Raw genomic sequence first — 72,089 nt, 5'->3', positions numbered from 1 at the left:
GCTTCATTTGCAAATATTTTCCCCCATTCTGAGGGTTGTCTTTTGGTCTTGTTTATGGTTTCCTTTGCTGTGCAAAAGCTTTTAAGTTTCATTAGGTCCCACTTGTTTATTTGTGTTTTTATTTCCATTTCTCCAGGAGCTGGGTCAAAAAGGATCTTGCTGTGATTTATGTCATAGAGTGTTCTGCCTATGTTTTCCTCTAAGAGTTTGATAGTGTCTGGCCTTACACTTAGGTCTTTAATCCATTTTGAGTTTATTTTTCTGTATGGTGTCAGGGAGTGTTCTAATTTCATACTTTTACATGTACCTGTCCAGTTTTCCCAGCATCACTTATTGAAGAGGCTGTCTTTTCTCCACTGTATATGCTTGCCTCCTTTATCAAAGATAAGGTGACCATATGTGCATGGGTTTATCTCTGGGCTTTCTATCCTGTTCCATTGATCTATGTTTCTGTTTTTGTGCCAGTACCAAACTGTCTTGATGACTGTAGCTTTGTACTATAGTCTGAAGTCAGGGAGCCTGATTCCTCCAGCTCCGTTTTTCGTTCTCAAGATTGCTTTGGCTATTCGGCATCTTTTGTGTTTCCATACAAATTGTGAAATTTTTAGTTCTAGTTCTGAAAAATGCCAGTGGTAGTTTGATAGGGATTGCATTGAATCTGTAGATTGCTTTGGGTAGTAGAGTCATTTTCACAATGATGATTCTTCCAATCCAAGAACATGGTATATCTCTCCATCTATTTGTATCATCTTTAATTTCTTTCATCAGTGTCTTATAATTTTCTGCATACAGGTCTTTTGTCTCCTTAGGTAGGTTTATTCCTAGATATTTTATTCTTTTTGTTGCAGTGGTAAATGGGAGTGTTTTCTTAATTTCACTTTCAGATTTTTCATCATTAGTGTATAGGAATGCAAGAGATTTCTGTGCATTGATTTTGTATCCTGCTACTTTACTAGATTCATTGATTAGCTCTAGGAGTTTTCTGGTAGCATCTTTAGGATTCTCTATGTATAGTATCATGTCATCTGCAAACAGTGACAGCTTTACTTCTTCTTTTCCGATTTGGATTCCTTTTATTTCTTTTTCTTCTCTGCTGTGGCTAATACTTCCAAAACTATGTTGAATAATAGTGGTGAGAGTGGGCAACCTTGTCTTGTTCCTGATCTTAGTGGAAATGGTTTCAGTTTTTCACCATTGAGGACAATGTTAGCTGTGGGTTTGTCATATATGGCCTTTATTATGTTGAGGAAAGTTCCCTCTATGCCTACATTCTAGAGGGCTTTTATCATAAATCGGTGTTGAATTTTGGCGAAAGCTTTCTCTGCATCTATTGAGATGATCATATGGTTTTTCTCCTTCAATTTGTTAATATGATGTATCACGTTGATTGATTTGCGTATATTGAAGAATCCTTGCATTCCTGGAATAAAGACCACTTGATCATGGTGTATGATCCTTTTAATGTGCTGTTGGATTCTGTTTGCTAGTATTTTGTTGAGGATTTTTGCATCTATGTTCATCAGTGATATTGGCCTGTAGTTTTCTTTCTTTGTGACATCTTTGTCTGGTTTTGGTATCAGGGTGACTGTGGCCTCGTAGAATGAGTTGGGGAGTATTCCTCCCTCTGCAATATTTTGGAAGAGTTTGAGAAGGATAGGTGTTAGCTCTTCTCTAAATGTTTGATAGAATTAGCCTGTGAAGCCATCTGGTCCTGGGCTTCTGTTTTTTGGAAGATTTTTAATCACAGTTTCAATTTCAGTGCTTGTGATTGGTCTGTTCCTATTTTCTATTTCTTCCTGGTTCAGTCTCAGAATGTTGTGCATTTTTAAGAATCTGTCCATTTCTTCCAGGTTGTCCATTTTATTGGCATAGAGTTGCTTGTAGTAATCTCTCATGATCGTTTGTATTCCTGCAGTGTCAGTGGTTACTTCTCCTTTTTCATTTCTAATTCTATTGATTTGAGTCGTCTCCCTTTTTCTCTTGATGAGTCTGGCTAATGGTTTATCAATTTTGTTTATCTTCTCAAAGAACCAGCTTTTAGTTTTATTGACCTTTGCTATCATTTCCTTCATTTCTTTTTCATTTATTTCTGATCTGATCTTTATGATTTCTTTCCTTCTGCTAGCTTTGGGGTTTTTTTGTTCTTCTTTCTCTAATTGCTTTAGGTGCAAGCTTAGGTTGTTTATTCGAGATGTTTCCTGTTTCTTCATGTAGGCTTGTATTGCTATAAACTTCCCTCTTAGAACTGCTTTTGCTACATCCCATAGGCTTTGGGTCGTCGTGTCTCCATTGTCATTTGTTTCTAGGTATTCTTTGATTTCCCCTTTGATTTCTTCAGTGATCACTTGGTTATTAAATAGTGTATTGTGTAGCCTCCATGTGTTTGTATTTTTTGCAGATCTTTTCCTGTAATTGATATCTAGTCTTATAGCGTTGTGGTCAGAAAAGATACTTGATACGATTTCAATTTTCTTAAATTTACCAAGGCTTTATTTGTGACCCAAGATATGATCTATCCTGGAGAATGTTCCATGAGCACTTGAGAAAAATGTGTATTCTGTTGTTTTTGGGTGGTATGTCCTATAAATATCAATTCAGTCCATCTTGTTTAATGTATCATTTAAAGCTTGTGTTTCCTTATTTATTTTCATTTTGGATGATCTGTCATTGGTGAAAGTGGGGTGTTAAAGTCCCCTACTATGATTGTGTTGCTGTCGATTTCCCCTTTTATGGCTGTTAGTATTTGCCTTATGTATTGAGGTGCTCCTATGTTGGGTGCATAAATATTTACAATTGTTATACCTTCCGCTTGGTTCGATCCCTTGATCATTATATAGTGTCCTTCTTTGTCTCTTGTAATAGTCTTTATTTTAAAGTCTATTTTGTCTGATATGAGAATTGCTACTCCAGCTTTCTTTTGATTTCCATTTGCATGGAATATCTTTTTCCATCCCCTCACTTTCAGTCTGTATGTGTCCCTAGGTCTGAAGTGGGTCTCTTGTAGACAGCATATATATGGGTCTTATTTTTGTATCCATTCAGCCAGTCTGTGCCTTTTGGTGGGAGCATTTAATCCATTTACATTTAAGGTAATTGTAGATATGTATGTTCCTATTCCCATTTTCTTAAATGTTTTGGGTTTGTTATTGTAGGTGTTTTCCTTCTCTTGTGTTTCTTGCCTATAGAAGTTCCTTTAGCATTTGTTGTAAAGCTGGTTTGGTGGTGCTGAACTCTCTCAGCTTTTGCTTGTCTGTAAAGGTTTTAATTTCTCCATCAAATCTGAATGAGATCCTTGCTGGGTAGAGTAAACTTGGTTGTAGGTTTTTCTCCTTCATCACTTTAAATACATCCTGCCATTCCCTTCTGTCTTGCAGTGTTTCTGTTGAAAGATCATCTGTTAATCTTATGAGGATTCCCTTGTATGTTATTTGTAGTTTTTCCCTTGCTGCTTTTAATATGTTTTCTTTATATTTAATTTTTGATAGTTTGATTAATATGTGTCTTGGCGTGTTTCTCCTTAGATTTATCCTGTATGGGACTCTCTGTGCTTCCAGGACTTGATTAACTATTTCCTTTCCCATATTAGGTAAGTTTTCAACCATAATCTCTTCAAATATTTTCTCAGTCCCTTTCTTTTTCTCTTCTTCTTCTGGGACCCCTATAATTCGAATGTTGGTGCGTTTAATGTTGTCCCAGAGGTCTCTGAGACTGTCCTCAGTTCTTTTCATTCTTTTTTCTTTATTCTGCTCTGCAGTAGTTATTTCCACTATTTTATCTTCCAGGTCACTTATCCGTTCTTCTGCCTCAGTTATTCTGCTATTGATCCCTTCTACAGTATTTTAAATTTCATTTATTGTGTTTTTCATCGTTGCTTGGTTCCTCTTTAGTTCTTCTATGTCCTTGTTAAATATTTCTTGCATTTTGTGTATTCTATTTCCAAGATTTTGGATCATCTTTACTCTCATTATTCTGAATTCTTTTTCAGGTAGACTGCCTATTTCCTCTTCATGTGTTAGTTCTGGTGTGTTTTGACCCTGCTCCTTCATCTGCTGTGTGTTTTTCTGTCTTCTCATTTTGCTTATCTTACTGTGCTTGGGGTCTCCTTTTCACAGGCTGCAGGCTCATAGTTCCCGTTGTTTTTGGTGTCTGTCCCCAGTGTCTAAGGTTGGTTCAGTGGGTTGTGTAGGCTTCCTGGTAGAGGGGACTAGTGCCTGTGTTCTGGTGGATGAGGCTGGATCTTGTCTTTCTTGTGGGTACGTCCACGTCTGGTGGTGTGTTTTGGGGTGTCTGTGGCCTTATTATGATTTTAGGCAGCCTCTCTGCTAATGGATGGGGCTGTGTTCCTGTCTTGCTAGTTGTTTGGCATAGGGTGTCCAGCACTGTAGCTTGCTGGTCATTGAGTGAAGCTGGGTCTTGATGTTGAGATGGAGATCTCTGAGAGATTTTCGCCGTTTGGTATTACATGGAGCTGGGAGGTCTCTTGTGGACCAGTGTCCTGAAGTTGGCTCTCCCACCTCAGAGGCACAGCCCTGATGCCTGGCTGGAGCACCAAGAGCCTTTCATCCACACAGCTCAGAATAAAAGGGAGAAAAAATAGAAAGAAAGAAAGAAAGAGGATAAAATAAAATAAAATAAAATAAAGCTATTATAATAAAAAAATAAGAAAATATTATTAAGAAAAAATTTGTTTAGAAAATTTTTTTTTTCATTTTTAAAAATAAATTTATTAATTTTTTATAATAAAAAATAAGAAATTAATTATTAAGAAAAAAATTTATTAAGAAAAAAAACTTTTACTTTTTTAAAATAAAAAATATGAAAAAACTGGAAAATAAGGAAATAAAATTGGAAAATAAGGCAATAATTACTAAGAAAACATTTATTAAGGAAAAACAAATATTTTAAGTAAAAAAAAAACAAAAAACAAAAAACGGACGGACCGAACCCTAGGACAAATGGTGAAAGCAAAGCTATACAGACAAAATCTCACCCAGAAGCATATACATATGCACTCACAAAAAAAGGAAAAGGGGAAAAATTAATATATCCTGCTCCCAAAGTCCACCTCCTGAATTTGGGATGATTCGTTGTCTATTCAGGTATTCAACAGATGCAGGTACATCAAGTTGTTTTTGGAGATTTAATCCGCTGCTTCTGAGGCTGCTGGGAGAGATTTCCCCTTCTCTTCTTTGTTCGTACAGCTCCCGGGGTTCAGCTTTGGATTTGGACCCGCCTCTGCGTGTAGGTCGCCTGAGGGCATCTGTTCCCCGCCCAGACAGAACGGGGTTAAAGGAGCAGCTGCTTTGGGGGCTCTGGCTCTCTCAGGCAGGAGGGAGGGAGGGGTACGGATGCGGGGAGAGCCTGCGGTGGCAGAGGCTGGCGTGACGTTGCACCAGCCCGAGGCACGCCGTGCGTTCTCCCGGGGAAGTTGTCCCTGGATCACGGGACCCTGGCAGTGGCGGGCTGCACAGGCTCCCAGGAGGGGCGGTGTGGATAGTGACCTGTGCTCACACACAGGCTTCTTGGTGGTGGCAGCAGCAGCCTTAGCAGTCTCATGCCTGTCTCTGGGGTCTGCGCTGATAGCTGCGGCTCGCTCCTGTCTCTGGAGTTCATTTAGGTGGCGCTCTGAATCCCCTCTCCTTGCGCGCCGCGAAACAAAGAGGCAAGAAAAAGTCTCTTGCCTCTTCGGCAGCTGCAGACTTTTTCCCGGACTCCCTCCCAGCTAGCTGTGGTGCACGAGCCCCCTTCAGGCTGTGTTCACGCCGCCAACCCCCGTCCTCTCCCTGCGATCCCACCGAAGCCCGAGCCTCAGCTCCCAGCCCCGCCCACCCTGGCGGGTGAGCAGACAAGCCTCTCTGGGCTGGTGAGTGCTGCTCGGCACCGACCCTCTGTGCAGAAATCTCTCCGCTTTGCCCTGCGCACCCCTGTGGCTGCGCTCTCCTCCATGGCTCTGAAGCTTCTCCCCTAGAGAAGTAGTTTTAAACAGTTGCTTTTTTTTTTTTTTTTGGAGGTTATCACCATTATTTTAATTTATTTTTTAAAATTTTAATTTTATATTGGATTATAGTTGAACAATGTTGTGTTAGTTTCAGGTGTACAGCAAAGTAATTTAGTTATACATATACATATATCTATTCTTTTTCATATTTTTTCCCATATAGGTTATTATAGAGTGTTGAGTAGAGTTCCCGGTGCCATGCAGTAGGTCCTTTTTGATTATCTATTTTCTATATGGTCGTGTGTATATGTTAATACCAACCTCCTAATTTATCCCTCCCCCACCTTTCCCCTTTGGTAACCATAAGTTTGTTTTCTAAGCCTGTGAGTCATTTCTGTTTTGTAAATAAGTTAATTTGTATCTTTTTTGTAGATTCCACATATAAGTGATATCATATGATATTTGTCTTTCTCTGTCTGACTTACTTAATATGATAATCTCTAGATCCTAAGGTCCATTGACAGATGAATGGATAAAGAAGTTGTGGTATATATATATAATGGAATATTACTCAGCCATAAAAAAATAATGAAATAATGTCATTTGCAACAAATAGGATGGATCTACAGATAAACGGTTGCTTTTTAACTTATGATGATGCACCTTGGTTAGATGACAACCTTCCTGTGTAAATGGGAGTAGTAGGCAGGAATGGTGGCTCTCAACCTCCAGGGTTAGTATCACTCAGGGAGCTTTGAAAACACCTATGATTGGAACCCATCTGATCCAGTTAGTCTGGGGTGGGGAAGAGCATATATTTTCATGATTTTTTTTTCTTATAGGGATATTCCCAAAGTAGAAGACTCTTGTTAATAACAACAACAACAACAGCAAAAACCAACTTTCCATGAGAACCACATATGGTGTTGAAGGACAATATAGTGGTCAATATTTTTTTCTGCTACCAATTTGTATTTATTCATTCATTTAATCAGAGATTGAATAACTCTTGGCAATTCTTATCAAATTCAAACTTGGAAATATGAGACCTGGATTGACCTGCACATCGGGCAGTGGGGACTATGAATGTGGAGGTGTGCTGTGTGGATACCAGACTCTAAAAAAGACAGTGGGAGCCAAGTTCTTTGACTCTCAGAAAATTGCTGTTAAAGTTATCGATCCTTCATCCTACATTCTGGCCTTCTCTTCCATTTATTCCTCTTTTCAGTTTCTAGTTAGGTAGTGGCATGATTGTTTTGCGAGATTAGCAGATGTTTTTAAATGTCTCCTCCTCATGTCCCCTTTTCCTCTCCTTCATTACCCTATTGCCTCAGGGGAAAAGCAGAACAGGGACAGGACGACAACAAAAAGTCATACACAGGTTTAGGTTCCTCAAAACCAGCCCCTTCAAGGAGATTGTTCTTGTTAACCAAGAATTCCAAGAAAGGAGACCTGGTTGAAATAAAAATGCGTTTATTTGGGGGTGGTTAGGACTGCAGCCTGGGAGACACAGATTAAAGAAGCACTTGAAGTGTGTTCTGCCAGAGGACAAAATGGGAGAGGCTTATAAAGGCAAAAAACTGCAGGGTTACATAACTTGTCAAGAATTAGGATTGCAGCCCATAAGGGGTAAGGGCGCTTGTCAGGCAAAGGTTGGTTGAGGTTCAAAATGATTATGTAGTTGCAAAGGGGGAGAACTCTGAAACTACAGGGGTGCAGCTAGCAGCTGCTAGCAGATTTTGTTTTGAAAACAGGTGGTGGTGTCCTTGAGTTTGATACAGTTCAGAGAAAATTCAAGGGCTCAGTGGGGTAGGGATGTGTCTGAGACCAGATGCTCAATGGCTGCCCAGTTTTGTATGCCCGGACTATGATTACTCCATTATAATTTCCACTTGCTATCATTCTGATAGAGAGAATACCTTCCAGTTTATGGAATTCCTCCAGGTGGAATGAAGGGGAATGAAGAGGAAAGAGGGGCAGTGAGAACAGAGACCTCAGTGTGCCCAGGAGACAGGGACCTGGGCTTTGCTTGCAAGAAGAGTGGTGGGAAGGCAGGACAACACAAGAAGGGTGCATGAGACCTAGGGGCAAAGATGATTAAGCCCACTTTCTTCATGGTGACACCCAAAATGGAAAAGCCCAGTGAAGGGATGGCTGTGGGGCCCATCTAAGAGGAATGGGATCGACAGCTTATCAGATATTCCCATGTCTCTAGGCAACAGAATTGCTTAGAGCTGAAGGGACCACTGGGACATGGTCATCTCTGCAGGGATTGTGTAGGCTGATGGCAGAGCCCCAGGATGGAGGATGGCAGTCGGTGGATACTCGTAAAGACAAGTGGCATAAGATCAGATAGAATAGGATACTCAAATATAAATTAAGCTGCACTCTAAGATCTTTGGAGACAAACACTCTTATGGGATCTCCTTTTGATAGAAGTAAAAGATAAAAAGAACTCATGTCATATAATTTGATAAGTAAACATTGCCATATACAGTGCGTATGGCAGTCAGAATTCTATGGATATTAAATGGACTCCTATTTAGAACAAGTCCTCCCTGTGCTCAGAGAATTCTGTTGCTTTGAAATGAAAGGCAAACAGGTAGAGAAGCAGACCTGTAAGAGATAATTCCATTTGCAAGAGAAGGCGTCTAAGCTATTTTCATGCCAAAGTGTAAAGGACTTTTCACTTTATTCATCACTTCATTAGTCTAATTTCAAAAGGGAAAGCCTGCACTGAAAACAGAGGTTATTCACATTTCAAGCAAACTCCTTAGGCATAATGAGTGGGCAAAGCACTCAACTGTTAGACTTGGTTGCTTTTCTACCAGCTGGAGATGAATACAATGAAGGTCATGCTATTTAATCTTACATGAGGAGAGATGTATATAGTTGGGGTTGGAGAAGGAATTATTTTGCAGAATGGCAAATAATAGATCTGTTATGCACTGTGGATCAGGGTAGAGTTTAGAATAACATGAGCAGTTCAATGATATCTATTTCCATCTTGTTTTACTCCACAGAATGACTGTCTGTCTGAATGAAAAATTCCACAGTAACCATGAGAAAGAGGTAGAGTCATATATACCAAAAACCATTCTGCCACATAACGGATGGGTTTGGAAAGACTGGAAATACTTCCACCCCAGGAATTTCCAGGACATCTGGTAAGTCAACAACATTATCACAAACATTATGGCCAATCATGTAAGTTCCTGCAACAATGTATTCATTTTCCAAATGTTCCAGCTGAGAAAGCCACACAGAACATTCTCACCATCTAGCAGATGGCTAATGCGGAAGCCAATATTTTCTGTGGGAACCAAAGTTTCTTCTTCTAGCATTAGACATTTTCATCAGAGAGAACAAATAAACATTTGTTTTTCTATTCTATTCTCTAACATCCATAAAGAGAATGTATTTCAGACTATTAATTTAAAAAGTGCTTAAGAAAATGAGTTTTACCGGTTTGCAAGGCAGAAATAGAGACACAGATGTAGAGAACAAATGTGTGGACACCAAGGGGGGAAAGCGGCGGGTGGTGGTGGTGGTGGTGGGATGAATTGGGAGATTGGGATTGATATGTATACACTGTTGTGTATAAAATAGATAACTAATAAGAACCTGTGGTATAAAAAATAATAATAAAATTCAAAAAAGAAAAAGAGAATACAGAAGTAAGAGGTTTTTAGATCCAGAAATGTTGGTGGTGGGGAAAAGGGCTGCTACTTTCTTATCTAGCCGTAGATGGAGGTGTTAGGAAAAACTTGAACCTTTGTGTATTATTATTATGGTTATTATGGTTAATTTGTGGGGAAAAAAAATAACTTTAAAGTGTGTGGGTGGAAACGAGTTTTCTCCTGGCTACCTCAGATTTACAACTGATTTGTAGGATGCAGAGATTATGAGTAGGATTTTATTTTTATAAGAAGATGAAGCAAAATGAACAAGTCATAATTGCCAAGTTTATTTTTAGGAAGAGCTGGAAGAAGTGGCAAACAAAAGATAAAACATGTTGTTTGAATAACATTGAGTTAATACATCCACTTTCACACAGCCTACATTTACTGTTCCAGGAAAGTGGGTCGATGTGCCTTAAAATATTTTACCTTCACTTGTTATTATCAATCAATCATTCAAGTAAATATATAACATGTTATCATTTGTCACCCATATGTTAAAGGGTGGGAACTTATAAATGGATGGTTTCCTCTTCTTGTTTTTGTTTTGTTTTCTAAGCCCTTTGGTGGACTAAGTTGAAATTTCCATTTTTCCAGTAATGACTGCGTTTATGTCCCTTCTGTCTGACTAAAGCCCTTTCATTTTGTAATAAATTTTATGCTGCCATGCAAAAATACTGGCATGTGAAATTACACCTGTTTTTATAACAGGCTCGTTCACTCTTTCGATAAATATTAAAATTACTATATACCTACTATGTACGAGAATATATACTAGGCTCTGCTGGAGACACAAGAAACTTACATGGAAGTTAGTGGTGCAAAGACATGCTTAATCTCAGTAATTATCAAAAACATTTGCCAGGGCTTCCCTGGTGGCGCAGTGGTTGAGAATTTGATTGCCAATGCAGGGGACACGGGTTCGAGCCCTGGTCCGGGAAGATCCCACATGCCGCGGAGCAACTAGGCCCGTGAGCCACAATTGTTGAGCCTGCGCATCTGGAGCCTGTGCTCTGCAACAAGAGAGGCCGCGATAGTGAGAGGCCCGCGCACTGCAATGAAGCGTGGCCCCCACTTGCCGCAACTAGAGAAAGCCCTCGCACAGAAACGAAGACCCAACACAGCCATAAATAAATAAATAAATAGAAATTTAAAAAAAAAAGCAAATAATTAAAAAAAAAAAATTTGCCTACCTCCTTTAAAGACGTGGGTATCCTAGCTGAAACACCCATTTGGTGGTTGTTAAGGGTCTGGTTTTCTCAAGGCCCATACAACTTGGAGTCTAAGATGTTGTTCAGGGGGGACTAGCAGATAAACATGTACTCTTCCTGGAGTACAGTTTGGTTCAAGGATCAAGAGAACCCCAAACTTGTAAACAGCTCCTTAATCAGTGTGGTGGGTGAACAACGCCCCCTCTCCTTCCTCAAAGATGCCATGTCCTAATCCCCGTAACCTATGAATATGGCTTGACAAAAGAACTTGCATGTGACCAAGTTAAGGATCTTGAGATAGAAAGATTACCTGGGTTATCTTGGGTGACTCCAATGTAATCACAAAGATCCTTTGAAAAGGAAAACGTGAGGGTCAGAATCTGTAAGGATGTGACACCAGAAGCAGAGATTGAAGTGATGTACTTTGAAAATGAAGGGTGCTGTCAACCAAGGAAGGCAGGCAGTATCTAGAAGTTGAAGAATGCAAGGAAAGGGCTTCTTCACTGCGGTCTCCAGAAAGGAACACAACAGCCCAGCTGTCACCCTGATTTTAGCCCAGTGTGACTTGTGTCATATTTCTGACCTACAGAACTATAAGATAATAATTTGTGTTGTTATAAACCACTGTTTTTGGTAATTTGTTAGAGCTACAACAGGAAACTAATACAATCAGAAATTCATAAATAGGGCTTCCCTGGTGGCACAGTGGTTAAGAATCCGCCTGCCAATGCAGGGGACACAGGTTCGAGCTCTAGTCCGGGAAGATCCCACATGCCACGGAGCAAATAAGCCCGTGTGCCACAACTACTAAGCCTGCGCTCTAGGGTCCATGAGCCACAGCTACTGAGCCCGCGCGCCTAGAGCCCGAACTCTGCAACAAAAGAAGCCACCGCAATGAGAAACCTGCGCACCGCAATGAAAAGTAGCCCCCGCTTGCCGCAACTAGAGAAAGCCACGCCCAGCAACAAAGGCCCAATGCAGCCAAAAATAAATAATAGATAAATTAATTAATTAAAAAGAGAAATTCATAAATGATTATTGTAAGTTCTTCTGGAAGGAAGATGTAAGCCCAAGTGTAAAAGAGCTGTGACATAGCAAGAATTCCTCATTTTTCTCAACTCTGGCGGGGTCATACCTACACAGACCAGCTTCAGCTTTACTCAAGAGGAACCCAGGGGCAGCAGGAAACCTGGGTAAAGTGTTCTTCTGCTCTTTACCGCCACCCTGTTTTGATGACATATTTAAGATCATTTAAGTGAGAGAGTAGCCTTGACATATACACACTACCAAATGTAAAATAGATAGCTAGTGGGAAGCAGCCGCATAGCACAGGGAGATCAGCTCCATGCTTTGTGACCACCTAGAGGGGTGGGATAGGGAGGGTGGGAGGGAGGCACAAGAGGGAGAGGATACGGAGATATAAGTATACATATAGCCGATTCACTTTGTTATACAGCAGAAACTAACACGACATTGTAAAGCAATTATACTCCAGTAAAGATGTTAAAAAAAAAATCAAAATGGAGAACTATGATTCACGTATCCAAAAGAGATAGCCATTGTGGATGTGGCTTCAGATACTTCCTGTATCACTAAAAACTTGAATTTCCTGAACTGTATCAAACCCAAGGACACCACCGGCTGTTTTCAAAATATCTGCTAGCAGCTGCTGGCTGCAACCTTGTAGTCTCAAAGTTCCCTCCCTTCACAGCTATGTAATCTTTTTGAATCCCAACTAATACTTGCTTAACAGCACCCTTACTTCTTGGTAGCTCCAGTCCTAATTCTCAACTGCAATGTAGCCTTGCAGTTTTTTGCCTTTATAAACTCTGCCCCCCCCAACCCTCCCACCATTTTGTCATCCAGTGGAACAATTCAAGTGCTTCTTGAAGCTGTGTCTCTGCGCTACAGTCCTAACAAACCCTAAACACTTTTTTTTTTTTTTTTGGCCCCCATCCAGGTCTCCATTCTTGGAATTCTTGGTTAACACTTTGCTCAGATCAATATCTTTTCTAAATAGGTTGTGAACCTACAGGAGATAAGCATGTATGGTCTCCTCTTGCCCACTTGTAGACACACATAAAATGATGCAAAAATAATTGTTGGAAAGGCTCAGTTGAGCATGAGTAGGAAGCTCACTTCTGATTATAACAGGACTTATTTCTATGTCAAATATGCCATCCTGGATGGGTGGAGTTTCCATGTTATTGCTGAAAATGTACTGATACCTCCCTCTGGAATAATTCAACTTTTTCATCAACCTTGCAACCACTAAGGCTTGAATCCTAAAGCCATTTATGACTCCTCTCTTTACTTTTCCATCCCCTCAAATATTCATTGTCTGGTTCACTCATTCCTAAGAGAAATACCTCCCTTTGCATTGCTAAGATTTTCAGTAAGGTCTGATTCTCAACTCCTTATGCTTGGTTGATTTAGAGTGGAGAAGGTGGGGAAAGAAAGCAGGAGAACAAGAGGTGTAGAAGTGGTTATGGGTAAATCATGTAGAGTCATTTAATTTTGAATGGTAACTAGTAATGGTAACTGGTAACTGGAACTTCTCTAGGTGGGAAACACAAGAGAGGAAAAAGACCCACAAAAACAAACCCAAAACAATTAAGAAACTGGTAATTGGAACATACATATCAATAATAACCTTGAATGTAAATGGATTAAATGCTCCAACCAAAAGACACAGACTGGCTGAATGGATACAAAAACAAAACCCATCTATATGCTGTCTACAGGAGACCCACTTCAGTCTTAGGAACACATACAGACTGAAAGTGAAGGAATGGAAAAAGATATTCCATGCAAATGAAAATCAAAAGAAAGCTGGAGTAGCAATACTTGTATCAGATAAAATAGACTTAAAATACTGTTACAAGAGACAAGGAGAGACACTACATAAAGATCAAGGGATCAGTCCAAGAAGAAGATATAACAATTATAAACATTTATGTACCCAACAAAGGAGCACCTCAATACATAGGCAAATGCTAACAACCATAAAAGGGGAAATTGACAGTAACACAATAATAGTGGGGGACTTTAACACCCCACTTACAACAATGGACAGATCATCCAAACGGAAAATAAATAAGGAAACACAAGCTTTAAATTACACAATAGACCAGATAGATTTAATTGATGTTTATAGGACATTTCACCTGAAAGTGGCAGAATACAATTTCTTCTCAAGTGCACATGGAACATTCTTCAGGATAGATCATACCTTGGGTCACAAATTAAGCCTCAGAAAATTTAAGAAAACTGAAATCATATCAAGCATCTTTTCTGACCACAGTGCTATGAGATTGGAAATCAATTACAGGAAGAAAAACTGAAAAAAACCACAAATACATTGCGGCTAAACAGTGCAGTCCTAGATAACCAAGAGATCACTGAAGAAATCAAAGAAGAAATTTAAAAAATACCTAGAAACAGATGACAACAAAAACACGATGACCCAAAATCTATGGGATGCAACAAAAGCAGTTCTAAAAAGGAATTTTATAGCAATTTAATCTCACCTCAAGAAACAAGAAAAATCTCAAATAAACAATCTAACCTTACACCTAAAGTAACTAGAGAAAGAACAAAGAAAACACAAAGTCAGTAGAAGGAAAGAAATCATAAAGATCAGAGCAGAAATAAATGAAATAGAAATGAAGAAAACAATAGCAAAGATCAGTAAAACTAAAAGTTGGTTCTTTGAGAAGATAAACAAAATTGATAAACCTTTAGCCAGACTCATCAAGAAAAAAAGAGAGAGGACACAAATCAGTAAAATTAGAAATGAAAGAGGAGAAATTACAACTGACACCACAGAAATACAAAGGATTATAAGAGAGTATTACACACAACTATATGGCATAAAATGGACAACCACGAAGAAATGGACAAATTCTTGGGAAGGTACAATTTACCAAGACTGAACCAGGAAGAATTAGAAAATATAAACAGAACTATCACAAGTAAAGAAATTGAAACTGTAATTAAAAATCTTCCAACAAACAAAAGTCTAGGACCAGATGGCTTCACAGGGGAATTCTACCAAACATTTAGAGAAGAGCTAACATCGATCTTTCTCAAACTCTTCTGAAAAATTGCAGAGGGAGGAACTCTCCCAAATTCATTCTATGAGGCCACCATCACTCTGATACCAAAACAAGACAAAGATATCACAAAAAAGGAAAATTACAGACCAATATCACTGATGAACATAGATGCAAAAATCCTCAACAAAATACTAGCAAACAGAATCCAACAGCACATTAAAAGGATCATACACTATCATCAAGGGGGACTTATCCCAGAGATGCAAGGATTCTTCAATATATGCAAATAAATTAATGTGATACACCATATTAACATATTGAAGAATAAAAACCATATGATGATCCCCATAGATGCAGAAAAAGCTTTTGACAAAATTCAACACCCGTTTATGATAAAAATTCTCCAGAAAGTGGGCATAGAGGGAACCTACCTCAACATAATAAAGGTCATATATGACAAATCCACAGCAAACATCATTCTCAATGGTGAAAATCTGAAAGCATTTCCTCTAAGATCAGGAACAAGACAAGGTTGTCCACTCTCACCACTATTATTCAACATAGTTTTGGAAGTCCTAGCCAAGGCAATCAGAGAAGAAAAAGAAATAAAAGGAATACAAATTGGAAAAGAAGAAGTAAAACTGTCACTGTTTGCAGGTGACATGATACTATACATAGAGAATCCTAAAGATGCCACCAGAAAGCTACTAGAGCTAATCAATGAATTTGGTAAAGTTGCTGGATAAAAAATTAATGCACAAAAATCTCTTGCATTCCTATACACTAGCAATGAAAAATCAGAAAGAGAAATTAAGGAAACAATCCCATTCACCACTGCAACAAAAAGAATAAAATACCTAGGAATAAACCTACCAAAGGAGGTAAAAGAGCTGTACTCAGAAAACTATAAGACATTGATGAAAGAAATCAAAGCTGATACAAACAGATGGAGAGATATACCATGTTCTTGGATTGGAAGAATCAACACTGTGAATATGACTATACTACCAATGCAATCTGCAGATTCAATGCAATCCCTATCAAATTACCAATGGCATTTTTTACAGAACTAGAATAAAAAAAATCTTAAAATTTATATGGAGACACAAAAGATCCCGAATAGCCAAAGCAATCTTGAGGGCAAAAACACAGTGCTGTAGGTATCAGACTCCCTGACTTCAGACTATACTACAAAGCTACAGTAATCAAGACAATATGGTACTGGCACAAAAACAGAAATACAGATCAATGGAACAGGATAGAAAGCCCAGAGAGAAACGCACACACATATGGTCACCTTATTTTTGATAAAGGAGCCAATATATACAATGGAGAAAAAACAGCCTCTTCAATAAGTGGTACTGGGAAAATTGGACAGCTACATGTAAAAGAATGAAATTAAAACACTCCCTTATACCATACACAAAAATAAACTCAAAATGGATTAAAGACCTAAATGTAAGGCCAGACACTGTAAAACTCTTAGAGGAAAACATAGGAAGAATACTCTTTTACATAAATCACAGCAAGATCCTTTTTGACCCACCTCCTAGAGAAATGGAAATAAAAACAAAAATAAACAAATGGGACCTAATGAAACTTACAAGCTTTTACACAGCAAAGGAAACCATAAACAAGATGAAAAGACAACCCTCAGAATGGGAGAAAATATTTGCAAATGAAGCAATGGACAAAGGATTAATTCCAAAATATACCAACAGCTCATGGAGCTCAATATCAAAAAAACAAACAACCCAACTAAAAAATGGGAGGAAGACTTAAATAGACATTTCTCCAAAGAAGATATACAGATTGCCAGGAAACACATGAAAGGATGCTCAACATCATTAATCATTAGAGAAATGAAAATCAAAATTACAGTGAGGTATCACCACACACCAGTCAGAAAGGCCATCATCAAAATATCTACAAACAGTAAATGCTGGAGTTGGTGTGGAGAAAAGGGAACCCTCTTGCACTGTTGGTGGGAATGTAAATTGATACAGCCGCTATGGAGAACAGTATGGAGTTTCCTTAAAAACTAAAAATAGAACTCCCATATGACCCAGCAATCCCACTACTGGGCATATACCCTGAGAAAACCATAATTCAAAAAGACACATGTAAGCTAATGCTCATTGCAGCACTATTTACAATAGCCAGGAAATGGAAGCAAGCTAAGTGTCCATCGACAGATGAATGGATAAAGAAGATATGGTACACATATACAATGGAATATTATTCAGCCATAAAAAGGAACGAAACTGGGTCATTTGTAGAGATGTGGACGGACCTAGAGTCTGTCATACAGAGTGAAGTAAGCCGGAAAGAGAAAACAAATATTGTATATTAACACATACATGTAGAATCTAGAAAAATTGTACAGTTGAACCTATTTGTAGGGCAGGAATAGAGACGCAGATGTAGAGAACAGTCCTGTGGAACTGAGGGGAAAGGAGAGGGAGGGACAAATAGGGAGATTAGGTTTGACATGAATACACTACCATGTGTAAAATAGATAGCTAGTGGGAACCTGCTGTATAGCACAGGGAGCTCAGCTCGGTGCTCTGTGATGACCTAGATGGGGGCGGGGGGCAGGAGGGGATGGAATTCCAAGAGGGAGGGGATATAGGTATACATATAGCTGATTCACTTCATTGTACAGCAGAAACTAACACAAAATTGTAAAGCAATGTTACTCCAATAAAAAATAAAAATAAAAAATATTTAAAGGATGGAAGGGATGTGCTTTCATTTACTTATGAGCTCTTACCTCATCTTGTCTTTTTGCTTTTTATATACATGTTTTTCCCCCTAACTAGAGTGTTCAGTCTTTGTAGTTTGAAATGTTTACTCTTGATACTGTAAATATTGTTGCAAAACCGGTGTGGAGGTCCTTTCAGGGCTGTAATTATAGTAACACTTTATTTCAGCTTTTAGCCATGTCCAAAACTTTTCTGAGAGTACGGAGGATACTCAAAAAACCCATTCACTTGGTAAAGTTTCAATTGGACAACTAAAGTAGCTTTGTGTGGTTATTATATTGTCAACAAACATGACCCACCTTGCAGGCAACTTGAGGAGTGCCAAACTCCTTGTGAGTTGTTCCAGACCTAAAGTGTGCCTTTGTTCCGAGTCGGGGTAACTTGATGAGACTTGAATTTCAGCTGACCTTCCGTGCACTTCTCAAAGCAAGATGTGCAGAGCTAGGAAGAGGAACTGAAGTTTGTAATAAGCCCGGCTGACAGCCATTGCTTTTCCACTTACATTTCTCAGGGACTTTGTGCAGTTCATCTCCATACAGTGTGTGCTTCTGAGAATTTGAAACAAGCAAAGCAACTGTCAAGAAGTGAAAATGAGCCCTAACCAAATTTATCAACGTATACAAAACCTGAGACAGGAACGTATAAGGTCCGGGGAGATCTTTTGATAATAAAGAGTTTTGTTTTTTTTTTGATAGCTGAGAGCATGCGTCTAGCACTGAATGTTCCATGTGATTGATACTCAGCTTGCTTTTTATGGTCTAAGTAAGCAACAATAGCGTCAGAATCGGAAAGAAAGATCTGTAATTCTGTGAAACAAGGCAAGCCAGGAGCAAGGCATCTGGCTGTTGGCCTCAGGCAGGGTTTCTCAGGGCCTGAGAGAAGGGGCTCTGGTGCTAGCAGAGATTGGTTATTAGACAGCAGCCCCAAGGCACCGTTGCTTCGGAAGGAAGAAGTGATGCTCTGATCACTCTCCATTGCTCCTCAGTGTTGCTAATGAACCAGATTTCCAAAAAAGGAGCGCTCCCTTTCAGTATATGCCATTTTATGCTCACCGAAACGACCTGAAATTGTACTTACAGATGGATTGTAGTCAAATGGCTCAAGTGGCTGAGTAGCCAGTCACGTGGTCTTCATGCTGGAGAGGTTAATGCCTGACTGCTCCTGGAAGAGTCCGAAAAACAGGGGTCAGAGATGCTTGAAAACAATTTTACTTAAACATGTTCCCCAGAGGTGGAGTTTTAGGAGGAAATAGTATAGTTTCAGTCACCTGGCACCTACCCTTCAATTTTAAAATCAACAGATGTATATTGGACTGCTACCATTTTCCGGCACCGTACCAGGCGCTAGGGATACGTGGTGAACAGGACAGAAAAGGACCCTGCCTTCATGGGGTGAACATTCTAATGCAGGAGACAGAAATCACACACAAGACACACATTCAGTAAGAACATAGACACACACACACACAAAATGGATTGTAAAGTTGTCTTGAAGGCCCATGGAGGAAAAAGAAAAGAGGCTGAGATTATACAAGAGGCAAATGCTCAAAAAAAATAATGCGAAAAGGTCTCAATGAAGAAGTGACCTCTGTCTTGAGATCTAAAAGAAAAGAAGAATTTAGTCTTGAAAATACTGGAAGAGGGAAGGTGAAATTCTCCTAAGCAAAGGTACAGCTAGATGTGTTTCAAGAATGGAAATACATCAGAAAATTCAGAGTGTGCAGGATGAGCAGGAAAGAGAGATAATGATGTACCCAGGGTCTAATCAGGCAGGGACTTCTTAGCCACGGGAAGATGTTTGGATTTATTCTAAATGCAATGTGAAGGCACTGAAAGCCTTTAAGTAGGGGAAGATGGACTCAGACTTGTGTTTTGCAAAGCATGAGTACTTTCTCTGCATTTTGAAATATACCAGGCATATTGAAACAGCTTGGAGTCTTGACAAAACCAATACGAATTTAAGTTCACGCATTTCAAATTTTTCTTCCTCTCATACCATTCATTCTTATGTATTTATCGAGTGTCTATTTAGTATAGGCTACATAGTAACTATGGACATACGGGGAAGATAGAAGTTTACTGTTTAGGGTGGAAGATCACACAACAAATGTAAAATCCTCACACTTGTGACGCATGCTCCCCCAGCCTGAAGTTCAGAGATTCTAGGAGTTCAAAGAGAAGCAGGTCCTTGAACCTGGGGGTCACAAGACCTGTCCTTGGGAACGTTGTTATACCTTTTCCCTACTCCCCCCACAGGATTCTAGGTGTTTCTGCATATTTTAATACTTAAGTGCATGGCTACAAAACCTCCATATAAGTAATGCAGAAGTTTGTATTTTACGTGTGTGTGTGGTTAAAGGCAGGTAGGTTCAGGGTAACAAAATTCAGATAATTGCATTAAGGGCCAGCCCTTATATTGCAGCTTGATCAAGTTAAAAGAGTGTAACAAACTCATGTTTAACTTCACCAATGACATTTAGAAATATTTTCACAGAACTGATCTCATCATGGGTCATAGAGAGATATAGGGGAATCAAAACTATCCACATTAAAAATGTTGAATTATGTAACAGTAAAGAGTGAAACTACTAGCAGATTTTAAAAGAAAATCTAGGAGAAACTGGGTCTTACTTAAGGGAATTTTAGGTGTTATTTTTGATGACTTAAAATCTCTTTCTGTTACGTCAACTAGAAAACAGCTTTTTAAAAAGCTGATAGATGGGCTTCCTGCTACCATTGGGTAAAACATATGTGCCAAGAGGATAAAGACTTATTTTCACCTTCATTCTTATCTTGGCAAAGCAGTCCACTGACTATATCAGCCTTTGTCTGGCCAAGGTTTAGTGCTGCTGTAGTTGGCATTAAAGCCAGAAAAAGAGAGAGGGGCATGGGAGATACTTTAACTGCCAGAGGCATAAGCCATTAACTTCACCCTGTGAAAAATTGCCCGATTTTCTCTCTTGATAAAACTAGACATGAGTTTAAAAACATTACTTAGAAACATAAACCTCAAATACCTAAGTCCTTACTTCTCTTCCTTTATCTCTCAGCAGAGCCTTTGAGAATTGAAAGAAAAAATAAAAGGTAACTACTTGTAATGAAATGCACTTAAAGAGAGAAAAATGTAAGATTTCATTTTTGATGCACCATTGATAGAAGCATTATCTCTGGAGGGTTTATTCAATCAAGAGCCCGAGGTGCTGAAACAAGCAGTGGTTAAGAGATGGGAAAAGGGTTTCGCCAAGGCGTCAGAGCAAACCCTGCTGGCCAGGTCCTCTGTTGACTGCCTTTGCTCTGGTCCTTTTAGGGCAGGCACTTCCGGGTGGACCACATGTCATTCTCTCCGCCGAGGTGACCATTCCTTGAGTGTCCTCTAAGCTTGGTCTGAATATCTTGTCAGAGCACTGATGCTCTCTTCTCCCAGTCCCCACCCCACGTTCCCAGCGTCATTCCCACCTCAAATCCATGACACACACCGACACTGTGTCCATCCCAAACTCTCCAACACCCTGCAGACCTTGTTGTACATACCTCACTCTATACCTTTGTTCCCGATATTCTTATCACATTCAATGACCACTTTTGAATTTCACCTTTTTTTCATTAAATCTTCTCCATAACCCTAATCAAATCATTACAACCCATTTTCTGTTTCCATCCCCAGTTTTTGCACTTTCTCATTCCTCTCTTATTCTAGTTGTGTTTCTACCCTCCCTTCCCTTCAGACTCTAAGTTCTTTGAGAACAGTGAATTATTTCACCACTATGTCCTTTCAGAAACTATCACATCTAAAGGACATTTATTTATTGAGCATATTCTAATTGAATTGTTCTGGATGCCAGGGAAACAAATAGAACAAAACACATATAGACCCTGTCCTCACAGAATTTATATTCTGGAAGTAGGAGAATAACAGTAAACAGGAAACATAGACAAACAAAATAATTATAAGTTGTGGTACATGCTATAAAGCAAACGAACAGGATGATGGGATAAGAGAGCAGGCCTCTGTATTGGTGACCTGGGGGATGTAAAGTGCCACCCTGGTCCGACTGACAGTGGGGCAAGCCTAACAGAGTGTTCTGAAGAGTAGAGTCAAAAAAATCTTGAGGCAGGCAAAAGCTTGACATATTCTAGGAATGGTTTGAAGTACTTTTGTGGTAAGGGGAAAAGAGGTAGGAGGAAGAACTGGACAGGTAGGCAGGTGCCAGATCACTCAGGACCAGGAGTTGGGACTCTCTTTTAAATGTATTGGGAAGCCATTGGAGGGTTTTAAGTTAAGAATATGATATTGTATGATTAATATTTTTCAAAGATTATATATAATGTTTGTTGAATTAAACTATCTCTTTTAAGACCAGGGCTTATTTACTCTAACTGAATATTAATGGTCTTGGTTTCCTCACTTGAAGCATTTGCCGAGCCTTCACCAACTCAATGAGTAAGACTAGAAAACCATTTAAAATAAAAGAATACTTAATTCAAACTTTTCATGTTCATTGCCTTGGCCAGTTAGTCTTAATGGTCTCATTTCCATTAGTGTATGAAAAAGGTTTTGCTAAACAAACTTCTAGTATAAATAGAACATTGTGGAGTGGGGTGGTATGTGTTTGTGTGAATATGGTACCCCCTTAGTTGAATTCCAAACAAATATTGAAAAATTAGTAAAAAAACTTGTCCTTGTAATTAAAATCACCTTTCACTTTATTTATCTCTGCATCTAGGATCGCTGCTCAGAGATTCAAGAAATCCTTTTGTTGTTCTAAGCAGGAATTTGCACATGCCTGGGGGTGATTAATTCAACATTTTACTGACTTCTTCGTGGTGTGAGGGATCTTTGCTGGCCTTTCTTCCAGTTAGAATGAATAAGTGAAGTGGTCCTGGGTTTCCACAGAGCAGTTAAAAAGAGGGGACAAGAAATGCGATGAGAATAACAACATTTCTACTCAAGTGGTGGAGAGGCTGAAGAGTAGGCTTTGTGTTTGAAGAGATTCAATTCTATTGCTCTTAGAAAACTTTTCTGGTAATAATTCAACTTGGAATAAAGCCGCAAGTTTATATTGGTAGCCACCTATTTGTAGCTGAAAGACTAGAAATAATTCATGCAATGCAATCCTGCTATAAGGCAAACTGACATCAACCAAATGTTCATGATAGATCCACCTACTCTTCAGAAAGAGAATGGGGTCTGTGGTGGTGAGAGTCTGGCCCGTTTCTAATTTTGTTCTCTTATTGGCGCTCATCCTTCTTAGATTGGGGATAGAGTAAATGTTTCAATTAACTTAAACATATAACCACTCCAGGGTGGATTTCTAGGTTCCAGGTCCTCTGGGAGAAAATGAACTGCTTAATTTAACAACTGTGATTGACAGTGAAATTTATCCTGCAATGGGTAGTGGGAATTTCTAAAATTTTTGAAAATAATTTTTGGAATGATAATGACTGTAAGAGGTGAAATGATTATCTTTCTATTAATAGCCTTTAAGTATTTTATGAAGTAATCCAGTACAATTGACTTCTACCCAATCCCTGCTAGCATCGCTTTATTGGCAACGTTTCATCTGTGGGTTGTTGTTGAGACATTTTTACTGTTTAACCAGATGGGGTAAGATTTTACATAACTTAAAACATCTGCTCTCATTGCAGTCCAATATGATCATCTATTTATATAGTTGAATTATATTATCCATCTCCTTTTAAATGATCGTGAAAATGTTTTCAGATGGAAAGTTTACATGATAATTGCCAAAGACATTTTTAAATGAATGAATGAATGAATGAATGAATTAACATCTTTCTTGGAGTATAATTGCTTTACAATGGTGTGTTAGTTTCTGCTATATAACACAGTGAATCAGCTATACATATACATATATCACCATATCTCCTCCCTCTTGCATTTCCCTCCCACCCTCCCTATCCCACCCCTCTAGGTGGTCACAAAGCACCGAGCTGATCTCCCTGTGCTATGTGGCTGCTTCCCACTAGCTATCTATTTTACATTTGGTAGTGTATATATATCAATGCTACTCTCTCACTTCATCCCAGCTTACCCTTCCCCCTCCCCGTGTCCTCAAGTCCATTCTTTACATCTGCGTCTTTATTCCTATCCTGCCCCTAAGCTCTTCGTAACCATTTTTTTTAGATTCCATATATATGTGTTAGCATACGGTATTTGTTTTTCTCTTTCTGACTTACTTCACTCTGTATGACAGACTCTAGGTCCATCCACCTCACTACAAATAACTCAATTTCGTTTCTTTTTATGGCTGAGTAATATTCCATTGTATATATGTGCCACATCTTCTTTATCCATTCATCTGTCGATGGACACTTAGGTTGCTTCCATGTCCTGGCTATTGTAAATAGAGCTGCAATGAACATTGTGGTACATGACTCTTTTTGAATTATGGTTTTCTCAGTGTATATGCCCAGTAGTGGGATTGTTAGGTCATATGGTAGTTCTATTTTTAATTTCTTAAGGAACCTCCATACTGTTCTTCATAGTGGCTGTATCCATTTATATTCTTACCAACAGTGCAAGAGGGTTCCCTTTTGTCCACACCTTCTCCAGCATTTATTGTCTGTATTTTGATGGCCATTCTGATTGGTGTGTGGTGATACCTCACTGTAATTTTGATTTTCATTTCTCTAATGATTAGTGCTGTTGAGCATCCTTTCATGTGTTTGCTGGCAATCTGTATATCTTTTTTGGAGAAATGTTTATTTAGTTCTTCTGCCCATTTTTGGATTGCATTGTTTATTTTTTTGGTATTGAGCTGCATGAGCTGCTTATAAATCTTGGAGATTAATCCTTTGTCAGTTGCTTCATTTGCAAATATTTTCTCCCATTCTGAGGGTTGTCTTTGGTCTTGTTTATGGTTTCCTTTGCTGTGCAAAAGTTTTTAAGTTTCATTAGGTCCCATTTGTTTATTTGTGTTTTTATTGCCATTTCTCTAGGAGCTGGGTCAAAAAGGATCTTGCTGTGATTTATGTCATAGAGTGTTCTGCCTATGTTTTCCTCTAAGAGTTTGATAGTGTCTGGCCTTACACTTAGGTCTTTAATCCATTTTGAGTTTATTTTTGTGTATGGTGTCAGGGAATGTTCTAATTTCATACTTTTACATGTACCTGTCCAGTTTTCCCAGCACCACTTATTGAAGAGGCTATCTTTTCTCCACTGTATATGCTTGCCTCCTTTATCAAAGATAAGGTGACCATATGTGCATGGGTTTATCTCTGGGCTTTCTATCCTGTTCCATTGATCTATGTTTCTGTTTTTGTGCCAGTACCAAATTGTCTTGATGACTGTAGCTTTGTAGTATAGTCTGAAGTCAGGCAGCCTGATTCCTCCAGCTCTGTTTTTCGTTCTCAAGATTGCTTTGACTATTCGGCGTCTTTTGTGTTTCCATACAAATTGTGAAATTTTTTGTTCTAGTTCTGTGAAAAATGCCAGTGGTAGTTTGATAGGGATTGCATTGAATCTGCAGATTGCTTAGGGTAGTAGAGGCATTTTCACAATGTTGATTCTTCCAATCCAAGAACATGGTATATCTCTCCATCTATTTGTATCATCTTTAATTTCTTTCATCAGTGTCTTATAATTTTCTGCATACAGGTCTTTTGTCTCCTTAGGTAGGTTTTTTCCTAGGTATTTTATTCTTTTTGTTGCAATGGTAAATAGGAGTGTTTTCTTAATTTCACTTTCAGATTTTTCATCATTAGTGTATAGGAATGCAAGAGATTTCTGTGCATTGATTTTGTATCCTGCTATTTACCAAATTCATTGATTAGGTCTAGTAGTGTTCTGGTAGCATCTTTAGGATTCTCTATGTATAGTATCATGCCATCTGCAAACAGTGACAGCTTTACTTCTTCTTTTCCGATTTGGATTCCTTTTATTTCGTTTTCTTCTCTGATTGCTGTGGCTAACACTTCCAAAACTATGTTGAATAATAGTGGTGAGAGTGGACAACCTTGTCTTGTTCCTGATCTTAGAGGAAATGGTTTCAGTTTTTCACCATTGAGAACGATGTTGGCTGTGGGTTTGTCATATATGGCCTTTATTTATGTTGTGGTAAGTTCCCTCTATGCCTACTTTCTGGAGGGTTTTTATCATAAATGGGTGTTGAATTTTGTCAAAAGGTTTCTCTGCATCTATTGAGAAGGTCATATGGTTTTTCTCCTTCAGTTTGTTAATATGGTGTATCACATTGACTGATTGGCATATATTGAAGTATCCTTCCATTCCTGAGATAAACCCCACTTGATCATGGTGTATGATCCTTTTGATGTGCTGTTGGATTCTGTTTGCTAGTATTTTGTTGAAGATTTTTGCATCTATGTTCATCAGTGATATTGACCTGTAGTTTTCTTTCTTTGTGACATCTTTGTCTGGTTTTGGTATCAGGGTGATGGTGGCCTCGTAGAATGAGTTGGGGAGTATTCCTCCCTCTGCAATATTGTGGAAGAGTTTGAGAAGGATAGGTGTTAGCTCTTCTCTAAATGTTTGATAGAATTAGCCTGTGAAGCCATCTGGTCCTGGGCTTCTGTTTGTTGGAAGGTTTTTAATCACAGTCTCAATTTCAGTGTGTGTGATTGGTCTGTTTATATTTTCTATTTCTTCCTGCTTCAGTATCTGAAGGATGTGCTTTTCTAAGAATCTGTCCATTTCTTCCAGGTTGTCCATTTTATTGGCATAGGGTTGCTTGTAGTAATCTCTCATGATCGTTTGTATTTCTACAGTGTCAGTGGTTACTTATCCTTTTTCATTTCTAATTCTATTGATTTGAGCCTTCTCCCTTTTTCTCTTGATGAATCTGGCTAATGGTTTATCAATTTTGTTTATCTTCTCAAAGAACCAGCTTCTAGCTTTATTGATCTTTGCTATTGTTTCCTTCATTTCTTTTTCATTGATATCTGATCTCATCTTTATGATTTCTTTCCTTCTGTTAGCTTTGGGGATTTTTTGTTCTTCTTTCTCTAATTGCTTTAGGTGCAATGTTAGGTTGTTTATTTGAGATGTTTCCTGTTTCTTGAGGTAGGCTTGTATTGCTATAAACTTCCCTCTTAGCACTGCTTTTGCTGCATCCCATGGGTTTTGGGTCGTCGTGTCTCCATTGTCATTTGTTTCTAGGTATTCTTTGATTTCCCCTTTGATTTCTTCAGTGATCACTTGGTTATTAAGTAGTGTATTGTTTAGCCTCCATGTGTTTGTATATTTTACAGATCTTTTCCCGTAATTGATATCTAGTCTCATAGTGTTGTCGTCGGAAAAGATACTTGATACGATTTCAATTTTCTTAAATTTACCAAGGCTTGATTTGTGACCCAAGATATGATCTATCCTGGAGAATGTTCCATGAGCACTTGAGAAAAATGTGTATTCTGTTGTTTTTGGGTGGAATGTTTTATAAATATCAATTAAGTCCATCTTGTTTAATGTATCATTTAAAGCTTGTGTTTCCTTATTTATTTTCATTTTGGATGATCTGTCCATTGGTGAAAGTGGGGTGTTAAAGTCCCCTACTATGATTGTGTTACTGTCAATTTCCCCTTTTATGGCTGTTAGTATTTGCCTTATGTATTGAGGTGCTCCTATGTTGGGTTCATAAATATTTACAATTGTTATATCTTCTTTGTCAAATGATCCCTTGATCATTATGTAGTGTCCTTCTTTGTCTCTTGTAATAGTTTTTATTTTAAAGTCTATTTTGTCTGATATGAGAATTGCTACTCCACCTTTTTTTAATTTCCATTTACATGGAATATCTTTTTCCATCCCCTCAGTTTCAGTCTTTATGTGTCCCTAGGTCTGAAGTGGGTCCCTTGTAGACAGCATATATACAGGTCTTGTTTTTGTATCCATTCAGCCAGTCTATATCTTTTGGTTGGAGCTTTTAACCCATTTACATTTAAGGTAGTTATTGATATGTATGTTCCTATTACCATTTTCTTAATTATTTTGGGTTTGTTATCCTACGTCTTTTCCTTCTCTTGTGTATCCTGCTTAGAGAAGTTCCTTTAGCATTTCTTGTAAAGGTGGTTTGGTGGTGCTGAATTCTCTTAGCTTTTGCTTCTTGGTAAAGGTTTTAATTTCTCTGTCGAATCTTAATGAGATGTTTGCTGAGTAGAGTAATCTTGGTTGTTGGTTTTTCCCTTTCATCACTTTAAATATGTCCTGCCACTCCCCTCTGGCTTGCAGTGTTTCAGCTGAAAGATCAGCTGTTAACCTTATGGGGATTCCCTTTTATGTTTTTTGTTGTTTTTCCCTTGCTGCTTTTAATGTTTTTTCTTTGTATTTAATTTTTGATACTTTGATTAATATGTTTCTTGCTGTGTTTCTCCTTGGATTTATCCTGTATGGGACTCTGCACTTCTTGGACTTGATTGACTATTTCCTTTCCCATATTAGAGAAGTTTTTAACTATAATCTCTTTAAATATTTTCTCAGTCCTTTTCTTTTTCTCTTCTTCTGGGATCCCTATAATTTGAATGTTGGTGCGTTTAATGTTGTCCCAGAGGTCTCTGAGACTGTGCCCAATTCTTTTCTTTCTTTTTTCTTTATTCTGCTTTGTGGTACTTATTTCCACTATTTTATCTTCCAGGTTACTTATCCGTTCTTCTGCCTCAGTTATTCTGCTATTGATTCCTTCTAGAGAATTTTTAATTTCATTTATTGTGTTGTGCATCATTGTTTGCGTGCTCTTTAGTTCTTCTGGGTCCTTGTTAAATGATTCTTGTATTTTCTCCATTCTACCTCAAAGATTTTGGATCATCTTTACTATCATTACTCTGAATTCTTTTTCAGGTAGACTGCCTATTTCCTCTGCATTTGTTTGATCTGGTGGGTTTTTGCCTTGCTTCTTCATCTGCTGTGTGTTTCTCTGTCTTCTCATGTTGCTTCACTTACTGTGTTTGGGGTCTCCATTTCGCAGGCTGCAGGTTCATAGTTCCTGTTGTTTATGTTGTGTGCCCCCAGTGGGTAAGGTTGAGTTCAAGTGGGTTGTGTTGGCTTCCTGGTGGAAGGGACTGGTGCCTGTGTTCTGATGGATGAGGCTGGATCTTGTCTTTCTGGTGGGCAGGACTGCATCCGGTGGTGTGTTTTGGGGTGACTGTGACCTTATTATGCTTTTAGGCCACCTCTCTGCTAATGAGTGGGATTTTTTTCCTGTCTTGTTAGTTGTTTGGCATAAGGTGTCCAGCACTGTAGCTTGCTGGTCATTGACTGTAGCTGGGTCTTAGCACTGAGATAGAGATCCCTAGGAGAGCCTTCGCTATTTGATATTGCATGGAGCCAGGAGGTTTCTTGTGGACCCATGTCCTGAGCTCGGCTCTCCTACCTCAGAGGCTCAGGCTTGACACCCAGCCAGAGCACCAAGACCCTGTCAGCCACACTTTTGGGAAGTTTGAGGTCTTCTGCCAACATTCAGTAGGTGTTCTGTAGGAGTTGTTCCACATGTAGACGTGTTTCTGATGTATTTGTGGGGAGGAAGTTGATCTCCACGTCTTACTTCTCCACCATCTTGAAGGTCTCTCCTGCCAAAGACAATTAACTTTTTCCCTTTTTCTTGTTTTTCTGCTATTAGGATAAGCCACATTGTGAGTCATGAATGTAGTGAAATATTTAGCTGTCTCTCTTACTTTTGAAATATTTGATTTCATAAGTTAACTGTTGTTAACTTTGCTTTCCTATACACACCTGCATATAATAATTTCAATATGAATATAAAATACAGGAAGCCATTTTAGATTGGGCCAATGGTCTGACACAAATTAAAGGCTTCAAAAGTTATTGTGTGAATAATACTGATCTGGAAAGAATGGAAGAAGGGAAAGCTATGGGAAATAAGAAATGGAAATAGGATTATTTACTTAGACTTTAAACTGGCTAATAATAAGAATTACTATTGTATAATTTACAAAGCACTTTTATATATAATAATCAAAATCAGATGTAGATGTTACTATTGTTTTCCCATTTTATGGAAAAGGAAACTAAAGCTTAAGGACATTTGGCAACTTACCCAAGCTCACTGTGGTGAAGCCACTGGGGCTTAAACCACAGTCTCTATTATGAAGTCCTTGGAAGGTGCATCTGACAGCACACATATCCATGATTCTAAGAGAAGAGGAGGAAAACCTCCCTTTGTTTATGGTTGGAATACTGTTTATGGGACCTGTTGCTCCTGTGGGCTTAGTTAGTCACCTCAGTGGTCCTGGTGCCTTTGCTGGTGTAGTGAGTTGAATTATGTTCCCCCAAAAGATGTGGCCAGTCCTAACCCCCAGTACTTACATATGTGATCTTATTTGGAAATAGCGTGTTTGCAGATATAATTCAGTTATGGATCTCAAGATGAGCTCATCCTGGACTTAGGTTGGGCTCTAAGTCCAATGACAGTTTCCTAATAAGACATAAAAAAGGAGAAGACACAGAGTCCAGGTAAAGATGAAGACAAATATTAAAGTTATGCAGCTACAAGCCAAGGAACACCAAGAATTGCCAATAGCACATACAAACTAAGAGAGAAACATGGAATGGATACTGTCTCAGAGTTTCCAGAATGCACCAACCATGCCAACACCTTGATTTTCTACTTCTGTGCTCCAGAACTGTGAAAGAATAAATTTCTGTTGTTTTAAGCCACTAAGTTTGTGTGATTTTTTCATGGCAGCCCTAGGACACAAAAACAGTTGGGTTTTCTTTTACAAATCATAGAAAGAATAATATGCAAAAGTCATAATTTTGGCTACATTTGTTGGATATAGAAAGCAGGAAAAAATGGCAAGATGACTGGAAGATACCAACAGATAAAAATTAAGAAGCAAAACCATTAGTGAAGCCAATGTGTCTTCTCTGAGGGACCAGGTTTCTAGATGCTATTTGCCTGTCTTCCCTGACCTACAGGTTTAGAAATTGGCATGAATGTGATGGAGGAGATGATGATTCCAGGAAATCTACCAGTTAATTAGGTGAGTCTGGAAAAGTCAATTAACCTCTCTGATCTTCATCTATAAAATCAGTGCAGTGGAGTCTCCAACCAGCTTTAAGTTTGGATGATTCACTTTCACACATTGAGGCCTGCTACTTGGCACTTCCATTCATCTGGGAGTGGAGGAACCTAGGCTTTGGAACAAGGTACCTGGGTGCAGATCTTACCCCTATCACCTGGTTGATATTTCTCAAAATTTTTTCTATGTGATAGTGATCATTATGCTTACTTTAGAGGGCTATTGGGTGGTTTAAATGGGAAAATACTTGTAAAATATATTTTTTGCACATAGTAGGTGCTCAACAGTGATTTTTATTCCTGTATTAAACTTTAACTTTTGTTTCAGATACTTCAGGACCAGTTTATCATCATGTTAACTCAATCCTGGTGTCCTGTCTAGTGACTGGCAAACAGGTTTCTCAATCTCTTTTTTAAAAATTTCCATTAAAAAAAATTTTTTTTTCATCCTTTAATGATCTTTCTGGCTCTGTCTTCTCTATTTTCTTCCTTGTCAACTACAGACAAGGAGATGTGTGTTGAAGTCTCTTTAGTTTATTTTAAGAGAATAGGCTGAATATAAGTTTTTTGTTTCACATTATACTCTCACCATACCCCGCAAACCTACCCAACTCCTATTTGAAAATTTCTGAACTAATATTCTAACTGTGACTCACTGGAAACAGTGCCCTACTATTGTCTGACAAATATATACAATTGGCATTTCTAGCTGATTTTGGAGGAGAGTTCTTAAATGAGATAATCTTCAGTATATACCTTAAAAGTACCTCGAATCACCCACTTGCATAAATTCAGGCCTGCCTAAGAGCAATACTATATGAATAAACCAGGAACTCATGATGACAATGCATAATACACCCTTACGAGCCTGGATGAACTATGAAATTCAGTCCCCATTGGTATTTCACAGTTAAAAGAAAACTTTTCCAGTAACCAGTGAATTTTGAAATGACAAATCTTTTAAGTTGCATTTCTTAGACTAGGAAGGCTGGTCAAATACATTGTCCTGAGCAGCACTTATGAAAACCCTCATTTCCCACCTCTCTGTTTCTGTCACACAATAGAAGTTTCTCTACAAGTCCCAGCGTCCTTCCTCACCTTTCTCTATCTCCCTCACTCCGTTCCTTTATGATGCCCATTGACCTGTCCCAATTCCAACTACACACACTCCCTTCTGGAGAAGGTTGGCTTTGTCAGTGCTAAGATCTTCTTTCTTGGGGTAGGAGAAAGGTTGTGAACTTTCACTTAAAAAGTAATTTTTAGACCTGTCACGATAATAACTTTATAAACTTCTAACTTTACCATACTTTCAGATATATTATCACATTTCCTCTTAATTTTTTTAATGAGATTCTCATAATACATTATTACTTTTAGGAGGCTGAGACTTCAGAGCGATACTTGGCTTGCTTGAGGGAAGTACAGAGGGGAAGCTTGAATGTGATGTTTTAACTCTTAGTCCTATGCTCCTCTCTCTTTCATTCATTTACATCCATCTATCTGTCTGTCTATCTATCTATCTATCTATCTATCTTATCTATCAACTTATAGATATCTATCAACTATATATATCTATCAACTTATCTATCTCCTTATCTCCATCCATCCATCCATCCAATCTCATTGTTTTACTGTAACCATACTCCGATGGATGGATATAACTCATGTTCTGAGAGAAGAATGCAGGAGGGAATAATCTTAGATGGCAGTCATCCTCCCAACTATTGGGTTGGCCAAAACGTTCGTTCGGGTTTTCTGTAACAACTGATGAAAAACCCGAACGAACGTTTTGGCCAACCCAATACATAGTGCTACGTGATGTGTGCCAATCCTCTTATGCTCTGCCACCACTGAAGCTGCCAATACCTCCTAAAGGGTCATTATAACCAAAGGGAAACTATCAGAAGTGGGGACCAAACTGGGAGTACTACGGGTAATGAGACAATTTTATGAGGTGGATATGTTATAAAATGTTACTACTCTCATTTATTTCTAACTCCACCTTTCTTGAATAATGTGTCTGACCAAAATGTAATGTAATAAAAATAAAACAAAATAATTAATTTCACAGTCCACAGGTGGAAATCAAAAGCACTTGGAAAAGGAGCTTTTCTATGTCAAAAAGTCATTCAAAGTAAGAATAAATTATGGCAGATTTTTGCTATTAATTAACAGTTCCATTCAAAGACTTCTCTTAGGTAGAAATAGCAGAGGTTTAGGATTCATTAAGCCTTCTTGAAAGGCCACAAGGGTCAGATTCTTATTCAATTCTCCTTGTAATCCTCATCCCAGTTATCATACTGAAAATTATTTTCAAAACACATGCTTTGTTAAACTTGAATTACATAGACCCAGTAAGATGCTTTTCCTATATTAGAGACCACAGAACTTTTCCTGTAAGAAGCCAGAGAGTAAATATTTTAAGCTTTACGGGTTATTTGGTCTCTGTCACAACTATTTAACTCTGCCTTGGTAACTCAAAAACAGCAATGGACACAAATGAATAGGTGTAGCTGCGATCCAAACAACTATTCTCAAAGACAGGAAGTGGGATAGATTTGGTCCACAGGCTGTGGTTTGATGACCCCTTTCCTGGATCAAACTGAGAAGGTAGGAGGTGGCGTGTGATACTGAGAAAATCTGTGTTTTAGCTGAACATAAAATGCAAGACAAATATCTGTACGTGTTGCTGGATACAGCTACATGAACCTACCCTAGTCATTAATATACACAAACTCCACTAGCTCACTTTCCCCTCTACATGATTTTAGAAACCTATTTATTCTTCTCTAGAAAGAAACAAAGTTCCAGTTCTTTTCAAGGCTTGGTCTGCTCTATAGGGGAATGGAAACAATCACAATTGGAAAAGCAAATAGTCTGCCTTTCCAAAGTTTTAAAATAGAAAGCAGAGAAATAAAAAACTTCATTAGTATCCAGAACTGAGCCTTGGAGGCTCATTGGTTTTGAAAGCACCAAATAGGTGAAAAAAAATGAATGCATCAATCTTTCAGAATCAATGCATCACTCTGCAAATAGAGCTAACTTTCTATTTCAACCCCATTCTCCCTTCATTCACCACAGAGACACCAGAAATCAGATCTTCCCTGAGTTAAACTACATTCCGGTGCCAAGCAAAGATTCTTGGTATATAGATTCTTAGCAAAATGACAACCATGCTGTGAACTTCAGTAAATGTAACATACAATCCATAGATAAACCTACTAAATAGATGTGAAGTAAGCAGCTGCGAGCTGTCTCTTTCAGCACCTGATGGGAGATGCTTAATAAAATAGCCTACAAAGTATGACTCTCTCATTAGTGCCAAGAGGCATGTGTGGAGGGATAACTAAAGCTATTTTCCAAAATCGGGAATTTTCTGGTGTGCCTGTATTGAAATGACAGTTTCTTTATGGGATAGGAGATGCACAGGAAGACACCAGCCAGGTAGTTGCCCCGGTGCCCACCACCAGTAAAAGGTCTATAATGAGATTCCAAATTAGATTGCTGAACCTCGAAGACAAGGTGCTTCACATCTGTGAGATGTTCAGCTTGACTTTATAATGAGTTCACCAAGCAGAATGAACCACACTTGAGATCAAATACGTTGCATTCAGGCTGAAATAAGTGGGGATCAATCATAGTCAGGGGAGTAACATTTGCTCAGAATGTAATGATATACTGAGCTTAAAAAAAAAAAAAAAATAGGGCTTCCCTGGTGGCGCAGTGGTTGAGAATCTGCCTGCCAATGCAGGGGACATGGGTTCGAGCCCTGGTCTGGGAAGATCCCACATGCCGTGGAGCAACTAGGCCCGTGAGCCACAACTACTGAGCCTGCACGTCTGGAGCCTGTGCTCCGCAAAAAGAGAGGCCACGACAGAGAGAGGCCCGCGCACCGCGATAAAGAGTGGCCCCCACTCGCCGCAACTAGAGCAAGCTCTCGCACAGAAACGAAGACACAACACAGCCAAAAATAAATAAATAAATAAATAAATTTAAAAAAATAATAATAAAAATAAAAAAGGAGAGTGGAAAATGAAACAGCACGAAAGAGCCAGTTCGTGGGTGACATGGGTGATGCCAAAGGGCAATATTTGTGCCTGGGAAGAGCTGCATGTATTAGCTTCTAAAGATGGTAACTGAAGAGGGTAGAGTGGTGAGAAGTATAGATACCAAAACAAATCAACATGTTACCGAATGCAAGTTTATGTACTTGATGCACAGTGAAGTCAAACAAACGGAAACAGGAAACATCGGACTTCGGAACAGAGAAAAGTTTATTGCAGGGCCATGCAAGGAGATGGATGACTTGTGCTCCCCAAACCCCGACCTCTCCAAAGGATTTCAGCAAAGCACTTTTAAAGGCAAGGTGAGGGAGGGGTGCGGTTAGTTGTTGCAAACTTCTTGGTGTCAGAATCCTTTGTTCTTGCAGCTGTCCACTTAGGTCAGGTCACAATGTTCTTGTAAACCTCCAACAAGGCAAATGCTAGTCTCCGTTTTGCAGCCTTTTTTTTTTTTTTTTTTTAATTAATTAATTAATTTATTTATTTTGGCTGTGTTGGGTCTTCGTTTCTGTGCGAGGACTTTTTCTAGCTGCGGCGAGTGGGGGCCACTCTTCATCGCGGTGCGCGGGCCTCTCACTATCATGGTCTCTCTTGTTGCGGAGCACAGGCTCCAGACGCGCAGGCTCAGCAATTGTGGCTCACGGGCCTAGCCGCTCCGCGGCATGTGGGATCCTCCCGGAGCGGGGCACGAACCTGTGTCCCCTGCATTGGCAGACGGACTCTCAACCACTGCGCCACCAGGGAAGCCCTGTTTTGCAACTTTTTATCTCTATATGAATGGACTCTTAAAGGTCAGAGCCCTGAGAATAGTCTATCCTATATATTTCAGGAGATAGGCAACATTCTTTTACAAAATGTGCAGAGCCAGCATGAATGGGCACAGGCAACAGAGCACAAAGCTTAGAGCAAAAAGAACAGATCTAAAATGGAGTCAGATTTGTTCTTCCCTGTTACAAACATGCCCAGGAAGCAGCCCAAAACACTACCATCTTATGAAGCATTTTCTGAGTGTTCTCAGAGGTTTTTATTCTGGTGATAGTCTTGGGTTACCAAACAAATAAGTCTTGGTAACAAGTTGTTTTGTTTTCATGCTGGTTAGAGTCTAGATGAAGCCAGGCATAGCCCACCTGTGGATGGCATGACAGGGTCAAGAAATACCTGGGACTAACCTTAGAAGCACCCTGCCAGTGGCTGAAAAGCTGCAAAGAAATGCAGAGGCTCCCAGGGAGCCTTCACCGCACAGGCAGCTCACTCCCTAAATCCCTAAAATATGAGTATCTGCAAAAACTCTGCAGGATGGCATGGCAACCGCCAATGATCCAGGGCCTTTGATACCAGCCACTCTGTCATGATTAGTATACCTGCCAGGGCTAGAGTTCCCCCAAGGTAGAGGTCAGCTGCTAGAAATCCTTAGGGGTGTCCCAGTTGTGATACACCCTTCCTTTCACAGAACCAATATCGTTACCTGTGCTGCTCTCTAGTGGGGAAATGTCATTGGAGGCCTCATTAACAGCAGACAGTACAGAGAGTCATAGTATGACTTCTGGCCTTTCTGCAGGATTTGAAGCTTATATTACAGAAGGAAGGAAAAGAACAGGTGTCATGACTTGTCTTTTTCTTTTTTCATCCCGTAACTGTCACTCACAGGGTTCCAAACAGAATGAAAAGAGCAAAAAGGAAGCCCAGTGTGTCGCCCCGCCTGGGAGGGCGTGGTGAGGTGTTCAGTCATTGTTTTAACCAGAGATGACAGTGACCCAGTGTGCCTCCCTCCTACACTCTCTTTCAAGATTCTCTTTTGACTTGACACAGCCTTTTGGCTACCAATGTACATCCAGATCCCAGCAGGCCCCTGCCTGAACCAGTACTGGACGTGGCCCTGCTGCTGGCATTCGGCTGTCTTCAGGAATCCTTAAAAAGTTACAGGGGAGCAAGTGAGTGCATTTCATCTTCTCCATGCCTGCTAATGAAAGCTTTCTGCTCTGGGGGGAGAGAGAGGCTGGCCCATCTGGTGTTCTCTTGCTCCCAAGTTAAGACTATAAAAATGGAGGGAGAGGGACTTCCCTGGTGGTCCAGTGGTTAAGACTCCGTGCCCCAATGCAGGGGGCCCGGGTTTGATCCCTGGTCAGGGAACTAGATCCCGTGTGCATGCTGCAACTAAGAGCTCACACACCGCAACTTAAAGATCCCATGTGCCACAACTAAAGATCCCACATGCCACAACTAAGACCCAGCACAGCCAAATAAATTAAAAACAAACAAACAAACAACAATGGAGGGAGATACATTTTGGACAGCAGCCTCTGGCTGCTGCTACAGTTGCTTCTCTAGCCTCACCCTGCAATGCCAAGCAGAGTTTCTCAGCAGACAAAGGACTAGTAATGAGTGATGGGATGGAAGAGTTTCAGGGTCAGACAAGATGGGGGTAGGCAGCATACAAAAAAGGGAAACAAGGCCCATGTGTGGGATGTGTCTACAGGAAAAGGTGTTTCCCAAACTGCCTGATCAATGAATTTATTCCAAGGCATCGCCCGAGACTGTTATTCTGCAGGGAACATGAAGGGTTAAATAGTGAACATGATCATTGCTATCTCCTATATGTACACACGGAGGTCCTGTACTTACAACACACACCAATAGCCATCGCTGTCAAGGAGACCAGGAGACTGTGGTCTCTCACTAAGACAAGTACAGATTGATCCAGGGGTTCAAGGGCAAACCATCAAAAGAAGTGCTATTGTTTTGCTGTTTGTCTCCCTCTCCTTCTTTTAAAAGTACTCCTCTCCAATTCATTGAATTTTTTCGCCCTTATTCTTAGACTCTCTTAGGGAAAATCCTGTGCACTTTTCTAAGTCGAATCTCATTTTGCTATTCTTGCCCATATTTTTGTTCCCAGGGGAAAAGACACAGCTAGAATTCTTGTGTGTGTGACTGGTAAAGCCTTCAGAAAAAGAGATAATGAGGCAGAGACCAACAGAGACTCAAAGACTCTCCAGCATAGATGTAACAGTGCTGTCATCTCCAAAGAAATCCCGTCATTAATATGCTGGGGATGGGAGTCCTTGTTGGAGTGGTCAGGCAGGCAGTGTTTACCAAGTACCTGCAGTGCTGCAGACAACTGTCTCTGTCACAGGAGGGAATTATGTGGGAGCAAGTCACTCTAATAAAAATAAGAGGGACAGAACAAAAAAGTACCGAAAATACACAGATAAAAAACTTACCCTCAAGCACACATGTAATCGGGTACATTGCTGCCTGAGTGCTGTACAGTGACAGAAGCAACTAGAGGTCTGGTGGGGGGTTGTCTGGAGAGGTCTCAGGGTAGGGGAGAGGTGGTCCTTGAATACCAAGACACATTTGCATTGAGTGGAAAAGAAACTAAACAAAGATGTTCAGGAGCTGGAGCCATGAGGAAACCAAGCTCCAGGAAGGCCTTACCACCCTTAGCTGTTCTTGTCCCCATCCCTCTGAGGACAGAGCCCTTCCCGCATAAGATGTAGCTTGGAATGGGCTTTCTGGCCAGTGAGCACCAAAGAACTTGAAGCTTTAGGAACCAAAGGTGGCCTTCGTTTAACACAGGCACATCACCATATCCTGCATCTTATGAACTGATATTGGAATGAAGAATTTGACTTCCCTTTGCTAACATAAGTGCCAATCAGATCAGACCAGTATGTTAATATCCTCTCTGGCCCTTTCAACTTGGCCAAGCAGTTGGGATGCCACATGACAACTGACAAATAAAAGCTATCGGCAATGAAGTCTTTCAAGGCAACTGTCTCTGGATGTCTCCTGGTTTATGTGATGTGCTTGCCATCATCTTCCCAGCTTTGCTCTCCTGGTTTAATCCATGCTCGTGGCCTTTTTGTCTTTGGAAAATCGTTAGACTCCTTTAGGGTGATGGATCACAGCTCCTTGGTTCCTAGCTCAATTCTCTTTCCTGGTTTCCCTGTTTCCAGCATATTCGGGGGGGAAACACCTTTATTGGCTGCAGTGATCTTCCTCTCTGCTTTCACATTCTACCACCCATGCCCCACCAGCCCACCACCCTCCCCCTCCCCAAGCACTTCACTGGGGGAGGATTCTGATACTGACATCCCAGCCAGTAAAATTCCCATACTGATTGAGGAAAATTGAACACTGTGAAAATAACTTCCTAGGAATGATGAAGTAGTTTTTTACAAGGTTAAAATATTGATAGAATAGGATGGGGCTAGGGGGATTTCATTATCTTTTAATTACTCCAGTAGTCCTCAACCTGTGGGGTAATCCTGTCGGGTAATTCCCACCCACCCCCCACCCCGCCCCGTCAGGGGAGATTTGGCAAAGTCTGGAGACATTTTCGAGGGTCACAACTGCACTGGGGGGAAGCAGGCAGGTGGTTTCTACCTGCACTAAAAGGTAGAGGCCAGGGATGCCCTCAATGTCCTTCAACGCACAAGACTCATCAGGCCTAAAACGCTAGTTGTGTCCGGATGAGAAACCCTGACTTACCCTAAGCGTGACAAGGTCATATCGTTTACATTTGGTAATTGTTTACCTAGAAAGAAAAAGATACATTTTCCTTAGCTATGTCTAGCTAATGGATACTATGGATGCAATAATCTTTGGAACAAATTTTTATTCTTGGCTCCTCCCCTTACTCAATTTCCAAGAAATGATGTCTACTAGGGGTCAGCAAACGTTTTCTGTGCCCGATAGTGAATGGCTTGGTGGGGCTAAGAGACAAAATTGAAGATACTTAACACAACAAGGGAGAAAATCCCTGCTGCTTCCTGCTAGGTGGGCTTGAAATGGGCGGTACTGGGCGGAGGGCAAGCTTCGCCATTCACTACCGGGAGAACCACGGTCTGGAGGGGTGGGGCCTGCGGTAGGTGACTCCTGGACCCAGATGCCAACGCTGGATGCTAACAGCGAAGCCCACAGCATCCAGGTGGCAGTGTGTGCTGGTCCGGCGCGGTGCCGAGGCTCAGCTGCTGCTGGGGAGGCAGGTGCTGGGGCTGAAACCTGGGACACGGGGTGGATGCCCGTGGCTTAGTGTCAGAGTATGTCTAGCGCTGGCCGGCTCAAGGGGTGACCATGGGGGTAGAGAAACTGGAGAATTCAGTGTGTGGGCTGTAGTTTGTGAACGCTTTCCCTATATCATTCTGGATCTTCTATTTCACCATCTTCATTTTTCTCTGAAAGGATTATTTAATCTCCATTTGAAGGGAATTTCTAAATGTTTTGGAAGATTTTAGCAACAGCGGAATTTAATTCATTGGATTTCACTTAATTGGATAAATTCCTTAAAGGAAAACTCCAATAAACCATGTTTGGAATTGGAACCCAGATGATCTGATTCCAGAACACAGAACACCCCCTGCGCCTTTCTTCCACTTCCAGGGGGGAGGTGGTGCTCAAGAACACAATTTTTTCCTCCTTTTCTTCTTTGGGCTTCAGTTGCACAAAATCAGTTCAGTGTTTGTTTTATGACACATTCTCAACCTTGCCATGCGTGGATAATTTGTTACTTTTAATAATGTTATAACACCTCCAAATGCCACTCAAAACATGAATTAAGATCTTGGCAATAATCTAAATCTAAAAATATGATCCATCTATTTATTTCTTTTCTCTTGTTTCCCTGAAGTTGCCAGCGTTTTGAATCTACTTTTCTTTTTATACACACTTATTGCTATCATATTTACTCCTAAAAAGTATATATTTTTATTTCAGATAATTTTTACTTCAAAAATGCTGTCATGATATACGTAAACTTTTGGGATACTTTATTGCTAAGGTTGATCTATATTATTGTACTCTGACCACTGTATAATAAACCATTTTGTGAATATACTACATTTTATTGACCTACTCTTTAGTTGATGGGTGTTGGGTTGTATCCAGTACTTTGTTGTTGTGAACTGGGCTGCCATGCACATTCTAATGCATGTTTCCTAGTGTATGTGCCCATAAAGTTCCTTTGGCCAGATGTCATATTCTTCATTCCTATGCTATACCACCACCTTTTCCCTGGCCACACTTACAGTCATTCAAATTTTAATTAAACTTAGAGTCAACAACTATTTATGTAGCACCAACTAGGTGTCCAACATCATTCCAGGTGTTGAGGAAAACAAGATACAAAAATCCCACTCTTATAGAGGTCATAGGGAAGACAGACAAAACACAAAAAAGTAAATACACACATGAATAAGATATACCTTATCTTTTTCCATTTCTCACTTTGCAGTTAATGCTACAGCAATTCTAAACTACTTGCATGTAAGGTTTGATGCCTCCAAATCTTTGCTCATATTGTTTGCTTAGCATGGAGTATCCTTTGAGCCCTCATTTTTCTAGCTAACTTTTATTTCCTTTTGTCTTTCAAGATTCAGCTCAGATAATACTGAGCTAAGCTTCCATTAGGAAGCTTTCAGTGATCCTTCTATGAGATAAGGACCCCTCCTTTGTACTCATATAGTTCCTTATCATACTTTTATTATGACTCTCTCCCACTCTCTCTCTCTTCCAGAGTATAAAATCAAATATTCTTATCTTTAAATAGCTCTAGTGACCAGTGTGATGGCAGCAGATAAAGGGTGTTCAATAGATGATTATTGAAAAAAAAAAAAAAAAACTAAAAACTAAAATACTTCTCAAAATTCTAGGACCATATCTTCTGCAGAATTCATGCTTGGAATTTTGTTTCAGAAAGAGCTTTAGTTCTGTAAATGAGGATGGAGGGCAGTATTTATGATGAGAGATTCTCTTCACTCATGAAAAGCAAATGCAGGCTGGTCGTGCATTCATTCAAAAGAATGAACCTTACCATTAATTAATTCAAGAGATATAGTGTTCAAAAGTGGTCCTGTACCTTTTATAAAAGAGATCAAAATGAATTGAGAAAAGAAACTCCAATAAAGTGATTTGGAAAGCAGTGTAATTTAGTGGAAAGAACAATGTCCTAGAAGTCAGAAGACCTTGGGAGTGTTATAGGTAGAGGGTATTGAGCTTATGTAACAAGGAAAGAAAATGAAAGTCAAGATCCTAAGAATGTGATCTGAAGGTCTGGATTATAGATGTTCTATAGCCACCCTTATTGTTTACATAGATTTTTCTTCTTCAGGAGAAAGTCCTCCCTAAATATTTAAACTTTAACCTGGCCTAAAGTTAAGAAAAATAGATACTTAAATTTTTTAATTCCTAATAATAAATAAAGATATATCTTTGTATCTATTTGTAAATAAAGGTTATATCTCTCATGTCTGTATTTGTTCTTCTTTATGTTAATGAAACTTTTGTTTGTGAAAAAGTCTACAGACCCTCTCTCCTTCCCTCCTGACCTGCACTATGGTCAAGGATTACAGCAAAGAAGGCTACAATTGATTTGCAAACAAACTAATAGGAATTAGAGGACAGTCTCTCTTTTTTTCTTTAATTGAAGTATAGTTGATTTACAATGTTGTGCTAGTTTCAGGTGTTCAGCAAAGTGATTCAGTTATGTATATATTCTTTTTCAGTTTCTTTTCCATTAGGTTATAACAAGAAATTGAATATAGTTCCCTGTGAGCTACAGCAGGTCCTTGTTGTTTATCTATTTTATATATAGTAGTTTATTTATTTTATATATAGTAGTTCCTGTTAATCCCAAACTCCTAATTTATCCCTCCCCCCAAGAGGTCAGTCTCTTGAGAGCTCTAAAAGAAGGTGGCGTCCTAGGACCCAGAAAATGAGGAACAAAGAAGGAAGATGAGGGAGAAACCTGCAGGAAGAGGGGCCAAAATGAAAAAGATGGGCAGTGAGAAATTTCTGTGGTGTTTATGACCGGGAATTGGACATGAAACACACATCACAGCCTCGTGAAGCAAGAAACTGGAGAGGTTTAGATGAAGCGGAATGTAAGGGCTCCAAGGATTGCTTGGACTCTGGTGTGGCTGGGCTGCCTAGGGCTGGAGCTCTTTTCTTTACACATGAAAGGAAAAGGTTATTGAGGATGACTTGAGTTCTTGAAGATATTCGAGTGGGAGATATTTGGATTACATTTAGAATTGTAATAGGTATTTGTGACTGCATATACTTAATGAATTGAGTGTTGTTCAGAATACTGAATAAATCTAGGGTAGCCTTGAGAAGCATGAGCCTATAGGTTTAGTGATATCAGCATCACACAGATTTCCTTCCCTTTTAAAAAAATTATATTTTTTCTTTCAACTATTTTGGAAATATATTCTGAAGCATTAAATAGAATTGAGAGGAGGTGACCAAAGAGGACTAATTTAATTAAATGACAAGTGCAATGGAATATGTATTCTTTTCTTAAGAGTACTCATCATTTGGATACTGGAAATTCCATATCCAGACAAAAGAAAGACATCCATCGAACTTTTATATTTGTATCCATTAGAATACGTTTGCCTGAATGTGTATAAAATCCTCAAATAACAATGGCTGAATTAACACAGAGATTGATTTTTCTCTCACAGAAATGAAGAGAGGAATAAGCAGCCACAGGCTGATATGGTACCGTGATTGGTTTATCAGAGACCCAGTTTCTTTCTATCCACTTGCTTCATTATTCCCAGCATATGTCTTCTACTTTATGATCCAAGGTGGCTCTTAAGATCCAGCTGCTATGTTCTCATTTCAGAGTATATGAAGAAGAAATGGGAAAGGGGAACTTCCCCTTTAAGAACATTCCTGGAATTTTTATTTTTCAATTCTGCTGATATTCCACTTAATAGAATGTAGGCTGGGGAAATATTGCTTTATTCAGGGGAGCCATGTGCCCACCTTAAAATCAGAGATTAGGTGAAAATTTATAGTCTCTGCCCCCATGTTTCATATAGCCTTAACTCTGAGGCTATATAACCTAGTGGAGAGAACATTGACAAGGAACAACCAAATGGTGGGTGAGCAAAACTGACAGATTTTTAGGACCCGGACAGCATCCAGTGAACGATTTAAAAATAGTAACCAAGCAGATGTTAGTTGTCGCTATGTTTTGGACAGGATTTTACCAGTCCTTGGCATTTAAAGTTGTATCACCCTCAGGACAAAGTGTTGGTCATTGAAAGGAGAGAGAGAGAGAGAGAGAGAGAGAGAGAGAGAGAGAGATGGGGAAGGAGGGAGGGAAAGGGAGAGAGAAAGAGAGAGAGAGGAGAAATATTTAAAGAGCAAGACACATTACTTTCTCTAAAATATTGATTTTTCATTTTAAGTTGGGGCCAAATAGCACTATAGGTAAAATTGGTAGTTCCCAGAACTGATGAGAATTCACTGAGCTTAACAAAATGAATGCATGTCTTGGTCTTACTGCAACATATTTAGAGAGAAAAGAGAGTATTGATCAACTCACTTTAGGATGCCATTTATAAATAATTACTGTTTGAAATAACCTTACTGCCAAAAGTTTACGTACACTATATTTTGTTCATTGTAAGGGAATTTACGCTTTTCTGGTTTTGAGAAATGGTCTAATATTAGGGATGTCAAGAGGATATGTTTTAATATGTAATATATGAATTCTGGGTTCTTGTCTTGCCTAGTTGCTGAATCATAGTTTAATCTTGTATAAGAAAAGTACAGTATCCTCACCTCAGTTATACTCTTAGGAACATTAAGAGTACTATGCATTGTTCATTTTTAAGCACAGTGGAAGAGAATGTTGTTATAAAAAGTCATCTTATTGTTATACCCTTGGTACCAAAGGGTAAAACCCAACCTTCCTAAATGTAAAGTGATTCCTAGGATGTCTTCACCTTTTTTCCTCCTTTAACTTACTTTTAAGGTAGCTTTTATTATTTTGAAGCACAATTCATGAAAAAACAGCCTATAGCTACAACAGTGTCTAAAAGCATTCATGCTTTAATTGCTTCACATATAACATTTAGTAATTACTGAATTGACACACTTCATTTATCTAAATTTATCCAGCTATAATGAAAGCTGCCCACGTAATTTTCTATTGTGAATGACAAACACACAGTTATATCATAACTCTACTTAGTTTGGAGTGGCCCTCAAAGAAATCTACATCTAGGCTGTATATACCTTGAAACTTCAGGCCATAAAGAGGTTCTTATATCTATTTGGAGGTTTGAAGATTAGAAAAAAATAGTTTGCCTTATTAAGTTAAATTATGCAGGAAAGAATTAGCAGAAAATCTATAATAATGGTTATAAGTGGATCTTATCTCAGGTTATTTTGGTTTCTGTTTAGTTGGTTTTGCAGAACTGTAAAATGTTAGATTCAGACAGTAAATTCCAGGTTTCTAAATGCTTAAAAGAGGAGTTCAAGAAAACACAAAACAGGAATCCAACATTCTAGAGCTCTTTTCCAGATATGGAGAACAGCATTTAAAAGAATCAGTTAACATTTGACTCAGATTTGAAAGATACTAGTAATGATCTTTTCTAATACATTCACAGGATTATCAATAATAATTGATAACATTAGTAGGATAAGTGCCAAATGAGTGCTGAAGATACAAGTACTTCAGAAATTGAGAGTTTTTGTGGATAGAAAGATTGGGTATCAAGGGACCTTCTGCAGGATCACACTGGTAGATGAATCAGATATAGATGAATGCAGATGATGGAGAACAGCATTCCTAGAGGGTGCAGTGAAGGAGCAAGAGTTTGAAGGTGGAAATGAGTAAAATGTGTTCTGACGTCTGAGAAAAATAGAGCATTCATCCTAGGGGACAGTAAAAATGGGAGTGATTAATCTGGTCAGAATGTGATAGATCTTGAATATGATCCATTTAGCTATGGATACAATTCCAAGTATTTGATCGGAAAAGACAAAATAAGCATGGTGTTTGGGATGACTAAGCTGCAAATGCTGCAGGAGATGGTGATAGGAGACACCAGCAGACTGTAAGGTCATGATGGCTTCCAAACTTGCCAAAGTTAAAATCACCTGGACCTATTGTTAAATTTGTAGGCCCTATTGTTGAGTATCTGGCACATAGTAGATACTCAACAAATTTTCTCTGAATTGAATTTAATTTTTACCAGTCTTGAGTCTGTCCTAATATGAGTGTTATTTGTTCATGGTTTATCAGTGATCATCATCACAGATATTGTGTTTTAATAGGAGAGTCTAGAGGACTACTAAATCTTTCAAGATTCGAATGAAGTAAGCCAGATAGAGAAAGGCAAATATCATATGATATCAAATATCATATGTGGAATATAAAAAAAATGATATAGATAAACTTATATACAAAACAGAAATAGACCCACAGACACAGAAAACAAATTTATGGTCACCAAAGGGGAAGGGTGGGGAGGGATATATTAAGAGATTGAGATTAACATAAACACACTACTATATATAAAATAGATAACCAACAAGGACCTACTGTATAGCACAGGGAACTCTACTCAGTATTTTTTAATAACCTATAAGGGAAAAGAATCTGAAAAAGAATATATATATATGTATATATATATATATATATATATATATATATATATGTATATATATATATATATATATATATACACACACACACACACACACACACACACACATACACATAATATATACATACATATATGTGGTTATATACATATAAATATTTTGCTGTATACCTGAAACTAACACAACGTTGTAAATCAACTGTACTTCAATAAAAAATAAAGTCATTTAAGCATAAAAAAGGATTCAAATGAAAATAGTTGTAATGGTAGAATTGATTCATCCATATATTTATTCATTTATTCAGTGAATAAATATTGAACATCTACCATGTGATTAGAACTCTTTGGGTTGCCATGAGTATAGAGGTGAATGAGACAGACAAGGTCTCTGGCATCATGGTACAACACTTTGCAGCATTCTACATGTTGTTCTAGTGAATTGTTGAACCTGAGGGGGTTGTGGGAACCTCTGAATTTATAGTCAGTCAACCAGAAATATGGGTGACCTGGAGATTCCCCAACTGTGGCTGTTGTCTGAAGAAGGGTAGTCTTGTGGGGGATGGAGCCCTCAATATATGGTGTCTGCACCAACTCCAGGTAGTTAGTGTTAGAACAGAATTGAATTGAGGTACACCCAGTTAGGGTGGAACCAGTATACATATAATGTTAGATGCTCATAAGTGCTGGGTGGGTTCGGTTTTAAGATAGCTTTCAAAAGGTGAGGATAGTGTTGAATAATTTGGGTCCCTCTCAAATTATGTCATGAAAAGTGTCACCTAGTACACCTACTTTTATCACTGTCCCTTTGGGGGTTGCTTTAAGGAGATGATGGAGCATGAGTTAGATTGGTGATATATGGACAGGCAAAGAAGGAAGTGTAAGGAGGGATCAGAGTGCTGCTAGGGCTGGAGCAGGCCTCCTGGATGTCCGCTACGTATCGTCTTTAGCTATTTTCCCTAATGGGCTGCTCAGTAGGAGTGGGCATCCCGTTGACTTGAAGCGGTAAGTAGGGTATCATTTTTGCTGACATTATTATTACTAATGACAGTAACTCTCATGTTCCTCACTTATTAGTTTCCCAATGTCTTTTATTTTATTTATTTATTTTTGTATTTTTGTACTGAAGTACAGTTGATTTACAGTGTTGTGTTAATTACTTCTGTACAGCAAAGTGATTCAGTTATACATATATAAATTCTTTTTTTAATATTATTTTCCATTATGGTTTATCATAAGATATTGAATATAGTTCCCTGTGTTATACAGTAGGAGCTTGTTGTTTATCCATCTTATATATAACAGTTGAAATCTGCTGATCCCAAACTCCCAATCCATCCCTCTCCCAGCTCCTCCCCCTTGGCAACAACCAGTCTGTTCTCTATGTCTGTGAATCTCTTTCTGTTTCATAGATAGGTTTATTTGTGTCATATTTTAGATTCCACATCAAATATCATATGGTATTTGACTTTCTCTTTCTGACTTACTTCATTTAGTATGATAATCTCTAGTTGCATTCCCAAACTCTTTCATATGTTACATCATGATTCTTCCAATAACATTCCAAAGGTAGATTATTATTTTATGCATTTTTACAAATGCAAATGACGTCTGGAGAGGTTAAGAGATTCGCCCATGATTTTAAAGGCTAGAAAGACACAGACTGAAATAAAACTTGTGCCCTTTAACAAGACATCCAGGTTTTCTCTGCTAGACCAAAGCTTCCCTTTAAAATTCATGGCCATCATTTTCTTGTTTTGTTTTGTTTTTCCCACCCTGATTTACTTGAATTATAACAAAATTCCAAGCCATTATTGAATGGAATAATTAACAGGTCCTGAAGGAGGATGGAGATAGAATCTGTAATTCCACCTCGGGAGCAGTGTCCTGTTTCTCATTGTCCATTCAAGTTCACTCCAGAAGGGTCTGAAAAAAGAGGAAGGCTGTGACTTGAACACTCAGGGAATAAGGAATGAAACAGGATTTTTTTCAACCACAGAAAGCATTTTATCAGATATGTGTACCAAAAAACAACGTCTCTAAACTGTAAATAGGGATTCTTTGAGAACTGGCGTAATTAGGGTCCTTTTAAAAGAATGATTCCTCTAGAAAGTAATTTTTTTTTTTTTTTTTTTTTTTTTTTACCTTGTGAAGTGTCCTTCAGTGAACATCTAAGGGAATATCAGTGCACTGAACCTATGAATTTGTATGAGGTATTTTGAAACTAGGTGGGATTCTGCTGAATGTCGGGGCCTCCATAGAGTCACGTGGGCCATGATCATGAATGACTCCTCTTTGTAACAAGATGGAAGACACCTGTAATGTACACAGGTATTTCGATTAAAAGTCATAACAATTTCCCTTTGAATAATATCTCTTAAAAAATATCTTGATGGTGAATTTTTCTTATCTGTCGAGCTTTTTGCTGCTGAGGTGAGGAACTTAGAAATGGTTTCCTTATAGCAGAAATTTACTTAATATTAAACATACCCAGTAAAGCAAATTTACTACTTTTCTTTAGAAATAAACACAGAGGCAAATGAAATGTGCTAATGTGCTCCCAATTAGCACATTCATTAAGGATTATTTTGAACGCAGTAATGAACTTTTTGCTTCTGATTGAAGACAGAATTCACAATGATAAATTAGTGAGTATATCTGATGCAAGTTGCCAAATTACAGGGCTGAGTGAATACTACTAATAAAATCATTCACCACCCACATGAAAATGATAAATATGAATATAAAAAAACCTGAAAAATATCCTTCTCTCGATTGCAGATTTTTCTTTGAGGAAACAGCAGGTAAAAATTCGTCTTGAACGCTAATGGGTCTTTCTCTGGTTGATTTGTCTGCCCAGCAGTTTGGGTGTGAGGTGTTAGCTTGCCTGTATTCGGACAAGGATGACTCCTATTAAACCTAATGTAAAACGAGAGAATCTTTTCTTTCTGGTTTACCAGGTGCTATTTAATACCTTAGGAATGTCTAAGCTTTAGGCATGTTGACCAGTATGAATTGGAAGCTGATTAGAAGAAACAACTTCAATGCGGATCACAGTAGGAGTGAACACTAGAAACTGCTACACATTACATTCAACTCTGTTATTGGTGGAAGGGATGGAAGTAATAGAAGTAGGTGATGAAGATGTTGATGGTGGTGGTGATGATGATGATGATAGTTATTTGCAATTCTTTCTATTTGTTGAGTTCTTGCTCAACCTGACAATGTGTTATATATATTACCTTACGTGCCTTTACAAACAGTGTGAAAAAATTAATACCCTTTTTTCTACAGAAGAGGGAACAGAATACATCAGACGATAGCATTTGGTACTCTCATGGTATTTAGATCCTCTCTATACCTCCCACAACATTGAAAGCCCTCTCCTTTCCATCATTCTGTGTGTCTTTTTGTAGTGTCTACTCATGAACTCCTCGCTGCCATGACCGTCTGCTCTCCAACTTAGTTTGCCAGCTTTACTTTGGTTCAGTATTTTTTGGTAATATTATAGTTGCATATTCCCTCCTCTCACTCAAAGTTCTTCAGAGTTAGAGAATGCCTTCTACTGCTTTTGAGTACTCCTAAGACTCTCTGGAATAGCGCTCGTCTTAGAATAGACATCCAATAAATGCTGTTGGTTGGGAGGTAAGACTCTATCATGTTTTTAAATACTTCTGAAAAATGAGATTCCTCTGCATCCCTTGGCAACACACCCCAAGTTCTATCAGCATCAGGAACTTTGCCCTTTGTTCTTATCTGAATACCTCCTGCCATTTCCCCTCTTCATGGAATCTTTCAAACATTCTCTGTGTGATGTCCCTTCATACACTCGAAAGTTGGTTTCATGTCTTCCTTCAGCTGCTCCTCAAGACAAAATGATGGGCCTTCAAATGATCATTATAGATTTTTTTTTAAATGGATGTTTTTCCCTTTAATTATGTTCAAAAGAATTTACGTAAGAGAAAAAATAAGAAACTAAACCAGATCAAAACTTAGTTATTTTTCTAGTTCGTTTATATTTTGCATTCATAGAAAAGTGATGACAGCTTAGGTCCTCTAAAATGGTTGTAATGATTACTTTTGACAGTAGTGACTTTGTTGCAGGGTTTCGTGAGCTTGTGTTTTCTAAAAGTTACATTTATGGTTCTTTCTTTTTTTCTGTAGAAATTTAGGTGTTAGTTTTTTTCTAGCAAATTTTTGATTAAAACAGTTGTTAGAATTTTTCTCCTTTTGATTAAAGGGGAAGAGGGTGGATAAATCAGAAAGGTGCCAAACTATTTCTAGCCAGAAATGTTTATCTTTTTAGCCCTTTTTTAGGTGAGTTTTTCCCTAAGAATATAGAATTTATGCTTATAAAGCTGGGTTTTCTCATGGCAGTGGATTGAGGTATTGGTGCTTATAATAGATATGTTTCAGTATTTTCCCTGAGTAAACCCAGCCCCTAATCCCTGTTTTAAGTGTTCCCTTTAGTGTCACATTGCAAAATTAATCTTTCCATTTGCTTCACTCCACACCGTTTAATATTGCTTGACTCTGCATAAAGCAGCATGACATGGGTTTTAAATAAAAGCTGGCTAGGGCTATGTTGTGTGCATATTGTGTTTGGGATTAAGAAACTAAATTCGACAGGTAATGGAGTCGGATTTAGCTGCTCCATGATGCTAAACTGTGAGGTGTCATGTCAATCATCTGTCTAGGAAATATAAGCTATAAAAAGAAAGTGAGATATATTTCAGACGTCTAATCACACAAGCAAAAGGCTAGCTACTCAAGGATGGGTAGTTTGCAGACTGCTACTTTCATCTCTCGCAGGGACTCTGGGAGTTAAGGCCATCATACAAATAGGTTTATTTGCTTCAGGATTAGATAGGTTTCCTAGGAGACATGATAAAGGAACCTCTGCCATAAATGGCCAGTTCCTCATATTAAATAAAGGGAAACAAAACTTTAAAGCAGTGAGGTAATTGATGTGAGGTGTTTAGAGAATTTCCTACATATTGAACAGGAAAAAAAAAGCATGTCAGAGATACAAAAGAAATAGATTTTGAACTATTTCTTGCTAAGGTAGTTACCCATAATGTTAAGCACTTGCTCTTATTCCTGATGACCAGGAAGTTTTGAACTCAATTTTATAGGGAATTAAAATAACTCTATCAATCTACTTTTTGGACAAATTTTATTCTGCCTCTGTGCCATCACAATATTTTTTCAGCTATTCTAACTATTCTATTATTTTCTTATAATTCTTTCTTTGAAGGAGGTAAGATGTAATTAATAAAGAAAAAATAAAATATCCTCTACAAATAAAGATTATCTACCCATCTATCTAGTCTGAAGGATGACACAAAGAGCGCTTGGAAGTGAATTGCTGAAGTGTATGATTACACATTTAGTCCGGAGTCTCAGCTTGACATGCAGCGCTTTTACTGTGCAATTCCCATTAATGCTGATTGTCCAATTTAGTGCTTCATTAATGAGCCATAGACCACTTGTAAATTTCTGACTTACAGAATCAACCCCATTTAAAGTTTTATTCTCCTGAAAATGTCTTTGCCTGACAAGCTGATAATAAATACGTTGCATTCTTCCATCCACTTAACCGTCTGCAGTGTCATTTTTGGCTCTTGTCATTTGGCTTTCTCTTTTTTTCAATGTATATAACATTTATAGCAATCACAGTTATAAGAGCAAACATTTTATGGTGCTTATTGTGTGCTAAATTTAGGTTTTAGCATCAATTATTGATAGCTTATGGTGTGCCAGGTGCTGTTTCGAGCAATCTACAGGTATTAACTCATTTAATCCACGTAGCACTGTGATGTTGCTACTCTTACTATCCTCATTTTATTGATAGAGTAACTAAGGAAGGTTAAGTAACTTGCCTCAGGTTATAGATCTGAAGTAGGGGAGCTGGAATTTAAACAGTGGAGGTCTAGATTTAGAGTTCAATGTCCAAAGCTCGATCTTACAGACTAAGTATATATTCATCCTCAGGAAGTAGAAAGAGCTTTACAAAGGAACTGATGGATTAGCCTACAATATCCAAAGCAATTGCACAACAATCAGCCTTTACACATAAAGTTTTCCTTTTTTTTCTTGGTAGAACCTTGAGCAGCTATACTCAAAATTATTCCATTAATTCTAAGGCAGCATTCTGTGTGCTATGCCTTATATTCAGAAAACTGACAATTTGCAGAGAAACACTGACCAAACTTAGAATAAAATAATTGAAAATTTTGCCATGAAAATCATAATATTGTCATTTGGGTCAATACACATTGAGAGTAATTAATAAGTGATGGATATGCAAATATCACTAGAAGTTGGCATCAATCAAGTAAATAGAATGAATAAAAACATATAAAAATCGGTAAGACATTTGAGAACTTGACTTTGATAAAAGAAAAAGACATGGAACTGCCTGAAGCCAGAAGAAAAAGTAATTGTATCTGGAATGTGCTTTTGCCCAACTCTACCCATCAAAATCATACTCATTCTTCAAAGACCACATCTTCAGAGAAGCTTTTCTGATTCCTCTAGTCCTCTACGGAATGTTGGATTTATTTGACATTTCCTCTAAAACAGTGCCTTGTATGTTAGCTTTTTATGTATTTCTTTCACATACTCTTTTGTAAATTCTTTGAGGGCAGAGACTATATCTTCCCTACTTTTGTGCATGTTTATAGGCAATCAAATATATCCTGATTGATTGACAGGCAGATTCAGGTGGTCCCAGTGATTTTCTACCTTTGAACTGAGTCATTAGTACTTTGTGGAACCAATCTGTAAATCAAATGCATTCCATGAGTTGTAATTAAGTGGATGAATCTTAAAATTATCAGAGAAAATTAAAATGAAACAGGAATCACATATGGACAGTCTAATAAGGAAAGTTGCTTCATCTTGCAAGGCAAGTTGAACAAACAAATTCTCAGTAAATCATCAGAAATAATCCACTGCAAAATGTAGAATAAGAATGTTTTCCTGATGAGTTAAGGATCCTCTTATCTCTGTTACGAGAAAGCAACTCACCTAAAATATAATTGGTTTCACATCATCTACAAACTTGGAATTACAGTATAGTATGAGAAATGAAGGGAAGTGACTTAATGACAAATGCAAAAAAAAAAATAATCATCTATCTTAATGGCATTTACTATAATGAAAAGTGGATGGTGAGGCTATGTCAGAAATAACTCTTGAATTATTCAGAAGTGAGGTAGACATTATTTAATAGAAATAACTAGAAAGGCAAACCCTGAAATCTCAAATATAATAAAAATTATACATCTTGTTTTACTAGTCAATTCCTTTTGTTTTGATTCTTGCTTTAACAAAACACTTTCAGATCACCAGTTTGGCTTTCCACAGCCTTTGATACTGCTTGTGAGTGTCTGGATTTAAGGCTTAATTGTTTCACTTCCACTTTATATTTATATCCTATTGATCAATACTTTTTAGGTTAATATCTTGAATTATCAATAATTCTCTTGTAGGAATGGATAATGCGGGTCAATGAACAAAATCTGTTCATTCTCAAGTGAACAGATAAGTGTTGAATTTTGAGAATTTGCAAAGATGAGAATTAATTGGAGTCCTACTAGAAAGTTTTCCACGAACCCATAAGTGACGCTTGGGGCCTGGATTGAAATAATCCACCAGGCAGATAGATCCCATTTCCTTACACCTCATTCTCTTAACTCACTTATGTTGCTTATTAGGTCATGTGGACACGTGAGATTGTGTACTGTATACTAAATGGATAAAGTCACCTAGGGCGCTTCACCCTATATAGCACTATGGTAGATTGCATCACTGTTCTCAATTATTTCCTCATCACTTCTTTAAGAAGATTATACCTCTCCACTCTGCTGACCTCAATCTTGGCCATGTGAATTGGTTTGATCAATGAAAGCTTTAACAGCCATTGCTTAGTTCTGCTGTTGTTCTTTTCCCTCTGGCACAGGATAGCATGAGTTAGATGGTTGTTGCTTCTTTGTCCTGGATCCCAGAACGGAGCCACAGTGAACCTGCTGCAATAATCTGGGTGATTTTGTAAAACGCTGAAATTTGGGAGCTGTTTGTTCCTGCATCTTAAAGTAATGAAAGCTAATACTATCACTCTTCCTATAAAGTTCATTTGACATTTATCATAATCTCTTGCAATTTTCAAAAATTCTTTACATCTTCAGTAGTTGCTCTTAATTTTCAAAATGTGTCACCTGTAAGAAATAGTTCATAGAGAAAGAAAGAAGTCTTCAGGGCATTTATTCTTCGATTTTATGTAGCACAATAGCTTTTCTTGAATTGAGATCTTGATAAATTGGAAATTACAGCCTTACCAGCTCCCAGATCAGTAGGGAGAAAAGACACAGGATGTGCTATCTCCTTTGGTGGACAAATAGGAATGCCTGGTGACCAGGGTGAATGACAATCTTATTTGAGAAGAATTAGTGCTTTGCTAAAGCTGAAAGGAGAGGTGAAACACTGAAGCAGGGATGGCACAACTTTGTGAGCAGCCATAATGAAAGCCCTCCCTCCAGGAGAAGCTCTGTGTACTGCACTAAATTAGGTAGAAACTTGAGGACATGCATTTCAGGAAGAGTGAATGCGTCCCTGACCTGGCACCTTTGTTACAAGAGCTGTGAGCACTGCTTAGAGGAGCAGTAAGCTCTGACATGTTGAGGTGGAAACATTTAGAGTTCTTTTACTGCTATTTAATGCATGCAGGGAGAGCTGGCAGTCATTGAATGGCCAGGAAAAGACACATGCCAGAACACAGTGGACCACATGGGCATATCATGAGGGAAGCCCTCTTCCGTGCTAGTGAGGAATGATGAGATGAGATATAAGTTGAAGATGACACAAAAACAGCAGGATGTGTTGCAAAATATCCTAGGAGATTTTCACAGAATGGTCTCTGTGTCCAGAAGCATTCCTGATCCAGGCACTTTGACTCTCCATGAATCTTTGGGATCCTATATTTTATCTGTAACAGAGCAATGATTACTAAATGATCTTGAGTTTTAATGCCTTTTGTTTTTGCTACATTACGCAAATATAGACCCAAATTTGAGAGTAGATTACAAATTAAGAGATTTGTTAATGGAGAGGTGATTCCAGAATTTTTTCTCGGGGATTATGGTTAAAGGAAACATGCTCCCTTCTCACACACTACACACAAACCAACCTTTAATCTTTTTGTCAAGAATATCTCTTACTGTATGTATAATGAAATGCACTTTTGCCCAGAAATGAAAAGGGTCCTCTCTGCTATTGTCAAACTTGTTTTATAAACTCCTATTTTATATTTTATTTTGGTAAATCAATCTTGAGTACTATTATTGTCAGGTCTTCATTGGTAAACCCCTTCCCTATGACAGTACAGTGTGTACTCAGTTTTGGAGCATGGAAAATACATGGACTTGTTTTGTACCTGTAGTTTGGATATATAATTGACATCTTTGTGCCTTGGTGTTTCAAAAATTTTAAGGCTGTAATGAGGAGTCACATTTACAGTCATCAATATATTCTCTACAATGAATATGCTCCCTTAATTAAATCATGATGCTGGAAACACACACAGACACACACACACACACACACACACACACATAAAAGACTATCTTTTACTGAAAGATTACACTTAATTTCTAGAATTCTTCAATGAGACAGATGATATTACTGAGACACTACAGAGAAATAAGCCAGTGTCTCCGGGAATCAGAAAGAATTAATGAAATTTAGGTCATATTGATAAGTTTACTCAAACATCTTATGTTGCCAAAATTAATACCTGACTCTTGATCTTGGATATGATAATAGATGTTTTCTTTCATCTTCAACCAGGAGATGGACACAAAGTCGATTCTACTGTTTGTGCCTGTGTGTGTATTTAATGCTGTTTTCCTAAACACAAATAATCCCATCCTAGGCCAAACTTCTTGTCAGAATCCTTTCACAAAGTATCATTTTGGGGGATATAGTTTAGGAAAAAAAACATATGCAGAAATACTGTCATGAGTTTCTTTTGTGCTTTTATGTGTATACAGCCAGACCATAATAGTCACTCTCCCATGGGCAGGTAGTTGCCAGATACCACCACTAAGTCTGGGTAGATTGTTTGGGTCCTCTGAAGATACTCTCTGAATATCATTTGGCTTTTACTCAAATACAGCTAATTTTCCACACTCTTCATTTCTGCCCTTCCAAAAATCTCTGTCATAAGAAAGAGATGTGTGTTTCTCTCATTGCAAGAAAACAGAACTTCTCTTCAAAGGACAGAATGCATGTTCAATGCAAAATTATGTATCTACACCAAAGTCTATCTCTTAAATATAACATAGAACATGTGTGTTCTATGAGCTCATATTTGTGCCCTTATTTCTGATCCCTTTTAATTACACCATTAACAATATTTCTTGATTTTAATATTAAAAGAGCATCCCATTAAAATGGGTTTCAGTGGTTAACAGCTGGATAGCCAGTGCTTGATAAATTACTTTTGCAAAGATAGAACCAATGTAAACAATCCCTGAATCTATAATGAAAGATAACGGAAGTCATGTAGAATCATTTGAAAATGCCCGACAAAGGGGCACAGTTTTTCTCAATGAATGAGAGATCAGTTCCAGAAGAAGTAGGAATCTCTAAAGGTCACCCTTGCATTTGTATACTGCAGTAGACATGGGAAAGGCACAATATAGATGCTATTAAAATTTAGAATGGTTATGTGATTTGCACAGAAACACATTGTTTTTTGAATTGAAAATTTTCGGGGAATAAGTCTGATGCCAGGAAGGATGTGTAACTTAGAAAGAGAAATGTACATTTCTTCCCTAGGGTGGAAGGAGGGGAATAAAGGAATGTTTTTTAAAGTACCTTTTGTATTCACATCCTTAGGAGGTAGGAAAAAAAAGCCCACCACTCCGATTTTTTTTTTTGTCTGGTTCATTAATCATATTAGCAATGTTTAGGGGAAATAAAAAACAGAAATGAAACACAGTTCCAACTGGCACAGTGCAGCATTTAGGGTTTTTAGAATATAACATGACTCAAAAAAATACACTATAAATAATTTCTAAGAAAGAAGAAACCTTAAAAGTTCTACAAAATTCAGTGTTTTAAAGTTCTGAGTTCATTTTAAAGAACATAAACTTGCACAAACTTATGGGGGTACAACAAGATTAGACAATTTTATAAGTATATTAGGTAGATAATAGAATATTATCAAATTATTCGAACTTAGTAGTTATTTAAAAGAAAATATGTATTGCATTTATGCAGAGTATAATAATCTAATCTCCTGATTCATGGCTTTGGTTATCAGCTTTATTTGGCTCACTACCAAATCTATATCTCTAATCTTGTTTTTCTTTCAAGATCAGGTTCATGACCCAACTATTACTACATAGTGTCATGACTATTTCTCTCATCTCAAAGTACAGCTCTTTATCTTTTTGACATTCCAACTTGACAGACTTCCCTAATTCCCTATTCTTGGAAATGACCAAGCATTCCCCTAGTTTGGAACCTTGAAGATATCTTTGACTAATGAGTTGTCTTAGCTTGATCTCACAACTCAGTCACTAAGTCCTTTCAGTTCTACCTGCAAATATTTTTTCCCTCTCTTTCTCTTTCTGTTCCCACTTCTACCCTCTTTTGAGTTATTACTGAAGCTTCCATACTAATTTTTCTGGATCTAGTCTTTCTTGCCCTTGTCCACTTTCCCACTGCCCTCTATTAAATCTTAATAAAACACTAATGTCATGAAAAATTCCCTCTGGATAGATTGGGAGTTTAGGATTGACATGTACACACTGCCATATTTAAAATAGATAACCAACAATGGCCTATAGTAAAAAAATAAAAACAAACAAACAAAACTTCCCTCTGCTCAAAAGTATTCAGAGATTTTTCCTTGTGATTGGGATTAGGCCGAATTGCTTCATTATGATCTTTTAATAACATGGCCTCATTGTTTCTATCCAGAGAGTAAATACATATTAATTGAACATTATGTTTTACCAAATCTTCTCAATACACTGTGTAAGATACAAAAGTACTATAAATGTGAGCCCTGTCTTCAAGGAAGTAAAGTCAAGTTCAGGAAATATAGAAAACAGACATAAAAAATAATTATACAAAGAGATATAAAAGCCAAATGAATGACTCATATCCACACATTATGACCTGAGGGAAAATTAGAATGGAGATATCTTGCCCTGCTAATATTTTTCTTATCCAAAGTAGATCCTCTATTTATTACTTATTTATATATTTAATAATTAATTTTAACTTTGTTATGTTTCATATATGTGTGATTTGACTTCCAATGGTATGTAAGGTCCTTGACATTATGGATATATACTAAATTCTCAATAAAAGTTAAAGAGCAAAATCAGGAGGGAGTGGCCAAGATGGCAGAGTAGAAAGACCCTGAACTCACCTCCTCTCATGAGCACACCAAAATTACAACTATTAGCAGAGCAACTATTGATGAGAAAGACTGGAAAACGAGTAGAGAAGGTCTTCTACAACTAAAGATACAAAGAAGGAACCACAACAAGATGTATAAGAAGGGTGGATATGTGATTTAGTCAAGACCTATACCCCCAGGTGGGTAGCCCCCAGGTGGGTAGCCCATAAACAGGAGGATAATTACAATTGCAGAGATTGTCCTCAAGGAACAAATGGTCGGAGTCCCACATTGGGCTCCCCAGCCCAGAGGTTCTGCACAGGGAAAATGAACTCCCAGAATGGTTGGCTTGAAGGCAAGCAGGACTTACTTTTGGAAAAGCCAGAGGGCTGTGGGAAACAGAGGCCACTCCTAAGAGTGCACACAGAATTTCACACACTTCTGGGGCAGAAACAGTAAAGGAGCCTGGGTCAGATCAGCCTGGAGGACATAGACACTGGCAGCAATCATTTTGGGGAGCTCATTCTACCACATGGACACTGGTGATGTCAAGCACTATTTTTGAATCTTCTCTCTAGCTTATTAATGCATGACCTGGGCCCACCCACCAGCCTGTAAACACCAGTACTGGGATGCCTCAGGCCAAGCAACTAGCCAGGTGGAGATACAGCCCCACTTGCCAGAAACTTGATGTCTTAAGATGCCCTGAGCCTACAGCCACCTCAGGACATGACCCTGTTCACCAGAGGGCCTAGGACCTGGACCTGTATACCGGTGGGGCAGCACTAGCCCTAGGACCCCCAGGAGCTCTGCAGCCAGCTACCTCATGACACAGTCCCACCAGCCAGCATCTGGCATCCTCAGCACAAGGAAGGACCTGGAAACCAACTGGAATGGAGACATCAATGACAGACTGCCCACAGTAGTCAGTCTACCACAACAGAAGTATACATGCAGCCCACATAGGGAATACCCTAAAGCACATAGCTCTGATAACCAGAGGGGAATGTGCTACTGGGACACATAGACCATCTCTACAAAAGGACATTTATTCAAAGTTGCAAATGTAACCAATTTACCAAATACATAGAAGTAAAAACAAATTCAGATAAAATGAGATGACAGAGGAATATGTTCCCAATGAGGGAACAAGATAAAATCCCAGAAGAACTAAATGAAGTGGAGATAGGCAACCTACCTGATAATGATCATAAAGATGTTCAAAGAACTTGGTGGACGATTAAATGAAGAGTGAAAAATTAGAAGTTTTTAACAAAGAGTTATAAAATATAAAGAAGAATCGAATAGAGATGAAGAATACAATCACTGAAATGAAAAATACATTAGAAGGAATTAACAGTAGATTAGATGATACAGAGAAACAGATCAGTGAGCTGGAAGACAGAGTAGTGAAAATTACTAAAGTTGAACAGAAAAAAGAATAAAAAGAAACAAGGATAGTTTAAGAGTCTTTGGGACAGCATCAGGTATACTAATATTCACATTATAGGGATCTCAGAAGGAGAAGAGAGAGAGAAAGGGGCAGAGAACATATTTGAAGAATAATAACTGATCTTCCCTAACCTGGGAAAGGAAACAGACATCCAGGTATAGGAAGCACAGAGAGTTCCAAACAGGATCAACCCAAAGAGGATCACATCAAGACACATTGTAATTAAAATGGCAGAAATTAAAGAAAGAGAATATTAAAAGCAGCAAGGAAAAAGCAAAAAGTTACATACAAGGGGATTCATATAAGATTATGGGCTGACTTTTCAGCAGAAACTCTGAAGAACAGAAGGGAGTGGCATGGTAGATTTAAAGTGACGAACGGGAAAAACCTACAACCAAGAATTCTCTAAGCAACAAAGATGTCATTAAGATTTGATGGAGAGAGCAAAAGTTTTATAGACAAGCAAAAGCCAAAAGAGTTAAGCAACACCAGCTTTACAAGAAATGTTAAAGGGATTTCTCTAAGTGAAAAAGAAAAAGCCACAACTAGAAACATAAAAATTATGAAAGAAAAAAAAATTTCATTGGCAAAGGCAAATATACAGTAAAGTTAGTAAATCAACCATGTGTAAAGATACTAGGAAGGTTAAAAGACAAAAGCAGTAAAATCATCTATATATGTAATAAGTAGTTAAGGATACACAAACAAAAAGATGTAAAATATGATGTCAAAACAGTAAGCATGTGGGAAGAGGAATAAAAATACAGATTTGTTAAAATGCGTTTGAACTTAAGAAATCAGCAACTTAAAATAATGATATATATTGTTACATATAAATGAAAAGTTTTTAATAGATATACACACAAAAAAGAGAAAGGAATCCAAACTTAACACTAAAGATTCTTAGTCCTCAAATCACAAGTGAAGAGAACAAAAAAAGAAGAAAGGAACAACAATTACAAAAAGAACTACAGAAACAACCCCCAAACAATTAACAAAATGGCAATAAGTACATACATATCAATAATTACTTTAAATGTAAATGAACTAAATGCCCAAATCAAACAACAAAGAGTGGCTGAATGGATACAAAAATGAGAATGATATATGCTGCCTACATGAAACTCACTTCAGATCTAAAGACACACACAGACTGAAAGTGAGGGGATGGAAAAAGGTATTCCATATAGATGGAAATTAAAAAAAAAGAGCTGGGGTAGCAATACTTACATCAGACTAAATAGACTTTAAAACAAAGACTGTAACAAGTGACAAAGAAGGACATTATGCAATGATCAAGGGATCATTCCAAGAAGAAGATATAACAATTATAAATATACATGCAAACAACATAGGAGCACCTAAATACATAATGCAAATGTCAAAAAAATATTTATTTATTTATTTATTTAGGCTGCTTTGGGTCTTCATTGCTGCACACGGGCTTTCTCTAGTTGCAGTGAGGGGGGACTACTCTTCATTGTGGTGTGCGGGCTTCTCATTGCAGTGGATTTTCTTGTTGCGGAGCATGGGATCTAAGCACACAGGCTTCAGTAGTTACAGCGTGTGGGCTTAGTAGTTGCACCACGTGGTCTCTAGGGCGCTTGGGTTTCAGTAGGTGCGGCTCATGGGCTGTAGAGTGCAGGCTCAGTAGTTGTGCCCCATGGTCTTAGTTGCTCTGTGGCATGTGGGATCTTCCCAGGCCAGGGACTGAACCCATATCCCCTGCATTGGCAGGTGGATTCTTAACCACTGCACCACCAGGGAAGCCCCTAAAGCAAATATTAACAATATAAAAGGACAGGGAGATTGGTTCAAGACGGCGGAATAGAAGGACATGTTCTTACTCCCTCTTTCAAGAACACCAGAATCACAACTAACTGCTGAACAGTCATCAACAGGAAGACATTGGAACTCACCAAAAAAGATACCCCACATGCAAAGACAAAGGAGAAGCTACAATGAGACTGTAGGAGGGGTGCTATCACAATAAAATCAAATCCCATAACTGCTGGGTGGGTGACTCACAAACTGGAGAACACTTATACCACAGAAGTCCACCCACTGGAGTGAAGATTCAGAGCCACACGTCAGGCTCCTCAACCTAGGGGTCTGGCAATAGGAGGAGGAATTCCTAGAGAATCAGACTTTGAAGGCTAGCGGGATTTGATTGCAGGACTTTGGCAGGACTGGGGGAAACAGAGACTCCACTCTTGGAGGGCACACACAAAGTAGTATGTGCATCGGGACCCAGAGGAAGGAGCAGTGACCCCATAGGAGACTGAACCAGACCTACCTGCTAGTGTTGGAGGGTCTCCTGCAGAGGCAGGGAGCAGCTGTGGCTCACAAAGGGACACGGACACTGGCAGCAGAAGTTCTGGGAAGTACTCCTTGGTTTGAGCCCTCCCAGAGTCCACCATTAGCCCCACCAAAGAGACTGGGTAGGCTCCAGTGTTGGGTTGCCTCAGGCCAAACAACCAACAGGGAGGAAACCGAACCTCACCCATCAGCAGACAAGTGGATTAAAGTTTTACTGAGCTCTGCCCACCAGAGCAACAGCCAGCTATACCCACAACAAGTCCCTCCTATCAGGAAACTTGCACAAGCCCCTTAGATAGCCTCATCCACCAGAGGGCAGACAGCAGAAGCAAGAAGAACTACAACCCTGCAGCCTGTGGAACAAAAACCACATTCACAGAAAGATAAACAAGATGAAAAGGCAGAGGGCTATATACCAGATGAAGGAACAAGATAAAACCCCAGAAAAACAATTAAATGAAGTGGAGATAGGCAATCTTCCCGAAAAAGAATTCAGACTAATGATAGTGAAGATGATCCAGGACCTTGGAAAAAGAATGGAGGCAAAGATGGAGAAGATGCAGGAAATGTTTAAAAAAGATCTAGAAGAATTAAAGAACAAACAAACAGAGATGAACAATACAATAACTGAAATGAAAAATACACTAGAAGGAATCAACTAGAAGGAATCAATAGCAGAATAACTGAGGCAGAAGAATGGATAAGTGACCTGGGAGACAAAATGGTGGAATTCATTGCCACAGAACAGAATAAAGAAAAAGAATGAAAAGAAATGAAGACAGCCTAAGAGATCTTTGGGACAACATTAAGGGCAATGACATTCACATTATAGGGGTCCCAGAAGGAGAAGAGAGAGAGAAAGGACCCGAGACGATATTTGAAGAGATTATAGTCAAAAACTTCCTTAACATGGGAAAGGAAATAGCCACCCAAGTCCAGGAAGCGCAGAGAATCCCATACAGGATAAATCCAAGGAAAACACGCTGAGACACATAGTAATCATATTGGCAAAAATGAAAGGCAAAGAAAAATTATTGAAAGCAGCGAGGGAAAAACAACAAATAACATACAAGGGAACTCCCATAAGGTTAACAACTGATTTCTCAGCAGAAACTCTACAAACCAGGAGGGAGTGGCATGATATACTTAAAGGGATGAAAGGAAAGAACATACAACCAAGATTACACTACCCATCAAGGATCTCATTCAGATTCGATGGAGAAATCAAAAGCTTTACAGACAAGCAAAAGCTAAAAGAATACAACACCACCAAACCAGCTCTACAACAAATGCTAAAGGAACTTCTCTATGTGGAAAATACAAGAGAAAAAAAGGACCTACAAAAACAAACTCAAAACAATTAAGAAAATGGTCATAGGAACATACATATCGATAATTACCTTAAACGTGAATGGATTAAATGCTCCAACCAAAAGACACAGGCCTGCTGAATGGATACAAAAATAAGACACATATATATGCTGTCTACAAGAGACCCCCTTCAGATCCAGGGACACATACAGACTGAAAGTGAGGGGATGGAAAAAGATATTCTATGCAAATGGAAATCAAAATAAAGTGGGAGTAGCAATATTCATATCAGATAAAATAGACTTTTAGATAAAGAATGTTACACGAGACAAGGAAGGACACTACATAATGATCAAGGGATCAATCCAAGAAGAAGATATAACAATTATAAATATATACGCACCCAACATAGGAGCACCTCAATATATAAGGCAACTGTTAACAGCTCTAAAAGAGGAAATTGACAGTAACACAATAATAGTGGGGGACTTTAACACCTCACTTACAACAATGGACAGATCATCCAAACAGAAAATTAATAAGGAAACACAAGCTTTAAATGACACAATAGACAAGATAGATTTAATTGATATTTATAGGACATTCCTTCCAAAAACAGCAGATTACACTTTCTTCTCAAGTGTGCACAGAACATTCTCCAGGACAGATCACATCTAGGGTCACAAATCAAGCCTCAGTAAACTTCAGAAAATTGAAATCATTTCCAGCATCTTTTCTGACCACAAAGCTATGAAATTAGAAATGAATTACAGGGAAAAAACCGTAAAAAAACACAAACACATGGAGGCTAAAAAATACGTTACTAAATAATCAAGAGATCACTGAAGAAATTAGAGAGGAAATCCAAAAATACCTAGAGACAAATGACAATGAAAACACGATGATCCAAAACCTACAGGATGCAGCAAAAGCAGTTCTAAGAGGGAAGTTTATAGCAATACAATCCTACCTCAAGAAACAAGAAAAATGTCAAATAAACAATCTAAATTTACACCTGAAGGAACTAGAGAAAGAAGAACAAACAAAACCCCAAGTTAGGAAAAGGAAAGAAATCTTAAAGATCAGAGCAGGAATAAAAGAAATAGAAACAAAGAAAACAATTGCAAAGATCAATAAAAAGGAAAGCTGGTTCTTTGAGAAGATAAACGAAATTGATAAACCACTAGCCAGACTCATCAAGAAAAAGAGGGAGAGGACTCAAATCAATAAAATTAGAAATGAAAAAGGAGAAGTTACAACAGACATGGCATGAATATGAAGCATCCTAAGAGACTACTACAAGCAACTCTATGCCAATAAAATAGACAACCTGGAAGAAATGGACAAATTCTTAGAAAGGTATAACTTTCCAAGACTGAACCCATAAGCAATAGAAAATATGAACACACCAGTCACAAGTAATGAAATTGAAATTGTGATTAAAAATCTTCCAACAAACAAAAGTCCAGGACCAGATGGCTTCACAGGAAAATTCTATCAAACATTTAGAGAAGAGCTAACACCCATTCTTCTCAAACTCTTCAAAAAAATTGCAGAGGAAGGAAATATACCAAACTCATTCTATGAGGCCACCATCACCCTGATACCAAAACCAGACAAGATACTACAAAAAATAAATTACAGACCAATATCAATGATGAATATAGATGCAAAAATCCTCAACAGAATACTTGCAAACAGAATTCAACAACACATTAAAAGGATCATACACCATCATCAAGGGGGATTTATCCCAGAGATGCAAGGATTCTTCAATAAATGCAAATCAAACAACTTGATACATAATATTAACAAATTGAAGAATAAAAACCATATGATCATCTCAATAGATGCAGAAAAACTTTTGACAAAATTCAACACTGATTTATGATAAAAACTCTCCAGAAAGTGGGCCTAGAGGGAACCTACTTCAACATAATAAAGGCCATATATGACAAACCTACAGCAAACATCATTCTCAATGGTGAAAAGTGGAAAACATTTCCTCTAAGATCAGGAACAAGACAAGGATGTCCACTCTCACCAGTATTTTTCAACATAGCTTTGGAAGTCCTAGCCACAGCCATCAGAGGAGAAAAAGAAATAAAAGGAATCCAAATTGGAAAAGAAGAAGTAAAATTGTCACTGTTTGCAGATGACATGATACTATACATAGAGAATCCTAAAGATGCCACTAGGAAACTACTAGAGGTAATCAATGAATTTGGTAAAGTTGCAGGATACAAAATTAATGCACAGAAATCTCTTGCATTCCTATACACTAATGATGAAAAATCTGAAAGTGAAATTAAGGAAACACTCCCATTTGCCATTGTAACAAAAGGAATAAAATACCTAGGAATAAACCTACCTAGGCAGACAAAAGACCTGTATTCATACAAGTATAAGACACTGTTGAAAGAAATTAAAGATGATACCAACAGATGGAGAGATATACCATGTTCTTGGATTGGAAGAATCAATATTGTGAAAATGACTATACTATCCAAAGCAATCTACAGATTCAATGCAATCCCTAACAAATTACTAATGGCATTTTTTAAAGAAGTAGAACAAAAAAATCTTAAAATTTGTATGGAGACACAAAAGAATAGCCAAAACAGTCTTGAGGGAATAAAACGGATCTGGAGGAATCAGACTCTCTGACTTCAGACTATACTACAAAGCTACAGTCATCAAGACAATATGGTACTGGCTCCAAAACAGAAATATTGATCAATGGAACAGGATTGAAAGCCCAGAGATAAACCCATGCACCCGTGGTCAATTAATCTATGACAAAGGAGGCAAGGATATACAATGGAGAAAAGACAGTCTCTTCAATAAGTGGTGCTGGGAAAATGGGACAGCTCCATGTAAAAGAATGAAATTAGAACACTCCCTAACACCATACACAAAAATATACTAAAAATGGATTAGAGACCTAAATGTAAGACCAGGCACTATGAAACTCTTCGAGGAAAACATAGGAAGAACACTCTTTGACCTAAATCACAGCAAGATCATTTTTAATCAACCTCTTAGAGTAATGGAAATAAAAACAAAAATAAAAAAATGGGACCTAATGAAACCTAAAAGCTTTTGCACAGCAAAGAAACCATAAACAAGATGAAAAGATAACCCTTAGAATGGGAGAAAATATTTGCAAATGAAGCATTGGACAAAGGATTAATCTCCAAAATATACAAACAGCTCATGCAGCTCAATATTAAAAAAACAAACAACCTGATCCAAAAATGGGCAGAAGTCCTAAATAGACATTTCTCCAAAGAAGACATACAGATGGCCAAGACACACATGAAAAACTGCTCAACATCACTCATTATTAGAGAAATGTAAATCAAAAATACAATGAGCTATCACCTCACACCAGATAGAATGGGCATCATCAGGAAATCTACAAACAGCAAATGCTGGAGAGGGTGTGGAGAAAAGGGAACCCTCTTGCACTGTTGGTGGGAATGTAAATGGATACAACCACTATGGAAAACAGTATGGAGGTTCCTTAAAGAACTAAAAATAGAATTACCATATGACTCAGCAATCAGACTACTGGGCATATACCCAGAGAAAACCGTAATTCAAAGAGACACATGCACCCCAATATTCACTGCAGCACTATTTACAACAGCCAGGTCATGGAAGCAACCTAAATGCCCATCAACAGATGAAAGGATAAAGAAGATGTGGTAAATATATACAATGGAATATTACTCAGCCATAAAAAGGAATGAAATTGGGTCATTTTTAAAGACATGGATACATCTAGAGACTATCATACAGAGCAAAGTAAGTCAGAAAGAGAAAAACAAATATTGTATATAATGCATGTATGTGGAAGCTAGAAAATGGTACAGATGAACCGGTGTGCAGAGCAGAAATTGAGACACAGAAGTAGAGAAAAAACGTATAGACACCAATGGGTGAAAGTGGTGGGGGGTGGGGGTTGTGGTGTGATGAATTGAGAGATTGGGATTAACATGTATACACTGATGGGTATAAAATGGATGACTAATAAGAAAAAATAAATAAATAAAAAATAAACATTAAAAAAAAAGGAGAAAATGATAGTAACATAATAATAGTAGGGGACTTTAACACCCCACTTACATCAATGGAGAGATCATTCAGACAGAATATCAATAAGGAAACACTGGCCTTAAAGGACACATTAGACCCAATGGACTTAATAGGTATACGTGGAATATTTCATTCAAAACCAGAAGAATGCACATTCTTTTCAAGTGCAAATTGGACATTCTCCAGGATAGATCATGTGCTAGGCTACAAAACAAACTTCAGTAAATTTAAGAAAATTGAAATCACATTAAGCATCTTTTTTTGACCAATACAGTATGGGACTAAAAATAAACTATATATATATAAAAAAAACAACTGTAGAAATCACAAACACATGGAGGCTAAACAATATGCTACTAAAGGACTAATGGATCAATCACAGAAGAAATCAAATAAGAAATCCAAAAAAAAATGGAGACAAATGAAAATGAAAACACAATGATTCAGAATTTATGGAATGCAGCAAAAGCAGTTATAAGAGGAAAGTTTATAGTGATAAAATCTACTTCTGGAAACAAGAAAAATCTCAGATAAACTATCTAACATTATACCTAAAGGAACTAGAAAAAGAAGAACAAACAAAACCCAAAGTTAGTAGAAGGAAAGAAATCATAAGACAAGAGCAGAAATTAATAAAACAGAGATTAAAAAAAAAAAGAAAACAGTGAAACGGAGGTGATTCTTTGAAAAGATAAACAAAATTGATAAACCTTTAGCCAGACTCCTCAAGAAAAAAGAGAAGATCCAAATAAAAATCAGAAATGAAAAAGAAGTTACAACTGACACCACAGAAATGCAAAGAGCTTACTATGAACAATTATACAACAATAAAATGGACAACGTAGAAGAAATAGACAAATTCTTAGAAATGTACAATCTCCCAATACTGAACCAGGAAGAGATAGAAAATATGAAAAGACCAATTATCAGTAATGAAATTGAAACAGTAATATAGAAAACTCCCAACAAACAATAGTCCAGGACCAAATGGCTTAACAGGCGAATTCGACCAAATATTCAGAGAAGAGTAACAATTACCCTTCTCAAACCATTCCCAAAAAATTTAGAAGAAGGAACACTTCTAAACTCATTCTATGAATCCAGCATCACCCTGATATCAAAACCAGGCAAAGATATCACACACAAAAAAATTTTAGGCCAATATCACTGATGAACATAGATGCAAAAATTCTAAACAAAATATTAGGAAACAATCCAATAATACATTCAAAGGACCATACAATACATTAAAAGGATCATACCAGTGAGACTCATCCCAGGGATGCAAGAATGGTTTAATGTCCACAAATTAATCAATGTGATACACCATATTAACAAACTGAAGAATAAGAATTATATGATTATCACAGTAGATGGAGAAAAATCTTTTGATAAAATTCAACCTCCATTTATGATAAAAAACTCTCAACAAAGTGTGTCTGGAGGGAACATACCTCAACATAGTAAAGGCTATATATGACAAATCCACAGCCAACACCATACGCAATGGTGAAAAACTGAAATCATTTACTCCCAAATCAGAAACCAAAAAGACAAGGATGCTTACTCTTGCCACTTTTACTCAACATAGTATTGGGAGTCTTAGTCACAGCACTGAGACAAGAAAAAGAAAGAAAAGGACTCCAAATTGGAGAAGAAGAAGTAAAACTGTCACTGTTTACAGATGACAAAATACCATATATAGAAAATCCTAAGGACACCACCAAAAAACTATTAGAACTAATGAATGCATTCAGTAAAGTTGTAGGATACAAAATTAATATACAGGAATATGTTGTGATTCTATACACTAATAATGCACTATCAGAAAGAGAATTAAGAAGACAATCCTATTTACAATCACATCAAAGAAGAGTAAAATACCTAGGAATAAATCTGACTAAAGGAAGTAAAAGAACTGTACTTGGAAAACTATATGACACTGATGAAAAAAATTGAAGACAACACAAATAGATGAAAATATATTCTATATTCATGGATTTGGAGAATTAATATTGTTGAAGTGACCACACTGCCCAAGATAATCTGCAGATTCAGTGCAGTCTTTTCAAAATACCAATAGCATTCTTTACAGAACTAGAACGAATAATTCTAAAATTTGTATGGAAACACAAAAGAACCAAAATAGCCAAAACAATCTTGAGAAATAAGAGCAATGTTGGAGGTATCACATTCCCTGATTTTAAGCTACAGTCATCAAAACACTATGGCACTGACACAAAGACAGACATAGACAAAGAGAGACATATAGATCAGCAGAACAGAATAGAGATCCCAGAAATGAACCCACACTTATATGGGCAATTAAACTATGACAAACCAGGCAAGAATATATAATGGGGAAAAGACAGACTCTTCAATAAATGATGCTGGGAAAACTGGACAGCTACATGCACAAGAATAAAATTTGACTACTCTCTCATGCACAAAAAAATTCAAAATGGATTACACCCTTAAATGTAACAACTGAAACCATAAAATTTCTAGAAGAAAATATAGGCAGTACATTCTTTGACATCAATTTTTGTAATTTTTTTTGAATATGTCTCCTCAGGCAAGGTAAACAAAAGCAAAAATAAACAAATGGGACTACATCAAACTAAAAAACTTTTGCACAGTGAAGGAAACTATCAATAAGATTAAAAGTGTACCTACTGAATGGGAGAAGATATTTGCCAATGATATACCTGATAATGGGTACCTAGACTTATCCTGGTGATCAGTTTGAAATGTATAGAAATATCAAATCACTATGTTGTGTAACAGGAACTAACATAGTATTGTAGGTCATTCATACTTCAAAAAGAAACAAATAAACAAACTGAAAGAAAAAGAGACCAGATTTGTGGTTGCCAGAGGTGGACGTGGTAAGAGGGGGAATTGGATGAAGGCAGTCAAAAGGTCCAAACTTCCAGTTATAAGATAAGGACTAAGGATGTAATGTACAATATGATAAATGTAATTAACAGTGTTGTATGTTATATATGAAGGTTGTTAAGAGAGTAAATCCTGAGTTCTCATTACAAGAAAAAATTTTTTCTATTTCCTTAATTTTGTATCTATATTAGATGATGGGTGTCCACTAAACTTATTGTGATAATCACTTAAGGATGTATGTAAATCAAATGATTATGCTGTACACCTCAAATTTACTGTGCTATGTGTCAATTATTCTCAATAAAACTGGAAGAAAAAAAATAAATTCCCTTGCTCAAGGAAAGAAAATTAAAGAGAAAAATCATTTATCCACTGATGATAATATTAATAATTTTAATGAAGTATAATTGTAACACAATATTTATTCACTAATATTGCCATGAGTCTTCAACACAGACTGAAAAGTAGTCTAATTATACTATAATGATGATTATAAATAACATTATAAGCAAGCATGAAGGTACATTTATTAAACTTTTTAGGGGTATATTTGCACTTTTCTGAGATTGTATATTGAGGAAATTTGATAATGGATAATTGAATGTTTGGGGAATATTGGGGAAACTAATGTAACATGAGTGATTAAGAGCACAGGCTTTGGAGCTGAAACTACCCAGATCTCACGTTTGTCTTTCTTTGGGTAAGCCTAAACTTTAGTTTGTGCATCTGTAAAACTGCGATAATAATAGTATTATTATTAGTGTATGTTTGGTGTGTAATGTATACAAGTAAAACTTATTATTATATTTTCTTAAATAATCTATAAAGATGTTTACAAATAAAAAACAGCAGTTAAGAGAAAAAATGATTGGAAACGGTTAGGTCAATATATATGCTCATCAACAAATATTTCATCCATGGCTAGTACACATGAAAAATAAATGAGTGAGAGCAAAATTAGCAAATTCAAATGGAAATAATGGGGTCAGTAATTTTTAATGATATTTTTAAGTTATCAAAACATATTATAAGAGGATTATGGCTTTAGTAGGCATAGCCTTCTTTTTATACATTTTATTCATTTCATACATATTCATTCATACCTATTCATATATATTCATTGATAACCAAATTTGTGTAAAGCATTCTAAACAGTGTCTGCCTTTGGGGAGCTTGTAATTAAGCAAATAATTGTTAGATAACAATTTTGATCAGTGTATGAGAAGAAAAGCTGGGTGCTATGAGAAAATGTGTGACTGGGACCTCCATAATCTGAGGGATCCCAGAAGGCTTCACAGACAAAATAAAATTTAAGTTGAAAATCAAGGATGAGAAGCATCTGTTGGTAGATGGAAAAGAGTGACCCAGGAAGAGAGAACCACATATGCAAAGTGCCACGTGTGGGAGAGACTTGAAATTCTGAGGGACTGACAGCTGTGCTGGGACTAGAGGGGAAGTGAGA

The sequence above is a fragment of the Balaenoptera physalus genome (genome assembly GCF_965194825.1).
Source record: "Balaenoptera physalus genome assembly, chromosome: 18".
Taxonomy (NCBI): domain Eukaryota; kingdom Metazoa; phylum Chordata; class Mammalia; order Artiodactyla; family Balaenopteridae; genus Balaenoptera; species Balaenoptera physalus.
The sequence above is the reverse complement of the archived record's forward strand: the minus strand, read 5'-3'. Positions refer to the sequence as shown.